At 37.2% G+C, this 72,089-nt stretch overlaps 2 protein-coding genes and 2 long non-coding RNA genes across 13 annotated transcripts; 1 reads left to right on the forward strand and 3 right to left on the reverse strand.

Annotated features, from left to right (window-relative positions):
* Positions 1-19,580: 19,580 nt before the first annotated feature.
* Positions 19,581-20,117, reverse strand: LOC130469902 (uncharacterized). Its single transcript, XM_056839422.1, has one exon. The coding sequence runs from the start codon at positions 20,115-20,117 to the stop codon at positions 19,581-19,583; it is 537 nt and encodes a 178-aa protein (XP_056695400.1).
* Positions 20,118-28,223: 8,106 nt separating this feature from the next.
* LOC110798561 (uncharacterized) lies at positions 28,224-33,796 on the forward strand. Of its 6 annotated transcripts, none has more exons than XR_002536112.2 (6): positions 28,224-28,725; positions 29,446-29,890; positions 29,972-30,125; positions 30,651-30,709; positions 31,528-31,603; positions 33,252-33,796. It is a non-coding gene; the product is annotated as an uncharacterized lncRNA (long non-coding RNA). The 6 variants fall into 6 exon arrangements; XR_002536116.2 differs by having other exon boundaries at positions 29,560-29,890; XR_008930757.1 differs by having other exon boundaries at positions 28,224-28,584.
* A 5,920-nt stretch (positions 33,797-39,716) lies between these two features.
* LOC110798544 (uncharacterized) lies at positions 39,717-42,892 on the reverse strand. Of its 5 annotated transcripts, none has more exons than XR_002536103.2 (4): positions 42,754-42,892; positions 42,472-42,657; positions 41,956-42,043; positions 39,717-40,254 (listed from the first exon to the last, which is right to left on the reverse strand). It is a non-coding gene; the product is annotated as an uncharacterized lncRNA (long non-coding RNA). The 5 variants fall into 5 exon arrangements; XR_002536097.2 differs by having other exon boundaries at positions 41,956-42,136; XR_002536104.2 differs by having other exon boundaries at positions 42,468-42,657.
* A 17,018-nt stretch (positions 42,893-59,910) lies between these two features.
* LOC130469903 (uncharacterized) lies at positions 59,911-60,831 on the reverse strand. Its single transcript, XM_056839423.1, has one exon. It carries the CDS (start codon positions 60,829-60,831, stop codon positions 59,911-59,913), a length of 921 nt encoding a protein of 306 aa, XP_056695401.1.
* Between the last annotated feature and the right edge of the window lie 11,258 nt (positions 60,832-72,089).

The raw sequence follows: 72,089 nt of genomic DNA on the forward strand, positions 1-72,089 counted from the left end.
GCACATTATGTATTTAGACTCAATTCTAAAATCTTTTAGGTAAGCAAAAGCCTTTTGCTAATAGTCTAGAAACTACTCTTGGTTGATAGGTACGTCTAAGAACTTATTAGGTAAACCTATCGATTTTGCCACGACATAAAAGGACTCCTTACTTATATCGTTGAGTTTCACCAAAACTAACATGTACTCACAATTATTTGTGTACCTTACCCCTTTAGGACCAATAAGTAACACCTCGCTGAGCGAAAACTATTACTAGATTGATGTAAAGGATATCCAAGCAAGTGTTTATTTTGGCATGGCACCTTTTAACTCAATTTTTAAAGTTTGGAACTTAAGGCTCTTACTATGTTGGTTAGATTTTAAGTGAACTAAAATCCTTAATCATGCAACATAATCAAGCCACAATCACATGCATAATTAAGACATATTTAAAGCAATAAATAACTTAAAGCATGCACAAGATAAATGTGATCTAGTATGGCCCGACTTCATCTTGAAGCTTCAACTTCAAAGTCCGTCTCGAAAATGGTAACTTCGTCTTGAATTTCACCGTGGGAGGCGCCATTTTCTTCAAATAGGATAAGCTCTAATTAAACTAATTACAACTATTTGATGGTACGCAGACCATATTTAATTTGAAAAACAAATTTGGTGCATTAGACGAATTACATTCAAATTAATGGTACGCATACCATATTTTCTATCCTATTTGGGCCATACTAGTCACTCCATAACCTGCAAAACAGTACATATACAATATATACCATTCACCCATTCATTATCATGAATGGCCCACATAGCTGGTTAGTAAAACACGTTATGCATCACATAAATATTTGCAGCAATTAATTAAGGGCACCAATAATCTACCAATTATTCAGTCCTTATTAATTCTAATCAAGTTGTTTAACCTTAAAAGATTTGTAGACCTAATCAAGAGTTTATGACTAAAAATGCTCCCACTTAAACCAATAAATTCATATGCTTTACTAATTTTAAACATAAAAATGTATTTCTAGTCTAACCGGAAACATACAAATTTAATTAAAATTTAAAGCTCATATAAATTTATAATCGAATCCATTAATTTAATTTATTTCAGTTGAATTAAACGAATTTAAATTAATTCAAGATTTAATTTTAGTAAAATAATTAGTATAAATAAAATTTATAATAATTATAATATTCAAAATTAAAATCCAAGAAAACAATTTAAATTACGAATTTTAAAGTTAATTAAAATCGTTTCCGAACTGAAATTTAAAAAATTAAATTCAAAACGCATCAATCGGGTCAAGACGAGGCCATGGGCTTGCGCCCATGCCCCGTCGAGTCCACGAGGCAGCCCCTCGCGAGTGATCGCACAGCAAGGCGCGAGCAGCTGCCACGCGCAAACGCAGCAAGCCGAGCCACGCTTGCGCGCAGCATCGCTCGCTGCTTCGTAGCGCAGCAGTTGCTTGGCGAGGCTGGGCGAGGCAGCGCTCGTTGCTACGAGGCATCCCTCGCTGCCCGCGCGCGCGCCTGCCTTACTTGCTCGCCTTGCTTCTTCGCCCATCTGCCCATACATCATCGCAACACTCGACGCAAGGCAAGGCTGCTGCCTTGTGCTCGCGTGCTACTCGCCTTGCTCGCTGCATTCGTACCGCATGGGCGACGAGCTCCCTTGCTCGTCGTCGCATGCCCGCACTATACAACACCCCTTAACGGTAACACGTAGCGTCCATTGCTTTGTGCGTGCAAGTTTTATGAGCGAATCGCATAAAATTAAAACTTTTATTTCCAAAATTAATGACAAATTAATAAATCATATTAATTTCATAATTTTAGGGCGAAAAATCGAAAATTTATTAATCAATTAATTTCCAATTAACATGGATTCAAATCTAGGTCATAAAAATTTAAAATTTAAAAGAAATTAACAATTTTTATGGTGGTTTTTAATCATTGGTACCTAATTAAATTATTAATTAATTATGAAAATCAAATCAATTGTAAATTATTCGAATTTCAACAAATTAATCATAATTACAAATTAGGTTGTATAATTAACAAGGCTAGGCATTCAAACTTGTTAAACATATACAGTAGGTCAATCAAAGATTCAAGATTTATCAACAAGAATCGCAAATATTTAATTTAACATCTTAAATTTACAAACTTTTGCGTTCGAAAAACTAAAACCTCCGAAAAGTCATAGTTAGGCTTCGAATTTGGGAATTCTGGGTTTCGGCGAAAAAGACTTTTTTTTGTCAAAATTTTAGAATGCCTTTTACATGCGGAATTGACACAAAAATCACTCCATTTGGTTGAGTAACGAACATTCTGCCGAAAAACTGTGTACATATAATTAAATAAACGCAATTTGCAATTAATTAACAATTACGAAAATTAATCACCCCTTTTAATTCCTTGCAAATTTGTAATATTTAACCATGTTTATGCAATTTAGGTTATGAAAATAATAAGAGGCTCGTAATACCACTGTTAGGTTATGATACATATGACAAAACATAAATCATGCGGAAAAACCATAAAGCCAGGAAACATATTATTCACACATAATCATTTAGCATAATTCAGATGCATACACTTTGTTGCGTGCCCTCCCTAGCTGCGCCCGAACCGAACAAGAACAAATCTTTAGGACTCCAAGTGTCGTTCCTCCGTAGATAGTCCACAGCACGTCCGGATCCGCCTTAAGCTTGACCAACTAGAATCGCCCTTAAGGTATTATAGATTTCGGCTAAATAGGGGCAAGAGAGTGGCTGATTTTTCTTGAAAATCTTACCTTTGGATGCTTCAATTGTATCTATAAATTATGACCCTAGGCACCTATTTATAGAGGTATGGAAAAGGAATTATAATCCTTCTAGGATTTGGATTTATTAATTAGAATCCTATTTGAACTCTAAATAATAAATATAATCTATTAGGATTAGGATTTAATCAATACACGAATTTCGATAGGATTAGGATTCGTTAAGAACATGAGCATCGTATGGCCACGAGCATTGCACCACCTGCGCAGGCCTTGTGGCCCACACGAGTAGTCGCTGCTCGCAGCCCAACAGCACGCTCAGCGTGCGCGCGCCAAAGGCCTTGTTCGGCCCGGCCTTGCACTGGGCCTGGCGAGGCTGTGGCAGCTCCATGTTGGGCGCTCGGCTTGCTGGGCGCGGGCCTGGCTTCATGCTGGGCCTTCGTCTAGCAAGCCTCGTCCGATGCGCTTCCGATTAAATTCCCGGTTCCGGAATTCATTTCCGATACGAACAATATTTAATATTTCCGATTCCGGAATTAATTTCCGTTTCGAACAAATATTTAATATTTTCGTTTCCGGAATTTTTTTCCGATTCCGATAATATTTCCGATTCTGACAATATTTCCGTTTCCGGCAATATTTCCGATTCCGGCAATATTTCCATTTCCGATAATATTTTCCGATACGTACCATGTTTCCGTTTCCGATAACATCTACGACTTGGATAATATATATATTTCCGATACGATCCATATTTCCGTTTCCGGCAATATCATCGTTTCCGGAGTATTCATTTCTTGCTTGTGACGATCTTAGCTCCCACTGAAACCAAGATCCGTCGATTCCGAATATCCATAGATGGAGTATTTAATGCCATTAAATACTTGATCCGTTTACGTACTATTTGTGTGACCCTACGGGTTCAGTCAAGAGTAAGCTGTGGATTAATATCATTAATTCCACTTGAACTGAAGCGGCCTCTAGCTAGGCATTCAGCTCACTTGATTTCACTGAATTATTAACTTGTTAATTAATACTGAACCGCATTTATTAGACTTAATATTATATGCATACTTGGACCAAGGGCATTACTTCCTTCAAAAACATTCATGAATATGCAACGACTTAGCGCATAGGGGAATAGCATCTAATGACGAACCCGCCACCTCTCGGATAGGGCACGTGAAGCGTCTAATCTACGGAAGAGCTTTAGCCTAATCCTAGACTAAACAAACTTGCATATAATAGGCACCACTATCCACTTACACAAGCTAGGCTCACAATGTCTTGCCAAACCTAACCTATGCATTCCAATTGAATATAATCGAATAGCATTTGCAACTACCACTCAACTAGGCATGGATGTCCTATCACTAAATCACATTTAATCACAACATCAATCATGAATTTTCCCTAAAATTCCCCAAATTCAAAGCCAAGGCTTCATCCCTAACCTCTAGACTAAACTACTCAATTAGAATGATTAACATCAACATTAAACTAACATTAATCTTAATCATAAAACTAATTGAATTAATGAAGCTAATTGAAACAACAAAATTCAGAAAATTCAAACCACAAAAATTGGGGAAAATCACGAAAATTCAAAGCATGAAACTAATTCTAGAATTCAAGCATGAAATCAAAGCATAAACGAAATTAATGAAGCAATTAAAGAGTTAAAGAATAAATCAAAAAGAAATAAAGTTATACCTTGAATTGAAGAATTTGCATCAAACTTTGAAGTACAAAAATGTAGAACAAAACTAAAAGGAAAGAGAAAAGAAATCTGAAAATTGATGATAGAATTGAATTTAGAATCAAGAATTTGAGGCTAAGAATCCTTAATCCTAATCTCTAATCTAATCCCTAAACTAATTCTAGAGAGATAATTCTAAGCTAAGCCTAAGAAAATTGAAAATTACGTAATGAAAGCCCACTTCACAATGCTGCGATTTTCAGTCTTTATAGTAGCAGCCCCGCGCTCTTGTTTGGTCGCACAAGAGGTCTGTTTGGTCGCACAAATTCTGTGCGGTCGAACAAGAAAGAGCATTCGGTCGCATAACAAATTCAGGACATTCTGTCCAGCAACTCGCCCACACAGGCAAGGCAACTCGATCGCACAGAATGGATTCGATCGCACATGGACCGCTTCGATCGCACAGGCACAACAGCTGCGTGTTGCTGTGGCTGGTTATGTTCTGCTGCGCTCTTACTATTGTTCTGCTATGCTGTTGCTGCTTGTATTGCTGCTGTGTAATGTGCTGCTAGGATTGAATCATGGCACTCAAATGGGCACTAAGAGATGCTGCAAGGGGCATGAACCTGGCTGCAACGAAGCTGAGTGCACAGCTACTTGCGTGCCTTGTTGCTGCTATGTAGCGTGTTGTTGTGAGTGTTGTTGTGCCATGCTGTGGCTGCAAGGTTGATGCACTGATCTGAGGTAGTTCGAGTGTTGCTGGCTGCACACACACACAAGAGCAAGGTGCCGTAAAGCATTATTAAATCGCAAAGCACGTTATTAAAAATCGAAAACATTATTATTAATTCGTTTAACATTTTTGCAAATTGTGAAGCATATAACTCGTCGACAAGCATAATGACACGATATTAACACGTTAATAATCAAAACGAACCTTACGCAATGAGAATGCGCACAAAAGGCATATTTAGAGCAAAAATGACTAAAATATGCGCAAGACGAGAAAATGTAACGATAAATGCAAAAATACAACAAACGAACTAAAAACGATAAAACTAAGCGAAAATAATAATAAAATGCTAATAAAACGAACTAAAATCCTAAGCTAAGAGCGACATAAATGTCGCTCATCAGCGCTCCGGCTCGTGGGTTGCTTTCGTATTGCGATTAAATTATCCTTCGACAATTTATTTATCGTTTCGTACTTTGAAGGTCCAATGTTGTACGATACGATTATTCGTTTTTCCTAGCTTACGAATATACGCAATACGATATACGATTTCACGATCCAATGTTTAATTGTATAATTTTGTTTTCCGAACTAATTTCCCGAAAAGCTATTAAATGAATTTCTGATTCATTTAATCCGATTATCTGTTACATTCCAATGGTGTGACCTTATAGGTTCAGTCAAGAGTAATCTTTGAGCCTAATATAGATTAGAACTCACTGATCGGAATCATTGCTCCAGCTAGCTGTTCCGATCACTTGATCTCACTGAATTAATTGTTTGTAATTAATCTGAACCTTGGTATTGGACTAATGCACCTTGGGTGAAGGACATATTTCCTCTAGTCTCCCACTTGTCATTCAGACAAGTGTGCATTCTGATTCCTTTGTCTCTTGGTGTTACTTACTGAACATAAGGTAAGATCCAAGCCATCCTAATTAGGTCCAGAAGTGTTTCTCGAATTACTGAGTTCAACTGTTAAACTTTTACAGAAGGTTAAGCCTTCTGAGCACGGCCATGCATTTTCATAGTATCTAATGTTAGGTTATGACAAATATAAAACATATATTTCATGGAGAAAAACCATAGAGCCAGGAATCCAAATTAATTGCTACATAGTCAATTAGCATAATTTAGGATACATACATGTGACGCGTGCCTTCCCTAGCTGCTCCCGAACCGAACAAGAACAAGTTTAGGACTCCAAATTTCTCCTCTCTATAGATAGTCCACAACACGTTCGGATCCTCCTTAGATTCAATTAACTAGAATATTATCTAAGATGTTTATTCGAAAGCTTAATTATTTTTAGGCAAAAAATTATAAAGTTAGTTCTTAAACTTAAACTATATGAATACTTAGTGATTGTGGTGTATAAATTGTGATTATGAATCACCTATTTATAGGGAGGAAATATCGGACTTAGATTTCTACTAGGATTCAATTAACTAGTTCTATTAGAATTCTAGTTAAATTAATCCATTATAATTTAATGTTTAATTAAACATTTAATTCTTGTGGAATTAGGAAAACAATTAATCGAGCAATCCTAAACGACTTAGGATTCGTAGCATTGCACAAACACACACACGCAGCCCACGAGGGGCGTTGTGCGCGGCTCGGCCCAAGCAGGCGCTGACAGCACGCGGCGCACACGAGGGCGCTGTTGCTGGGCCTCGCTTGGCGTTCTTGCGGCTGGGCCTGCCTAGCTCGCTGCTTGCGCGCTGGGCTGCTCGCTGCTTGCTGTGCGCGCGGGCTTTGCTAGGCGCGGGCCTGGCTTCGTGCTGGGCCTTGTGTCTAGCAAGCTTGTCCGACGATCGTTTCGTACGTCGCGCTTCCGATTCGTTTTCCGATTTCGGAGTTCATTTCCGATTCGAAAAATATTTAATATTTCCGATTCCGAAATTTATTTCCGTTTCAAACAAATATTTAATATTTCCGATTCCGACAATATTTCCGATTTCCGTAATATTTCCAGTTCCGGCAATATTTCCGATTCCGACAATATTTCTATTTCCAATAATATTTTCCGATACGTACCATGTTTCCGTTTCTGGCAACATCTACGACTTGGATAATATTTATATTTCCGTTACAATCCATATTTCCATTTCCGGCAATATCATCGTTTCCAGAGTATTCATATTTTGCCTTTTGACGATTTCAGCTCACACTGGAACCGAGATCCGTCGATTCCGAATATTCATAAATAGAGTATTTAATTCACTTAAATACTTGATCCGTTCACATACTATTTATGTGACCCTACGAGTTCACTCAAGAGTAAGATGTGGATTAATATTATTAATTCCACTCGACTTGAATCGGTCTCTAGCTAGGCATTCAACTCACTTGATCTCACTGAATTATTAACTTGCATAATTAATTAATACTGAACCGCAATTATTAGACTTAGCATTGAATGCATACTTTGACCAAGGGCATTGTTTCCTTCAGTTTCCCACTTGTCCTTAGGGACAAGTGTGGATTGCCTAATTCCTTTGTCGCTTGATGCTTGCTCATGGACACAAGGTAAGAGTTGTCATCCTTATTATGTCCAGAGGTATTTCTCGATTTTAGAGTTCAACTGATCAAATAAACAGATAACCATAGCCTATGATTCATCTGAGCACGGCCATGCATTTTTCAGTTTCTAGCTCTCCGAGTGGCCTTGTACAACTTTCAGCATCTCATCCCGATTTATCGGAGGACAAACCCAATCTTGTGATCTTGAGGTTAGACTTCGTTTGATAGGTGATTACCTGAGCGTTGCCGTTATATCCTCCTTTTACGGTGCGACGGTTGACAACGTCAAAGTATCCAGTTCCCAAACAAGTAATCTCAAATCACTCAGGTATTGAGGATTAGTGTCTAATAATGTAATGAAATTTACTTATGATAGATTTTCATCTCTTACAGTAAAGTTTTATAGGTCTGTCCGATACTAGTTTTCTCAAAGTAAGTATCTATGCAAATGATTGCGACATTGCCATGTCCACATAGTTCAAGAAACATAACAACTAGTCATCTTGCGTTCTATTCGTCTAGCTTTTTCTATGCACCCACCTTTATAGAAAACTTCCGACCAGGGACCATTTTCAACATTTGACATTCAAGTTCACTTGATAGACATTTCTTAGTCACAAGACTGGTCCTGACAGTCTATCTTGAATATATCGTCAAATTGAAAGGACTCATCATTTAATACTAAACCAAGATTAAATGGAATATGAAAATACATTTCATATATGATAAATGTTCAACCCCAATGTTTTACAACCATGGGCCTCAAACCCATCTTTAAAACAATTATGGAATTCAAAACTATGTTCGACTTCCAGTGCCACAATGTGAGTGTTGTTTCTCACTTGTTGCATAGGTTTAGTTATCATGCTTTGCCAATCTTAATATCCTTTTTCATCGAATGTCTTTCGAGATAGGATGATGAGATCTTTTGAGTTTGTTTATTATGTGATCTATTCTTTCTTACTTCAATAGTGGTTCTACACATTTCGCAATGAAGAACCATCAAGTCAACAGACATGTGATCTACCCGAGTTCAGTGAAGAACTCTTTAGGTAAACAACTCTGTTTCATTGCTTCTTAGGCAATAAGTACTTTTACTTCAACTGTATAGGTTGCTAGTGATGCTTTGTTTGGATTTACTTATCCAAGCAGTTCACAGATATGTGGAAGAATTTCCATATGTATCTCAGAACATAGAAATTAATATTTAATTTCACACGCAACAACTCATGGTCTTCAATCCATGTTGCCATTTCAAAACACGATGCGTTGTAGCTTGTCCTTGCCCATGGTTAACTCCAAAGGGATCTTTTTTTATCATTTTCTAGTGTTTATGCGCGTAGAATCAATTTTTAGCATATCTTCATTTCCTTGAATCAAGAACTATTCTATGTACCTTTTCAAGTACCATAAGTTTTTCTTGATCTCAATCTAGTTGATCTTTACTTAGAACAACAGAGACTGGTATATCTTCGTTATTCCTAAAGCCATACGATACATTTTTGGCGATCCTCATATTATATCATACATGATAAATTCTTTTGCAGAATTATTCTCAATTGAATTCTATTCATGTTACTTTAGCTCATTCAGTTTCAGTAGATACTAAATCCAGCTAAATTCTTTGACATATAATATAGGTTAAGAATCTCACTTAGATCCTTTGATTTTTAACTTAGTAAATGCTTATACATATTTCAAACATTCTTTACTTAGATTTATTCATATGGGTCGAATATCTCCTAATGGAGTCTTTCGTGTTTGATTTAGTAAATCACATTACTTAATCTAAAACGATATCATAAGATCTTTGTAAATAGATCTTAATACCCAGTATGTGCTAAGTTTCGCCTTGGTCCATCATTGATGAATAATTTCAAATCTAAGTTAGCATTTGAATGTTATTTCACAATAGAGAGATATGTGTGTGATACACATAGGACCAATTAAGTTTTACATACTCCCACTAAACTTCTTATATATTTATAAGAATCATGTACATTTTATGAAACTAAAATATTTATTAGCTTCACTAAAATACAGTACTAATTCTCAATTGCTTGCTTAAATCAATACCCGAATTTCATAAGCTAGCTTTCCTTTTCAAGTATTTATTTGGATCCACAAATACTATGACATTCCATGTACATAGTTTCTTCCAACATTTGATTGAGGAAGATGTTAATTTTGTCATCCAATTTCCATATGACCAATATGCAATCATTTCTTGATTATAGACTGGAGCATTACGATTTTTCATGAGGTTTCAACACAATCTAGCTTCGTGTGAAGACACAATTTCATGTTTGATGGTTTTTATCCTTAAAACAAACTTGCAACCAATAGGTGTGAAACTATTCTTGCAAATCAACAAAATGTCAATTTTGTCATCAAAACATTGATTATGTTTTATGGCCTTTAACCATATAAAACATTTGAGTCTATATATGGCCTCTAACCATTTTAGGGAATCTGGGTTTCGTCATAGCTTTCTTATAAATGACAAACTCATTAATCTACATGATAATAGTTTGACTGCAAGTTGTAGGTTTCTTCACTATCTCATACAAGAATCTCATAGTTTCAGTGACCTGAACTCTATGTTTCTTCACTATCTAATAGAAGAAACTCATAGTTTCAGTGACTTGAACTCTATGCCTACTTGGGTATAGAACATCAAACAATAGAATATCAACAGACACTTGAAAGTCTTTTGAATATTCTGTTCTCCATTGAAGCACTTGTAAAGTCTTCTAAGAGATGTCTATTCTTTAAAGCCACTTCTAAAGTCCTTAAAGAATAAGTGTTCGGATTTTCTGAAGAACTTCTAAAAGCCTCCGGGATGTCCGTTTATGTTTGTTGTTCGCCTCGCAGACTTTCGAGGTCTATTTTCTCCCACTTGTCATTTTGGAAACGAATCTCCAAAAGGAAATTATTTCGAGCAAACAAACATTATGTTCTCAAAAATTCGTGGTAGAAACAATACCCTTGTGTCTCATTTGAATAAATCACAATGAAACATATATGTATGCTTGGGCCTTAGTGTTTTGAATAACAAACACTAAGATCCCACTGAGTTTAGCAACTCTTTTAGATATATTTATATTATTGAAAAGATATAATATTCTGAAATTACTTTTCAATAGCTTTGACGAATTTGGTTTAGTTTGGTGGTAGTTGAGCATTTTGTTTATAGAAATTATAGGAAAAATCTTTATGATTCATCATTGATCGAATCAAGTACTAATTGACTTCGATCATTCCAACGTAGATATTCCATATCTTATGGAGCTAGATCGTGAAATTACAAAACACAGTCATTGATGATCATTTTTGTTATAAGTAATCATCAACATGATCTAACCTAGATCTTTATGATTACTTGCCATGTGGATCTTATACTTCTAAATCTTTGAACTAGACAAACAGATTCAAACTTATATCACTTTCAGTAAATAAACCAATATTCACTCAAATCTAGTTGAAATAATAAAGTCATAAAATCTTTCTTTAGCTTTGAACTCTATTGTCTAGGTGTTCTAAATATAGTTCATATACTTTGTTACTTTCGACAAGTAAGACTTTCTTTGTCTTGAATGATCTAGAAATCAATCAATCATTAAAAATTCCATCAAAATAGAGCTTGTGAATGTTAACTTGTTGACATGGTTTAAGCAACAATGCTAAAGGTTTGTGGAACTCAAATCAAGATATTGATTTGAACCTAGTAAAGTTCTTATTGTTAAAGAGTTGTTTGATTTAATCAAGCATATTGACTCAACCCGTAAATGACCATTTCATTCAAATAAACAAACAAACATATTTTTTTTCTTGAATGTGAGTCTTTCTGTGTTGAAGCAGAAGTTTAGATATGCTGATTATGGAACAAAATATCCATTACTTCCAGCCTTGAAAGGTCTTAAAACAAACTAGATGACCCTACAACTAATGTAGCATTGACATGCTTCATTTCCCACTTATAGGTCATTAGTGTATCCTAGCTTCCATCATTTGAGTTATTACCGAAGTAAGAACCTCAAGCGGTATATGATAGCAAGTAATAGTTTGATTGCTAGGTTACTTTTTCTTTAAACATAAACTTTAAGGTAGAAACGGAATCGTAAATTCTTTTCATTTGTTCCTTGTTTTACTATTTCTTGTACCCTTTTTATAGTCTAAAGAATTGACTTCTCTAGTGTTGACTTTTATACTTTGTTAGACATGTTTAATGTTACTCTAACAAGGTTCTTACCATTTAATTTATGTTGAATTTTTTTCTTCAACTAGATGATCTTACCAGAAGCTTCTAAAGTTCTCTAAGCATCGATCTATTCGGATTTCTAGGGACTAGACTCATTCGAGAATTAAATGGACAAAGATATTAGGTTGTTAAGCACTGGTAAAGCTGAGTGTTTAAACTCAATGCTATATGATCCCAAAACTACATTGTATTTTGAAAGCACCAATCGGTTTGCCATTCGACTTTGATATTCGAAAAAACCATAAAAGTCGTTAAAAGAAACGTACATTTTAAATTGCTCACTTTCTCTCATTTCCGTGAATCGTTCTTGGATTCACTACCAATCGAGGAAATTTACTGTTATCTTTCTAAAAGGATTTACTGCAGTACAAGATATTTAATTATAAACAATAATTAAAACATACATTGAAGCATGCAAAGTCTAAACATTTATCATGAGTAATAACTTGAAAATTAAAGCAAGTATGCAACTTAAACAAGTCATTGGCATTTTATTCTAATTTATTGTTCCGGCAGGTGTGAATAAAATGATTCCAAGACCCTTAAATCATTGAAGAATTAAGCACATTATGTATTTAGACTCAATTCTAATATATTTTAGGTAAGCAAATCCTTTTCTAATATTCTAGAAACTACTCTTGGTTGATAGGTACGTCTAAGGATTTATTAGGTAAACCGACCTGTTTTGCCACGACATAAAAGGACTCCTTACTTAATTATATCGTTGAGTTTCACCAAAACTAACATGTACTCACAATTATTTGTGTACCTTACTCCTTTAGGATCAATAAGTAACACCTCGCTATGGCGGAAAACTATTACTAAGATTGATGTAAAGGTTATCCAAGTAAGTGTTATTTTGGCATGGCACCTTTTAACTCAATTTTTAAAGTTTGGAACTTAAGGATCTTACTATGTTGATTAGATTTGAAGTGAACTAAAATCCTTAATCATGCAACATAATCAAGCCATAATCTCATGCATAATTAAGACATATTTAAAGCAATAAATAACTTAAAGTATGCATAAGATATAAATGTGATCTAGTATGGCCCGACTTCATCTTGAAGCTTCAACTTCAAACTCCGTCTTGAAAATGGATTGGAAACTCCGTCTCGAATTTCACTATGGGAGGCGCCATTTTCTTGAAATAGGATAAGCTATAATTGAAACTAATTACAACTATTTGATGGTACGCAGACCATATTTAAAATTAAAAATTTTGGTGCATTAGACCAATCTTACATTCAAATTAATGGTACGCATACCATATTTTCTATCCTATTTAGGCCATACTAGTCACTTTCCATAACCTGCAAAACAGTACATTTATAATATACCATTCACCCATTCATTTATTAATGTATGACCCAAATAGCAAGTTAGTAGAACATATTATGCATCACATAAATATTTGCAACAATGAATGAAGGGTTCTAATAATCTATAAATTATTCAATCCTTATTAATTCTAATCGAGTTGTTTTAACCTTAAAGGAATGTAGACTTAATCTAGAGTTTAGGACTAGAATACTCCCACTAAAACCAAGAAATTTACATGCTTTACAAATTTTAAACATAAAATTGCATTTCCTTGTCCAACCGGAAACTTACAAATTTAATTAAAATTTAAAGCTCATATAAAATATTATTTAAATCCTTTATTTTTATTTTCAGTTGATTAAAATTAATTAATTTATATTTTATCAAGGTTTTAATTTTAGTAAAATAATTAGTATAAATAAATTTATGATAATTAAATTATTCAAAATTAAATTCCGAGAAAAATTAAATTACGAAATTAAATTTAATTAAAATCATTTTCAACCGAAAAATTAAAACGAACTAACGGGCCAAGACAAAGCCCATAGGCTTGCGCCCATGCCTCGTCGAGGCCTTGTAGTAGCAGCGCCCATGGGCCGCATGCACGAGTGCAGCGCCCATGGCCTGCCACTTCAATGGTCGTTGCGCAAGCATCGAGCAAGCCACGCATAGCACGCAGCAAGCCGAGCAAGCCACACATTACGCGCAGCAGGCATCCCTCGCTGGGGCTAGGCATCGCTCGCTGGGCGAGCCAGCGCTCGCAGCCCTCGCGCGCGGCCTCGAATGCTTGCTGCCTTCGTCTCGCCCCTTGCTCAAATGCACAACGCACACACCGCACAGCAGGGCAGCCCCCCCGCGCGCGTGTGCCTGTGCTTTGCTCGATGCCTAGTACCGCATGGGCGACGAGCTCCCTTGCTCGTCGTCGCATGCCCGCACTATGCAACACCCGCTTAGGGTAACACTTAGCTTTCATTGCTTCGTGCGTGCAAGATTCGTGAACGATTTTCATAAAAATTAAAACTTTTATAATTTAACTTTATTGACAAATTAATAGCTCATATTAATTTCATAAATTTAGGCGAAAAATCAAAAATTTATTATTCAAATTAATTTCCAATTATATTTATTTTCATGGATTCAATTCTAGGTCATAAAATTTTAAAAATTTTCAATTTTAACAAATTTTATGGTGGTTTTATTCATAGGATCCTAATTAAATTGCTAATTAATTATGAAAATCAAATCAAATTCTAAATTATTCGAATTTCAACAAATTAATTACAATTACAAATTAGGTTGTATACAGTAGGTCAATCATAGATTCAAGATTTACATACAAGATTCGCAAATATTTAATTTAACATCATAAAAATTATAAATTTTGCGTTCGAAAAACTAAAACCTCCGAAAAGTCATAGCTAGGCTTAGAATTTGGAAATTCTGGGTTCGGCGACAAATCTGTGATTTTGTCAAAATTTTAAAACGTCGTTTACATGCGAAATTCACTATAAAATTATACGATTCCAACCATTATTAACTAAACTGCCGAAAAATCCTGCGAACATATAATTAAATAATCGCACGAATTTGCAATTAATTACATACAACGAAATTAATCACCCCTTTAATTCATTGCAAATTTATCACCCCTCCTTGATAGCTAGCATTTTGTTTCTTATTGTTCGGTTGATTTTCTTCGAAGTTTCCTTTTCGTTTTCCATATGTTTCTTCTCGAAGCTTGATAATTCTTTCAACGTTAATTGCTCGATCGTACAACTCTTGGAAAGTGGAAATTCTAGAACTCGAAAGACGATCACGGATCTCAATTTTTAATCCTCCTTCAAATTGATTCATCCTTTGCCTATCAGCAGTCACCAGGTCAGGGGCAAATAGAGCAAGCTCATTGAGTTTCACTACATATTCTAGAACATTCTTCTTTCCTTGACTTAGTTTGATAAATTCCGATTCCATTTGCAGTTGCAGTGAATAGGGATAAAATTGTTCCCGCATAGCTTCCGTTAGCTTTTCCCAACCAAAACCAGGCTCATTTTGGAGTCCTTTAACACTTTTTCACCACAGGTTGGCTTGTCCTTTCAAGTAAAATACGGCGTAGTTGACCTTCCATTTCTCGGGGGATTGAGTTGCATCAAATAACTTCCCCATATCGCTAATCCATTCCTCAAATTCAGTAGGGTCTGGCTTGCCATCATAAGTAGGGGGTTTATGAGAAGCGAACTTCTTGAACATGTTGGAGCATTCTTCTTGCTCTGACCTTGGCTTCTGACGATTTCCTTGCAGAAGTTCCGACATTATCAATCTTATTAAGTCCATTCGATTATCACTCGTTTCTCTTGGGGTGTCACCGAAAATGGGATCCTTGCGCAATTCTTCAATTCTTTATTTCATTCCTTCCAGCGTTAGTGCAGATTTATGATTACCATTGCCATCGTTAACATCGTTATCGTTTCTAGTGCCGTCAATAGGAATGTTTCCGCTTGAAGTCATCGCCGATCTGATCGCATCATCGCAAGGATACAATGCTTCAGATAATCTTTTCTTCTTGAAATTAGACTAAGAAATTCTGCAAATCATAATAAAGAAAACATTCCCGTTACGTTCCCCGTTCCTATCACTCATACTCGTTTCATTTTAACTTAGCATGATTTTAACATATTCTTTTTAACTTTATTCCTTAAACTTCTTCGCTTAAAGCCCATTGAATTCTATTACGTGCAAAACCTGTAAGGTTTAGCACTTATGATCCAGAACCTTGGCTCTGAATACAAAACTGTAACGCCCCAACTGCTAAACACCATTAATTAGGTTAATTATCTTTAATTAGCAGCGGAAACCCTAATTTAGTCGGAGCGTCACATGCCGTATCTCCCTCGTGGGAAATACAAGGCGACATAACCTTTTTACATTTACTGACTACTGTTGAGTAACAGTAATTATACTTCATTTCGATTAATTCTTTAATATTTACATCGAAATCTAAATGAACTTTAATAAATATTCCTAACATTGATTAAACATAAATATTAAAATCCAACTCAATAATTGAAATTTGACTTAGAGTTTAATTGTTCATCCATTATTACTAGTGATACATGATTATCTTTATTAAACATCGATCGTGAATTTGATGGTTGCATCCTCACTCTAAGGCATCCCATGATCTTCTTCGTACCTAAAACAAAAGCAACATCGTGAGCCGAGGCCCAGTAACATACTACCCTAACAACGTAAATTCATTTCAATTCATTTTACTTAATTTGCAAACAGGGAGAATAGAATATAGTAAATCACTTTCACCAAAGCATAATAATAAGACATCATATATAACTTGAAACTTTAGTAGTTCCCATTATCTTTCATAAAACCTTCATTTTACTTGGTAACTGACAAGTTAGCCTTGCGAGACGTCTCCCACCTTGCGATAGTCCTCAAGGAGCACTCTCCCTTGTTGGACATACGCCCGTACCTAATTAGTTTCTTTTTTAGCTTGCGGTAACCCTCAAGGAGGACTCTCCCTTGTCGGGTATCCCGCGGTACGTGCACGACCTAGAAATAGTAACCCCACTTACTGCCAGAACCGGTTACACTTTTTTTTTTTTTTTTGGCAAGCAATCAAGGGGAGATATATTAAGCTCAAACAATAGTATTACAACCTAAGCAAGAGAAACCAAGGGACAAAACCCCAAGGAAACTCAGCAACACCAACAGATTCCAAACAGGAATCAAACCAAACTAGAGTGTTACAAAGCTACTAACCACTCTCTATCAGAATCACTGAGTTTTTTGCTTCTTACACTTAGGATTCTATGCTTAATATCAAACTGCAAGGATTGCAGCAAGCTCACAATAGTAGGAACAGAAAGATCCCAAACTGCAGAGTTCCTAGCTTTCCAAATTTGATATACACCACCAGCCATGGCAGCATAAAAGACTTTCCTTTTGAACACTGACTTGTAGTTCCTTCTAATCCATTGCATGATCAAAACCACAGAGGTTCTGTGGGTGCTGAGACCCAGCCAAGCCATAAGATCAGCCAAGAATTTCCTGATGTACACATAGTAAAAAAACAAGTGTGCACATGTCTCAACAGAATTACCACAAAGAGGACATAAGTTATCAGCACACACTCCATATTGGAATAATCTGTCTGTGGTTTTGAGTCTCTCCAGTAGCAACACCCATAAAGTAAACCTATGTTTAGGAATGGTAAGCCTATTCCAAACATATCTTGCCCACTGAGTCTTCCCTGTTTGGTTCTTGAGCAGATTATACACCTCCTTAATAGAGAATTTGCTCTTTGTAAGCCAAGAAGAAGAACCCAAGGTATCACAACATGCCTGCTTAGCATATCAATCAGAATGGATCTACCAGCCACAAAGGCACCCTGATTGGGGGAAATGATGTCAGGAAGGACCAGTTTAAGCTTAGAGCATATCAATTTAGAGATACACTTGTACAAAACAGAACAACATGCAATAGGCCTAAAATCACCTACTGAAGCAGGAATAGGAAGCTTAGGCACCAGAGAAATTGAGGTAACATTGATTTCTTTCAGTAATTTCCCAGTGGTGAAGAAATCTTTGAGAGCAAGACAGAAATCATCCTTGATAATAGGCCAAGCTGACTTGAAGAACTGGCTATTAAAGCCATCTAACCCGGGTGCTTTGGTTACAGGGATGGTGTCTAACACATGTTTAATATCTGCATCAAGAAAGCTGCACTGCAAGATGTTCTTGTGAGCCATAGAAAGTCTAGGCCCCTGATTAATTATAATAGCTTTAACTGGTGTTCTATGCTCCAGTTTATCCCCAAAAAGAGAGGAGTAAAACTGGGTGAAAGCATGTTGGACCCCATCAGTTGACTGAACCCACACACCATCAGTATTTTGAATGGAGTTCATCTTATTTTGCTTTCTCCTGTGTTTAATACTCATATGGAACAACCTGGAATTCTCATCACCCAGTTCAAGCCAGTGAATTTTAGCGGTCTGCTGAAGAAAAGTGAGGTATTGAGCATGAATAGCTCTATATTTAGCATTGGCTTCCTTTTTTGCAGTTGCTAAATTGGGGTTAGTGGGATCACTGTGAAGTAAGTTCTGAGCCAATAGAAGATCATGGTGGCATTGAGTGTTAGTGGCCTCAATGTTAGTGAACCCTTTCTTGTTGAGAAGCTTTAACCCCCCCCCTTGATCCACTTGAGTCTTTGGACCACCCTAAATATATGACATCCCCTCACACTTCTATCCCAACCAGTCTGCACTACTGGTAAGAAGTCTGCTGCTGTAGCCCACATATTCTGAAATCAAAAAGGCCTTTTTTGAGCTTGATCTCTGTAACAACTGAGAATCATGGGATAATGATTATAATCACCTTCAGGGAGGAAAGCAGCTTCTGATGTAGGGAAGAGATCTTCCCACTGAGTGTTAGCTAACACTCTATCAATTCTGGTGAAAACCCTGTGAGCCCCTTCTTGCTTGTTAGTCCAAGTAAACTGCCTTCCAACAGTCTTAATATCATTGAGATTACACTGCATCATACATGTTCTCATATCCTGAATTTCATAAAACCTGACAGTAGAACCAATCCTATCTTCCAAGTTCATTATAGAATTAAAATCACCCATAATGACCCAAGGTTGAGTAATACCAAGGGGGAGAGAGGTTAAGTGATCCCATAGATCTCTTCTATCTGTTCTGGCATTCATACCGTAGATGAAGGAACCAGCAAAGTTGAGAGTTGTTCCTTTAGGAGTTATGCTGCAATGGATCAATTGAGCACTCATATATCTAATATCTACTTCAAACACATCTGGATCCCATCCCAAAATAATTCTTCCTCCTGGAGCATGACATAAATTGGTGGAGAAACACCACCCAGGGCAAAGGTTGAGGTAAAGATCTCCAAGTTTAGGAGATTTCACCCTAGTTTCAAGGAGACTAAACAGCTTAATTTGGTGAGTTTGAAGGAACCTTCTCACCTCATGTTGTTTGCTTTTCCTGTTTAGCCCCCTTACATTCCAGCAAAGAATGTTATCCATGAGCTGCAGGGGTGATCACCTCCTGAGCCAATGGACTCCCCACAGTGGCAGCTGCAGTACCACCCCCTGATAGTTCCCCTTCTTCTTCCTCCAGTAGTTGATAGCTATTTCTAGTCTGCACTGGCCTCAACTCCCTACACCTCTGAATGCTAAACCCAGTAGCCATAACAAACCCATCATCCCCCTCCATAGCTGCACCCCCAACTACTGAGACAGTGTTGTTCTAAGTGCTATGTGGTGCAACCTTCTGCACCCATATTTTCTTTGTTTTAGGCTGCTTTTTGGCTTGTTTACACACCTCAGCTTTATGACCAATTCCTTTGTAATTAGTGCATGAATGTGGTAACCAATCATAAGTAACCTTTTGATCCACAATAACTCCCTTTTCATTCACAAACTGGATCACAGAAGGGAAGTGTTGGTCAATTTTCACATCAACCAGAATTTTCGTAAACATCAGTTTGTCTCTATGCATTGTTGCTTGATCCACCTTAATAGGAGTACCTACTTGGCCAGCAATCTTAAACATGCTTTTGTCACCCCAATACTTCACATCTAAATCAGATAGTTTAATCCATATTGGAAGGGTTTTTACATCCTCCTTAGCATAATTGATGTCAGGTGACCAGGGTTTCAAAATAAGAGGCTTGGAATCAAAAAACTGAGTACCCCCTTGAAGTATCTTAGCACAATTCTCCATGGTAGTGAACCTAACCAGAAAAATGCCCTTCCCTACCAAAGCAACTTCGTCAACCCCCATTTTCCCCCAAATTCTATGAGCAAATCCCTCCATCACATGTTGAGGTGGGTTAGCACCAATCACATAGCATATGATAGCTGATTTCTAGCATACAATTTCATCTTCAATATCCTCAACATCAATTTGCACAAGTTTAACAAGTATTTCTTCAATCAAAACAGGGGAAGCAGGTTGGGGTGCAACATTATTCACATTATTTGCATTCACAGGTCGCACAGATTGCAATACATTCATATTCACATTCAAATCAGTTGCAATCACAGATTTATCCCCTCCAACAAGTCTCCCGCCAGAATTTGAAAAATGGGTATTGATGGTTTTACCTTGACTTAATCCATTGATCCAGGCATTGAAATCATCACGAACATTGGAGCGGTGCTGCAACTCTCTGAGTGAAGATTTCGGGGTAAGAATCTGGTTCTCAATCAAAATTTCATCATCTGGGTATGAAATTTCAGAAGTTTCAGAAGTGGAATCAATGGTGGTGTTCTCCACCATTGCTGCAGTAGATGGACCTTTGGATTGTGGGCGAGTGTTAGGTTTAGGCTGAACTTAATTGTCACTATTCTTCGTCTTCTTCCCAGAGTTTTTGGCATGCTTTTGAGGCCTGGCCATGGCGTCGAAGAGAGGTTACTCCTTCGAAACCCCTAGGCAACAAAAAATCCTCTTAGTTTATCTCTCATGTTACACTTTTATTTATCATGTTTCGTATCTTATTCGTAACTCATAAACATCATTCTTATAAAATCATTCATAAACATATTTGAATATCATCATGCATAAAACAAACTTTATAAATACATTTCATATCCCACAATCCAATAAAAACATATCATTATAAACACATTTCATAATCTCATAAAACACATTTCATAAAGGGATTATGGGTGTTAGCAATAGATGTTACCTCAACCGTAGTTTATACTTCCTGTTCGATGGATCGTTCGTCCTGAGTTCCGAGTTCGATTCTTTCAAAATATTAAATTATTGAATTAGTACTAAAATGATAAATAAATTAAAATCGACATTTTATAAATAATAAATTTTATAAGTAGTGAATTTATAAATAACGAATTTAATAAAAATATAATTTCATAAATCGGTTTTCAGGAAATATATTACTTGAATTTCATAAATTAACGAAAACATTATTTAAATCAGATTTCATAAAATCAATATTATTTTAAGTAACCATTTTATTTCATAAAACATGAAGATTTAGTAAATGGACCAAGGTGTCAAAACTTACTTTGGGAAAATTGGGCTAAGTGATTTGGGCTTGGCTTGAGAAATAAAAGAAACAAAGTTCCTAAATGGAACTGGTTTTCTTTTTCTGGAAAGGGAAACACGGGGCAGGGGAGGCACGAGAGCAGGGTACGAAGGAGGAGCAGGGGAGGAAGAAGGGAGATAGGAGTGGCTGGCTGGGCGGCGCAGCAGGGACGCGGTGGAGAGTCGGTGGTGGTGGTGTGGTTCGCGGCGGCGAAACAACAAGGAAGGGGGAAGGGTGGTCACGCACAACAGGGGTGTGACGCGACGGAGGGGTGGTCTTCCGGTTTGTTTTGGGCGGCGAATCGCCGGGGATTGGGGCGAAGATTGGGTACGTGATGATGGTGGTTGGTTTTGTGGTGGCGGAATCAGCAAGGGAAAGGGCGAGGGAGTACGAACAGGTGAGGGGAAGCAGGGGATGCGGGGGTGTTTGCGGTGGCCACAAGGTGGCGTTGGTGGTTGTTACTCTTTAGGAATTGTTGGGTAACGGGGAGCAGATTTCTGTTCTATTTATAGGGTCATGGGGATGCCATTGACATCATCCATGAGCTCACCATGGTAGTAGAGTGAGGAAGAAGTTGTGGTACTTGGAGACCAAGAAAATTGACTTGGACTGATTTAGGGAGAAAGAGTAGTCAAGAAAGTAAGAAAATTTTGTCTGCTCATTGATTTGGTTAACACGTGAGAGAAGAGCAGAAGAACAATATGCATTTTGGCTTTGAGTGAGAATGAGTATATTTTTATAATCTTGGAATAGGTAAATTTCATAATTTTAGTTGCTATTTTTAGGAGTTGGTAAAGAAAATAGAAATCCTTAATTTTGAAATAATTCCTTAAAATATCGACAACATAAAATAAATTTAGTTTTCAAATAAATTAAGAATGTTCCGAAATTATTAAAGATTCGAAATAAATAAGATTTAAAAGGTAGTTTTATGCTCGTAAAAATTAAATTATAAAATCTTAAAAATAAAGCGTGTAACGATATTAAAAATTCAATCGCACTAAAACTTCAATAATTGAATGAAATTTGAAATTAGGATTTAAAAAGCTAAAACAAAAGTAATTTAGCATAATTAATCAAGTTTTTTTTGTTTTTAAAATTCGGGGTATTACATTCTTACCCCCTTAGAAAAAGTTTCGTCCTCGAAACTTGAAAATTTAAACGAATAAAATGATTGTTGAAAATCGAAAATATTCGAGTAAAAGTATGATGTTTTATTTTTAAAACCAAGATCTCACAATTTCGTTTTAATTCCGACAACATCTAGCCTTTATTTCGCCATCTTCTTTTATGACTCCGCTTCAACTCGAGACCTAGAATCGAAGAGTAAAGAATACAAAAGGGGCAAAATTATATGTTGATCCTTAATCGTCATTAAAGTCAATTAAATTCCACCATCATCTTTCTTATCTCCACTTTACTTCATAAAATAGGATCGAGGAGCAAAGAACATAAAAAGGGGAAAACTTGTTAGCATAGACTAAGCTCCCATTTTACTTTGTGAGATCCCGTTTGAAAATACTTTCCACCAAAATAGTAATTTTTAATACAAAATTATAATCCTGAAGATATATATATATATAATGAAAATAAATCAATTATAATAGTCAAATAATTTGTAAAAATCATTTATTATAACAATCTCGTACTTTGAGCTCAGGAGAACTTCCATCGAAGACGGCTTCCATGTATAACGATTAGTTATTATCAATACAATCATGTCAGCATAAACATAATCCATAAAACATATCATAAATACATAATTCTTTATTTGAAAATTTCACATTTAACATAAACATAACATTCATATAACTAATGATGGTAATACATCTTAGTTTGATACTTGATTAGCGCATATTACTTTCAAAATTTCCATCATTTATTCTAAACTATTTCCTCTAGATGTTCGATCACACGTTTTCAAAAGGTCTTTTTGCTTCATTCTTCACTCCATACTAGCGAAGTCGTCGTTGTCATTTGCATCACCGTCTTTTCCCTGCATTAAAAACACTCTTCCATTCGAAGTTGGTCCACGTGGGGGATTACGATTGAAATTTGTAGTGCCACCATTTCCTTTGTTCACGTCGTTTCTCCTATCACCTTGCTCTCGATGTATTTGCGGACAATCTCTGATTTGGTGATCTTTGCTACAACATTTGAAGCAATCCCGCGTACCAATTCGACATTCTTTCTCAGTATGGTTCCATCTTCCACACTTGACGCATCCAGGATTCTTGTTAAAGTATTGGTTTCCGTTGTTCCCTCCTTGATAGCTAACATTTTGTTTCTTATTGTTCGGTTTATTTTCTTCGAAGTTTCCTTTTCGTTTTCCATATGTTTCTTCTCGAAGCTTGATAATTCTTTCGACGTTAATTGCTCGATCGTACAACTCTTGGAAAGTGGAAATTCTAGAACTCGAAAGACGATCACGGATCTCAATGTTTAATCCTCCTTCAAATCGATTCATCCTTTGCCTATCAGTAGTCACCAGTTCAGGGGCAAATCGAGCAAGATCATTGAATTTCACTGCATATTCTAGAACATTCATCTTTCCTTGACTTAGTTTGATAAATTCCGATTCCATTTGTAGTTGCAGAGAATAGGGATAAAATTGTTCCCGCATACCTTCCGTCAGCTTTTCCCAACCAAAACCAGGCTCATTTTGGATTCCTTTAACACTTTTCCACCACAGGTTGGCTTGTCCTTTCAAGTAAAATACGGCGTAGTTGACCTTCCATTTCTCGGGGCATTGAGTTACATCAAATAACTTCTCCATATCGCTAATCCATTCCTCAAATTCAGTAGGGTCTGGCTTGCCATCATAAGTAGGGGGTTTATGAGAAGCGAACTTCTTGAGCATGTTGGAGCATTCTTCTTGCTCTGACCTTGGCTTCTGACGATTTCCTTGCAGAAGTTCCGACATTATCAATCTCATTAAGTCCATTCGATTATCACTCGTTTCTCCTGGGGTGTCACCGAAAATGGGATCCTTGCACAATTCTTCATTTCTTTCTTTCATTTCTTCCAGCTTTAGTGCAGATTTGTGATTACCATTAACATTGTTAACATCGTTATCATTTCTAGTGCCGTCAATAGGAATATTTCCGCTTGAAGTCATCGCCGATCTGATCGCATCATCGCAAGGATACAATGCTTCAGATAATCTTTTCATCTTGAAATTAGACTAAGAAATTCTGCAAATCATAATAAAGAAAACATTCCCGTTACGTTCCCCGTTCCTATCACTCATACTCGTTTCATTTTAACTTAGCATGATTTTAACATATTCTTTTTAACTTTATTCCTTAAAATTCCTCGCTTAAAGCCCATTGAATTCTATTACGTGTAAAACCCGTAAGGTTTAGCACTTATGATCCAGAACCTTGGCTCTGAATACCAAACTGTAACGCCCCAACTTCTAAACACCATTAATTAGGTTAATTATCTTTAATTAGCAGCGGAAACCCTAATTTAGTCGGAGCGTCACATGCCGTATCTCCCTCGTGGGAAATACAAGGCGACATAACCTTTTTACATTTACTGACTACTGTTGAGTAACAGTAATTATACTTCACTTCGATTAATTCTTTAATATTTACATCAAAATCTAAATGAACTTTAATAAATATTCCTAACATTGATTAAACATAAATATTAAAATCCAACTCAATAATTGAAATTTGACTTGGAGTTTAATTAGTTCATCCATTATTACTAGTGATACATGATTATCTTTATTAAACATCGATCGTGAATTTGATGGTTGCATCATCACTCTAAGAAATCCCATGATCTTCTTCATACCTAAAACAAAAGCAACATCGTGAGCCGAGGCCTAGTAACATACTACCCTAACAACGTAAATTCATTTCAATTCATTTTACTTAATTTGCAAACAGGGAGAATAGAATATAGTAAATCACTTTCACAAAAGCATAATAATAAAACATCATTTATAACTTGAAACTTTAGTAGTTCCCATTATCTTTCATAAAACCTTCATTTCACTTGGTAACTGACATGTTAGCCTTGCGGGACGTCTCCCACCTTGCGATAGTCCTCAAGGAGCACTCTCCCTTGTTGGACATACGCCCGTACCTAATTAGTTTCTTTTTTAGCTTGTGGTAACCCTCAAGGAGAACTCTCCCTTGTTGGGTGTCCCGCGGTACGGCGGTACGTGCACGACCTAGAAATAGTAACCCCACTAACTGCCAGAACCGGTTACACTTTTATTTATCATGTTTCGTATCTTATTCGTAACTCATAAACATCATTCTTATAAAATCATTCATAAACATATTTGAATATCATCATGCATAAAACAAACTTTATAAATACATTTCATATCCCACTATCCAATAAAAACATATCATTATAAACACATTTCATAATCTCATAAAACACATTTCATAAAGGGATTGTGGGTGTTAGCAATAGATGTTACCTCAACCGTAGTTTATACTTCCTTTTCGATGGATCGTTCGTCCTGAGTTCCGAGTTCGATTCTTTCAAAATATTAAATTATTGAATTAGTACTAAACCGATAAATAAATTAAAATCGACATTTTATAAATAATAAATTTTATAAGTAGTGAATTTATAAATAACGAATTTAATAAAAATATAATTTCATAAATCGGTTTTCAGGAAATATATTACTTGAATTTCATAAATTAACAAAAAAATTATTTAAATCAGATTTCATAAAATCAATATTATTTTAAGTAACCATTTTATTTCATAAAACATTAAGATTTAGTAAATGGACCAAGGTGTCAAAACTTACATTGGGAAAATTGGGCTAAGTGATTTGGGCTTGGCTTGAGAAATAAAAGAAACAAAGTTCCTAAATGGAACTGGTTTTCTTTTACTGGAAAGGGAAACACGTGGCAGGGGAGGCACGAGAGCAGGGGAGAGGCAGGGCACGAAGGAGGAGCAGGGGAGGAAGAAGGGAGACAAGGGTGGCTGGCTGGGCGGCGAAGCAGGGACGCGCCGGAGAGGCGGTGGTGGTGGTGTGGTTCACGGCGGCGAAACAACAAGGAAGGGGGAAGGGTGGTCGCGCAGACAGGGGTGTGACGCGACGGAGGGGTGGTTTTCTGGTTGGTTTTGGGCGGGGAATCGTCGGGTATTGGGGTGAAGATTGGGTGATGATGGTGGTTGGTTTTGTGGTGGCGGAATCAGCAAGGGAAAAGGAGAGGGAGTACCCACAGGGGAGGGGAAGCAGGGGATGCGGGTGTGTTTGCGGTGGCCACAAGGTGGCGTTGGTGGTTGTTGCTTGAAACATAGAATGAGCTGGAGAATTTGAGAGTTTAGTTGAATTAATGACTGAATTGTTGGGTAACAGGGAGCAGATTTCTGTTCTATTTATAGGGTCATGGGGATGTCATTGACATCATCAATGAGCTCACCATGGTAGTAGAGTGAGGAAGAAGTTGTGGTACTTGGAGACCAAGAAAATTGACTTGGACTGATTTAGGGAGAAAGAGTAGTCAAGAAAGTAAGAAAATTTTGTCTGCTCATTGATTTGGTTAACACGTGAGAGAAGAGGAGAAGAACAATATGCATTTGGCTTTGAGTGAGAATGAGTATATTTTTATAATCTTAGAATAGGTAAATTTCAGAATTTTAGTTGCTATTTTTAGGAGTTGGTAAAGAAAATAGAAATCCTTAATTTTGAAATAATTCCTTAACATATCGACAATATAAAATAAATTTAGTTTTCGAATAAATTAAGAATGTTCCGAAATTATTAAAGATTCGAAATAAATAAGATTTAAAAGGTAGTTTTAAGCTCGTAAAAATTAAATTATAAAATCTTAAAAATAAAGCGTGTAACGATATTAAAAATTCAATCGCACTAAAACTTCAATAATTGCATGAAATTTGAAATTAGGATTTAAAAAGCTAAAACAAAAGTAATTTAGCATAAATAATCATGTTTTTTTTTGTTTTTAAAATTCGGGGTATTACAAATTGTGATAATGTATCACCTATTTATAGGGAGGAAATATCGGACTTAGATTTCCACTAGGATTCAATTTACTAATTCGATTAGAATTCTAGCTAAATTAATCCATTAGAATTTATTGTTTAATCGAACAACTAACTCTTATGGAATTAGGAAAACAATTAATCGAACAATCCTAAGCGACTAAGGATTCGTAGCGTTGCACGAACACACACACACGCAGCCCACGAGGGGCGCGCTGTGCACGGCTTGGCCCAAGCAGTGCTGGCAGCACGCGACCCATCGTTGGGCGCTGCTGCTGGCCTGCCTTGCTTTGCTCGGCTGGGCCTGGCGCCTTGCTCCGTGCTCGACTGGGCTCGCTGCCCTTGCTTGCTCGCTGCGCGGGCTTCGTTAGGCGCGGTCCTGGCTTCGTGCTGGGCCTTGCGTCTGGCAAGCTCGTCCGATGTTTATTTCGTACGTTGCGCTTCCGATTCGTTTTCCGATTCCGGAATTTATTTCCGAATCGAACAATATTTAATATTTCAAATTCCGGAATTTATATCCGATTCGAACAAATATTTAATATTTCCGATTCCGAAATTTATTTCCGATTCCGACAATATTTCCGATTCCGGCAATATTTCCGTTTCCGGCAATATTTCCGGTTCCGGCAATATTTCTATTTCCAATAATATTTTCCGATACGTACCATGTTTCCGTTTCCGGCAACATCTACGACTTGGATAATATTTATATTTCCGTTACGATCCATATTTCCGTTTCCGGCAATATCATCGTTTCCGGAGTATTCATTTTGATAATTTTGATAATTTAAATGAAAAGTCTTAGACGAATATTTCTCTATTTTTTTTTCGTCGTTAATATTCCAAGAAGTTCCAGTTGCATTTCTCCAAAACCTAGGTCAGATGTAAAATACTAAAACCCCTAAAATATTTTGGTTTTCTTTCTTCTCTAATTCCACTAAGGCGATGGATGTAGCCAGAGTTCTGAAACTATATACTCTGAATTTGCATATGCTTCCAAAGTAATCTTCTCAAAACTAAGAATTTCAGAGTGGCAATGGGTGGAGACTACGGCTACGAAGGGCGACGTTCCACATCGATGCGGCACTAGCACCGGCACCACCCATTGCCACTCTTGCTCAATATTCTAAAAGAGGGGAAAGAAAAACCATTCCCTAAAAAGAAAACCCATACCCTAAAATTGAATTTATGGAAGAATCAGAGAAGGTGAAGGCTCTTCCATGACTAACCAATGCTTATATTGTTTATGTGCTTAAGAGGGATAAATCTATTTAATATCGCCTAGATGGGTCGTGCTTTTGATGAGAATCACTGCCTTTCTTCTGAATTGGGTACCCCCACTGATTGGTAATGACTGATTTAGAAAATAATTGGGTTTTTTAATTGTATTTTTATGAGTATATTGGTTTTGTAATGAATTGTTGGGTTTTTATAGTAATTGACATACTCCACAGAAGATTTTTGATAGTAATTGACATACTCCATTACTAGATTTGTCAATGAGAACATAAATTTGAAGATTTTTTGTTTGTTGTTCAATCTGGGCTTGTGTCTAAAATAATTCCATATTCATATAGATAACAGATTCTCCGATCTAGTTTTGTTGGTGGAGGAGACTAGTTTTAAGTTTGTGTGTAGTAGGATGCTCAATACCTTCGAGTTAAGTCAGAAGGTTAATTTTTACTAGAATTGATCCTAATAAGTTCATATTGTCAAGTTTAATTATCTCCACTCGGTTCTATTATTAGAGTGATTAATGTGTCTCTCATGTTATTCAGGTTTGTTTGTTTAGATTCCTTTTAGCTACACTGTTTCCTGAATTTCTCCTCCTGGTGATCCTCAGAATTATTCCATATGTTTGATTGAAATTGTTGGTTCTTGTTATCGTATTATTTTTTATTCGTTCTTTACGCGTTATCATTAATCTAGGACTGTTGTAATAATCCCTAGAGTGACTTGCACGAGTTAAAAACATTGCAGTAGCTTTCACAAAGTTGGAAAAGGTCGTTTTGAAATAAGGAATTAATGTTGTCTATGGCATGAATTAACTTGTAATCTGTTTTGCAGGACTGAATGATCTACGACAACGTAGGACAAAGTGTCTAATAAGCTTGTTTGTATCCCTACTTGTTAAGCTAATAACGTGTTTGTAAATAACATGTTATGGTTTTCTAATTGCAGACTTGAATAACTAGTTGACGAAATTACGGGTTTATATGGATATACTTATGGTACAATTATAAAACTTGGAATGATTCTTGGGCATTGCTATGCCTGACTATCCCTATACAAAAGAGAGCAACAGTATTTATGTGAAAACAAAGACCTCCTAGTCCATGGTCGGATTTTCATTGACTAGCATATAGCTAGGGTTTTGGTGAATCACACCTAGTTACGAGTACCAGTCCGGTGAGCCTGTCAAACAACACTTGATGTCCTACGTGGGGCCCACGTCACTATCCATAAGTGATCATTCAGCTATCTGTACCAAAGACTTAAATGTCATAGTATAGTAAGCATACAAGAATAATGGATTTTTCTTTGGTGTTATATCTGGATGAACTAAGCTGATGCATAACATTTTTGATTGCAGGTGTTTTATAGTAATAATTATGCACGGGATGCTTTGGTTCCGAAATTCGGGGATAGGGAGCAGTGGGGAAGGGTCTAAGTCTGTTTTCTTCTAATGCAGTTCTTGTCCAAAGGATGTTGATTTTCATTTGCTTTGGGAAGATGCTAAAAAACAGGTAAACCACTACTCCTTATTGGACTATTGTTAACATGTTTATCTTTGACATTCATTGAATCATTACTAATTAATCAGTAATAAACATTAGCTTTTGACAATTTTTCTGGTTTTTCATTTTCATCATGTATAGTTAGTTCTAGAAACTGAAAACTGGCCTTATATATATACACTACTAGAAATAGAGTTTTAACGACCATTTAATAATTTATCAGATTTTTCATTTTCATCATGTATAGTTAGTCCTAATTGCAATCGAAACCGATATTATGAATTGGGTGATTTTGCAGTTTCTGCTTCCTATACTCGCTGCACATCTATGTATTTTGTGTTTTACTTAGTTTTCTGTCAATTTTGGTAGAATTTGTCAGAAACTTTTACTTTAATTGGTGTTTATTTTTATAATTAGGTTTGAAAAAATAGTGATTTAGTTATTATCCTTTTTGGATCATATGTAATATTGCTTTTCCGAATTAATTACTCTTTGTTAATAACTTGATATTGGAAATTTCATTCTTATTTTTAGGAATCTTGTTGTTGAAGCGTAAATTGCTTACTGAAATCAACACGTGATGTAGTACGGAGGTAATTTTTTTAGGCTATTGTCTGTCCAATATTATATAGATGATATGGAGGGGTATTTCTTACAATACATACGCTTTTGTTTTTATCTTGTTAAATATTAGTAAGTTTAATTTATATGGTTCAAATTGATTAGTACTTCGTACATTGCAAACTTATTAGCTTGTTTATAAATTTTATGATTGACATAAACTGTAAAAATGGAGATCGGATCACCTTTAAATTACACCTTTAAATGTGTTTGCTTTTCTAAATGTTGTATTTTCTTAATATTACAGATTATCTAATTGTATGTGATATGTCAAGGGGAGGAAAGGGATGACTGAGAGTGTTTTTTATTGTTCGAGTTCTTGTACATAAACTCTAATGGAGTTATGCCATTTTAGTTAGATGTTAACGCTAGCCTAATTCTTCTTATATAATTATAAAAGTAGTATGGGGCTTATGTCATGTTAAATTGATGTCATGGCTCGCCAAATTACATCTTATACAAAGAGTATTTGATTCGCTTACTTTCAATGTTATTTTCTTTTAAGTTAAATGAAACTTGTCATCGAATCCTCCTACTTGCTAGTATTTTTGGTGTAGAGTAGTTGACGCTTTGAATGTTTCTACTACTTAGTCCTAAGGCTACTAGCTAGATAGTGTGTTCTCTCTAGTACACTTATCTCAGTAAAAAATATCTCTATAAATTTTAATAACAAGAAGATGAATAGGTGTCATTTTACTTCCCCTCCATGAGATACTTTAGAAGAATGTAGTGGCTGCCTCCTAAATGTGTGACACTCATTTGTTCATGTTATCATGTTGCATGGTTGCAGGATGATCCTGATAATTTACGATCTGCATGGGCTCGACTGTTTCAGGTGTGAAGGTGATTATGGTTGTATCTGATAGGTTAGTGTTTCGCCTATTTTTTTTCTTTTGTTTCCTTCAGTTGTTATAATATTTGCCTAGTTCTCGCCCCATTCTATTATGTAATTACCTGTATTCATGATATGACCCCTACAATAACTAGATAAAGCAATACAGAGCTGAGAGGTGTATCTAGACTTCAGACACTAAAGGTATTACACATCAAATAGTACTTTTCACAAACACTAGAAAACTACGAGACTAGCCATCCAAGAAACAGACACCATTACCAAGTTATAGTAGGAGTTTCCTTAATTTGTTGCTGCTCACCAATAGGCATGTATCCACAAATAACACTCATCTCAATAATTTGTGAACATAGGCCATCTAAAGAAACTTCCAGCCGTTATTGAAAAGTATTCAGGGAAAAGGAAATTTCCAAAAGTATTTCAACTTTTAGCAATATCCATAGATAATCCTTGTTGTGGAACTTAATAACTTGGTGGAAATTGCTCCCAATTGCACAATTCCTCAGCCTAACAAATCCAAATATTGACAAACGTGCCTCTGCCAAGCAATACTAATTTAGTGTAGGATTAGTTTCCAATGCAGGTGCAGGCCATTAAAGGGTTTCATTATAGTAGGAAAGGTGGCCCTCTTTCAAGGTTTTGGCTCACAATAATTGAAATCAAGTCTCTAAAACATGACTATTTCTTTCCTCTAAATTACATCTATAACTTATAATCTTAAGAGGAGAAGTGCTATTTACACTTTTTACATGCTTAGAGATCAGGTAGTCAAATGTTGCACTTCTCTCGTGACAGGGAAACAACCGTATGAGGTTAGTTATTATAGCCGCAACTTCTATTGCTCTGTCAGTTATCACTCTATTGACTAATTATGTTCCTTAATCTGGGATAGAAAGCAATTGGCTTTAGTCTGAAAACATAATAGAATGGAGGAAGGGGTCTTAAGTGTTTTCTTAAAAAAGAATGTTAGGTGAACTAAAAAGACAGAATTTATGAAGTATATAGTTTTTTTCATGGGGTATTAACCAGTTCAGAACTTCAAATAGAGTATAACTACGCTATGAGGCTTAGAGTGGATATTAATTAGAGGAAATCTACAAAGAGTGGCATCTAAAAGCTATGGAAGATTATCTAGAGGTTATAGTTATCTTCAGTCTTACAGTTGTTAGCGGTAAGATGCAACCTATGTGGCAATATAATATTTTTATATATTATTTGGATGTATTTGGAAACAATATAATATTTTTATGCCTGTCATCCATGAAGATCATAAACCTGTGGCAGTGGGGGTGCCAAGGAAAACATTGTAATATTGTGATGAGCGACATTTATGTCGCTCTTAGCTTAGGATTTTAGTTCATTTTATTAGCATTTTATTATTATTTTTGCTTAGTTTTATCGTTTTTAGTTCGTTTATTGCATTTTTGCATTTATCGTAACATTCTCTCGTCTTGCGTATATTTTAGTCGTTTTTGCTCTAAATATGTCTTTTGTGCGCATTCTCATCACGTAAGAGTCATTATGAGTATTAGCGTGTTAATATTGCGTCATTATGCTTGTCGACGAATTATATGTTTTACGATTTGCAAAAATGTTAAACGAATTAATATTTTGATTTACGATTTTAATAATATGCTCTACGATTTTATTGAATGTGGTAGGCGAGGTAACTAGCTTGCATACGATGCCCACAACGCTGCAGCAACATGAGCAGCCACAAGTGCATGCAAGAGCCAAGGCAAAGCAGCCCCAGCAACACTCAAGCAAGCAGAAGAGCAGCGCGCAGCAAGAGCTACAGCCGTGCGAGTGCACAGCCTTTCCCGTGCAGGCGCACACTGCTGTGCGAGCGCACAACCCATCCTGCGCGGGCGAACGAAATGCCAAAAACGGATCAGGAACTCTACAGTTTCTTGTGCGGTCGCATGTCACATCTGTGCGGTCACACTGTTCTGGTGCGGGCGCACACCCCCCTCGTGCGGTCGCACGGCTTCGCGGAGGACTATAAGTACGAGAAATCGCAGCATTTGTAATGAGGCTTTCATTAGGCTTTCATTACGTAATTTTCATTTCTCTTAGGCTTAGCTTAGAATTCTCTCTCTAGAATTAGTTTAGGGTTTAGATTAGAGATTAGGATTAAGGCTTCTTAGCCTCAAATTCTTGATTCTAAATTCAATTCAATCATCATTTCTGATTTCTTTTCTCTTTCTCTTGAGTTTTGTTCTTCATTTTGTTCTTCAAAGTTTGATGCTAATTCTTCAATTCAAGGTATAATTCTTCATTTCTTTTTTGATTTGTTCTTTAATTCTTTAATTGCTTCATTAATTTCGTTTATGCTTTGATTTCATGCTTGAATTCTAGAATTAGTTTCATGCTTTGAATTTTATTGATATTTTCCCAATTTTTTTGGTTTGAATTTTTTGATTTTTGTTGATTAAATTAGCTTCATTAATTCAATTAGTTTCATGATTAGGATTAATGTTAGTTTAATGTTGATGTTAATCATGCTAATTGAGTAGTTTAGTCTAGAGGTTAGGGATGAAACCTTGGCATTGAATTTGGGGAATTTTAGGGAAAATTCATGATAGATGTTGTGATTAAATGTGATTTAGTGATACGATTTCCTTGACCAATTGAGTAGCAGTCGGGAATGCTAATTGATTGGATTAGATTGGAATGTATGCTTAGGTTTGACAAGACATTGTGAGCCTAATTTGTGCAAGTGAATGATAGTTCCTATTATATGCAAGCTTATCTAGTTTAGGATTAGGCGAAAGCTCTTCCATAGGCTAGGTTGCTTCGCGTGCTCCATCCGAGAGGAGCACGTCATTTGGTTTCATTCCCCTATGTGCTATGTCGTTGCATATTCATGAATGTCTTGACCTTGTTATTTCTTTGATTCGATTTCCATAGCTGATTCCCGAATCCTCTAGAATTTCTTTATTTGTTTGCATTTCTAGCTTCCATTAGATTAGTTAAAAAACTCAAATTCCATTCGAACTAGCTTGTGAACGCATAGATTAAATAGTCAAACATATCCATTCCTATGGGACGATCCCTATACTTGCCGCTATAGTCCATATAGCCGGTTAGTTAGGTGTTTTATGAATTTTGTTTGGTGAGGTGTTGTTCTATTCAACGACGGAAAAACACCCTATCAAAATGGCGCCGTTGCCGGGGAATGACATCATTGTTTGATTTTTCTTTCTAGTTCTCTAGACTAGTTCATTTTTCATTTTCTTTTTCTTTGAAAACCAAAAAAATGGCAAATTCTCTTGTTTCTCAAAATGATGAGTCGATTTCACTTGATGATCTTCTCTTTCTTCATGATAATTTCCTAAGCTCTTTGAATTTCGAATCTCCAAAATCATTGTTGGAGAGGTTCCTTTTCATAAAATATCTTGAAATTCAAGAAGAGCAAAGAATAGATTCTTGTTTGAGTGCATTTGAAGTCATGTCCCAACAAGTTGTAAAAGGCTTTTTGGGAATTTCTAACCTAATGCAAGAGTCTATTAAGGAAGTTTCATGGAGAAGAGAAGAGTTTGAGGCTACATTGCCACCTATTATGCATGACATTGAGGAGTTGAGTATTAGAGAGTTTGTTCCTACTCGTTCCTCTTTCAGCGAATGCATCGATGATGGTGATGAAAATCTATTTGTTCCATTTTGCCCTGAAGTGCTTAAGTCGATTCAAATTGAGGAAAAACGAGAATGTGACAACCAAAAACTTTTAGAATTGAATGAAGGATCTTATGTTTAGATTTCTTGTGCTTTATGTGATGTGAGTGAAGTTGTTTGCGAATCTTTTGTTCCCACACCCTTCCCTCATTCCCCATTCTGAAAGATAAAACTCAACATTTATCCTTCATTTCCCATTTCTTTTCCCTTTTTGTCCCAACTCCCCATGCTTGAGGATTCTTTTTCCTCTATTGATCCTAATGATTCTCCTTCATCAAAGGAGCAAGAAGAAGGGAGTATTTCTTTTGTTTTTCATTTTGATTTTTCTTATTTTTGGTTCCCTACCCCTTGTAGGCATAGAGTTGCATTCTACTTTGTGCTTGCATCTCATTTGACTCTTGCCTACTTGTTACTATTGGATATGTTTGCCATTGCATATGACAAACTATTGCGATCGTTGTCGGGGTACTTACTAGATGTAAGAGGCGTCAAGCTAATGACGTAAAAAGAGCGCTTCTCGGGAGGCAACCCGTGGGTGTTGGCCACTTGGCCCATGTATACTAATTTTTCTTGATTTTTGAAAGTTTTTTGTGGCTCAAGCTTTCTTGATGTGGAAATCTTTGCATCCATCTTTGCCATGTCCGACTATTCTTATTGGTGAGTTCGTTCGTTATTACGGTTCTTTGCGGGACTTGCTCCCACGACATTTCCGGTAATATCATTCTAACTCTCATGCATTCTTTGGGGTCGGGCATCATATATGCGGGTGTAGACACCTACTTTTGTCCCCATTCCCGAAAGGGAAGGTTCGATGATGAGAACATAAATCTCCACTTGGCAACGCATCTCCTATAAAAATAACGGATCTCAATCACCCTTTCATTTCAGCCAAAGCTGTTATTTATAGAAACCTGCTAAGAATAGTAACAGCCGTAAAAGGTATTTGTTAAAAGTGGCAAAGTCAAAAAAGATAGAAACCTGTCAGAATTAGGTGTTGCACTCCAACATAAATCCTAAAAGAGATAGAATTTGCATTCTTGGTATAATTCGAAAATAAGAGTTACGTATTAATTAAAATCCTAACGAACCTAGAGTTCGTAATGGGCCCAGACGCATTCCGTCATGAGTTAATACGCACTAAAAGACTCGGATAAATCTCAAAAGCTCCGCGTTCTAAGAGTCCAAATCTGACAAAGAACTCGGCCAAGATCCCATTTTCAACGCCTGAATCTGGGCGCCAAAATCTTCGGCGCCCAGCCCTGGGCGCTGAAAGTGCCTTGGGCCGTTTTATCTTCGGATTCTTTTTGGATTCGTATCTTACAATCTATCTTTCCACACACTCTTTTCCTATAAATGCAGCCTAAAAACGACGTGAAAAAAGGACACAATTCCATAATCTGAGTATTGACTCTAGCCTTAAGCCTAAGCCCCACGCTGCGAAATTGATCCAGCGTTCTGTCGCAATCGACCAAAAAGTCGAACAGAACGCATCCTGCCCCTTGTAGCTTGATGAATTAAGCCTAAATACCGGAACATTGCTTAGAAACCCGAGATTCGCTAAATAAAAGGAGAAATAGCAAAGCCAAGTGGTTAGTTTTCTGAAAACCACAACGCACCTCTCAAGGGTGCGTTGTAATGTGTCCCTCATATGATTTAATCGCTTTCATCACCCTTTTATAAAATTGTCAAACTATTAATTTGATTGATCTATCACGCCTAATAAGATAATACCTTGGACAATTGAATTATCATGCTAGGTACCTTAAATCAATCTAAATAAGATAATCACGATTGATGTAGTATTATGTGTTGCATATTGCTAAAATCAATTCAGAATAGTTTAATAGTTTAACGCATGTCCCTTCAATTATTTATGCTGAGCTAGTAAGGATAACCTGCCTCTGGAGTATTATCGATGAGCACTCCTCTCGGTAGTTACAGTCCCCCGAACTCTCAATCTCTGCCCTGCGGGTGTACGTTGAGCGATCCCCACACCAGGGATCACAAGGGAACCTATGGCCGTCGTGGTCGAACATAATGGCACTCTCTTTATGTCACGATAATCGGGTTTTGTCAGTTTTTCTCATTGTCGTTAAAAACTAAATGGCGAATCCTATATTACTAGTCGATTGGGTGTAAACTCATAGGAAATCCAATTACACTTGATCTGACAACGTCACGCCCACGAGGGACGAGGTCACGCATTAGCCTCGTGCTTTTTCGACCCCCTCACAGTGGCGACTCCGCTGGGGATGTTAATGAAATACTCGTGCTCGTAGGTAATCAAAATAGCCGAAGGGTGAAACGATCCTACCCCGCGTTTATTTCCCTATCAAGTTGGGACGACCTTAAATCAGCATATTAATGTGAACGGACAGAACCGCATAACGAATCTTGGCTCCCTTGGCATGTTTCATCTCGGGAGTTGGGAATAAGGATACCCATCGCCACCCGGGGGGTGCATACGCTTCGAATGTTGTCCACTCGGCACTTTCGCTAGTAGTACACCTATCCCAAACCAAATCGCTCGCCCACTAGGTCCCTCTCATTGGTGCATGCCCCCTTGGCTTACATCGTGATTGGCCTCTTGGGACGAAATTCGCTCGTGAATGCACTTCCCCGACCGGGGCATGTGTTGGATCGAGGATAGAGGAGGTACCAAGCCGGCGCAAATATTACCCATAGAAGCCTATCATAAACTACGTGACATATTATTTTGCTTCATGTTGTAATGTTAGTTGTGTGTAGAGAATTAAGTGATTGTGTGTGACAAATAATACTAGAAAACCAACGACCCTAAAAATTGCCCAAACATTCATAAACACCAATTGGCCAAAGAGTTATACCAAAATACGTGTTCCGCAGCCCCGGGCGATCGCCAAAAAAATAAGTGACGTCCAGGACAGCCTGTGACGGATTCCACAACGCTGCACAACGCGTAAAGGACGTTATTAGGCAAGCACGCAAAATTAAGTCGTATGTACGAAAAAAAGGATAGACGAACAGAATACGAGTACCAGTCAGGGACGCATTTTCAGCGCCCCTGGCTGGGCGCCAATCATTTTCAACGCCCCTGCTGGGCGCTGAAGTTGCTGCCTGGCCTTTTGGTCAGGCACAGCAGCCTCGGTACCCGCGCATAAAGTATACGTAGCAATAAAAAAAATTATAACAAATTTGCTACGAGGACGTATGAAAAAAGGCACTCGGTTCTAAGAACGACTTATAAAATAAACAACTCCTTGTGCCGTCATTAGGCCTCCTATGACGACAATGTTTGGCACCAAAACCGAGCATGCTAATTAAAATAACTTTGAATGTCACACGGGCAAATGTTTCGAAAATCCAAAGAATGACCAAAAGAAGAGCCAAAAGTGTACCAACAAAAGTGAGAATAGAAAACCAATACAAAGAGTCAGAAGTCTAGACTAAGTAATGCTTAACTTTGGGCCTAAACTTTAGCTTGTCTTATGCATAGGCCTGGTTCTGCCACTTGGCGTCGATCTAAAAATCAAAGGTTAGTGCGTCTCGAAGCTACATCACCAACACAAGGTCTAGCAACTCCAAGCTCCATCCGTCATTCCCCCTTTCAAGGATCTCCGCTTCCCCAACCTCGATTCGCACCCCCAAACACGTCCATGGAAGAATTACGAGACCAAATGGTCCAAATGACCCAACTTATGAATCAACTGAAAATGGAAAACGAATCCTTAGCGGCTGCTCAAGCCAAAAATGACCTCGATAACGAGAAGAAGATCGAAAAAATGGTTCTGCAGCAAACCATGGGGAACAAGTATTTCTCCCTCGATCCTAAACCTTTTCCCGGTAAACTACCGGAAAAGTTCAGTTCATCTGACTTACCAAAGTTCAAAGCCACGGACAATCCCCGTGATCATCTCTTGAGCTTTGTGAATGCCATGAACTTGAAAGGTGTGGACAAGTCCATGTATTTGTCTGCCTTTCCTTTGTCCTTGGAACCTGTGCTACTCAAATGGTACTACCACCAGGACCCTAAGATCTTCCCCACTTGGGAGGACTTTGTCAATGTCTTCATCAAGCAATACTCGTCAAACATGCACTACAACAAAATAAGCTTTTAACAGCGCTTTTTTCATTTAAACACATCGCTTATAAAGCGCTGTGAATTACTAGCGCTGTTAAAAACATAATAGCGCTTTTAATAGGCGCTGTTGATGTTGCCACATTTAATAGCATTCAATATATAAGCGCTGTCAAATCTCTTCTTATGACGAAAACTTTAACGCACTCAACAACCAATTTAGTATGAATAAAATTAGTAGCATTTAACTAAAAACGATGATATTTGTGAACGAAATCTGTATTTTTCGTGGTTCTCTTTTTTGTTATGGTTTTTTATTTAATAAAATACCTGTAATATAAAATAAAAGAAACAATTTTAAAGCTTATGATAATTTAACAATTGAAATGATATATACGATCTAACTTCATTTCTATCATATCAAATGTGCGTCTCACTGTCTCATAACTTAAAAATAATATACAACAATCTATTATCTTCGAAAAAAACAAAGAACTATAAATGTTATATAATTCTATTAACTTAAATTTAACACACTAAAATTACAAAATGGCAAAAGTTTATGTTCACATATCTTCGCAACATCGCTCTTACGTGACTTTTTAAAACCTATAATTGTACCAGTAGTACCATTAAGCAATCTGCCCTTCACACTTAAGTTCTTTAGTAGCATCACCCTTGTACCTAAAAAAGATGAAGTTTAGTGGGTGCTATTCCAAGATTCAATTGATCAATCCAAGATTTCTTCCCTTTATCAAAGGCTTCATTAACAATAGTTTCTTCTCCCAACCCTTTTAATCTCATATCATCACTTGATTAACATCTGATATTATTGGAATTAATCTCACAACCGTCTCATAAGGCTCTTCGAAACGACGACGTTGCTGAAGCAGCTCAAGACCTTCAGCATCTAACTCCACTGTTCTTATACCCTGAAACAGTTTAATAAGTTTTGCGTCAGATAGCCTGAAGACTGTTTTCAGATCCACTTCTAACTGAAACGAACTATTCCAAGAATCTCCAGTACATGCTCTAATGTCTTGCTTCTTTCTTATTGAATTATTTTGAATAAACTGGTTCTTAAGATCGTTTTAATTGCAGGTACCCCTTGATGCCTTCAAATTAAAATTCATACCCCTTCAAGTTTTCTAAGTATGACTAACAACCTTTGACATTTAAAAAAAAACAAGTGTGAAGAAAAGAATTTTCCTAGGAAATTTAAAGGACAAATGTATCTAGGAGGCAATGAATTAAGACCTCATTTAAACTGGTTGAGAACCTGAGACTCTGAGAGGCTGAAACTCCACTTAATTATTCAAACTGAATATGACTAATACATGTGCCCGAAACTAATACATGTGCCCGAAACTAATACATGTGCCCAAACTAACTCATAGCTCTGAGCCTCTGACACTTACAACAATTACTCCGGATATGATTTACCATCACTCCGAAAACTACTACTTTCCACCTCATCATTACATCTAAGTTTTTGAGAATCCCGAAGGGGTTGGGAAAATAGTGTACCTTTAAATTTGTTAACTACGAGAGATCTTTTTCTAAGGAAACTTTCTCATATATGACCTTTATAAACACACTTTTGTCAGAAAGGACCCTGTAAAAAAAGGTGGAAAATTAAGGCCCTTATAAATGGTTTTGTTTGCAAGGAAGGAAATTTTGCCGGTTTCCTAGTGTTGACCTCAAATCTCTAGCATTGACTCTCACTGCAAGTGGCTAACCATCCCCCCCAACCCCCACATCCCCTCCTTTTACCCATGGTTTCATTGTATGAGAGACCAACAACTATGGAGGGAACTTGTATGGACTGTGGTTAACAAATTAAAGTTGCACCCTTTCTTAGCTAGAAAATAGAAACACGAATCTCTTAAGAACTTGGATCAGAGCGTCCCATGAAGGTGATACAGAACTATAGATGGACTCACTACAGGTATACCACTTAAGATGAAAGTAAACAGACCAATAATTGTATTATACAAGAAAATTTACTTAGTAAAATTTCTCCCTTTGAGGCAGGACCTTGGAAGAACCATAGAATCATTGCAGAGGAAGAAGCAGCAAAAAATGACATGCTGCCCACATTATATAACATACAGAACTACTGAATCGTGAATGTTTCAATATCTAACCCACATACAACATTTCGGATTTTTACTCAAATTCAGCATAAATAGCAAAATTCAAATATGCTCCTTAAAACAGCTTGCACCACCACATACATATAGGTTTGCAGTATTGTGTTAGTGGCAATTCTAGCGCTAACGACTCTAAGTTCATCTTGCCAGTTGCCACTCATATAAAACTCAAAAAGTAACAAAGGCAACATTCAATTCAAGGTTGGAAGAATAGGGTTCAGACAGAGACGGAATGCAGAAAAAATTAGAGATGAAAATAGGCAGATTGAAATGTAAAAATGCAATTCAGACAACCTTGTATTAACGTGAGACAAATTAAAGAATATCCTTCATCCAACCCCAATCATATTCGGAACCGGATTCATTAGAGTTCCTCAAACCCATCTTAAAAGTTAAAACTATATGCAATAACCACCATGGACCTGCTATTTGTTTTGAGGCAAATACATTATAAACACTAATCAAAGATAGAACACTCACCATCTCATGAATAAAAACTCAGTGTCAAACATTAGATAGTATTCTTGAATTATTCTTTGCTCAAAAAGCTACTTGGTGTATCTATCACCTACAATCATATGAAATCCCCAAACTAGTCAGCATAGATTTTATTGTTAGTGCTAATTTCCCTTTGATCCACAACCGTTAAGCACTTGGATAGCTGAGAAACAAGAAGAAATTGTGAGTTGTGACTACACAATAACGCAAACATATGAACAATGACACCTTCAACAACATCAACTAACAACAAACACAACGATAACAATTACAACAACAACAAAGTTGCAGCAACAACTGATAAACCTAGTTAAGGTCTAATTCCTAAAAGAATATTTCTGAAATCATATTATCAGAAACCAAGCAAATCTCCAACATCAAGTATGAAGAATTGGTAAACCAGGATATCAAATTGTTATATGAAACTAGAAAAATTAGTTACAATTGATAAAAACCTGGAAAGAAAAATTTAATTGCTAATTTAAAATACATACTCACAATTGATAATTCAACCGCACATCCGTCGGGAACTATGTGCCCTAGATAAGAAGTAGAAGTCGACAGAGAAGAAGCCCATTTAAGAAACCCTAGTTTTAGATTGAAGGAAATCCTTCAATTTCACCAAATTCAACCTTGGATTCGATAAGTTGCTTCCATCAGTATCGATCTATCTGAAATCTTAACCTTTTTTCCAATTACAAAATCAAAATCAATAATTTACCACAAATATGATCAATGGTAGAGATATAATCTTCAGATTGTATGGATCGAAAATAATACCTGGGTAGACAGGCCCGAACATATCTGGAAGAGAAAGTGGAGTGAACAGAAGCATTAGATGCAGATGCAGTTTTCGAGAGAGACATTTTTTTGTTGTTTGTTTGATGAATTTGATTGAGTAATTGAGATTAGAGCTGGCAATGGGTTGGGTTGGGTCGAAATCAGGTCGATCCATTTATAAACGGGTTGAGATTTTCCCAACCCAACCCGACCTGTTTAATTAAACGGGTTGAGATTTTCAACCCAACCCAACCCAACTATAAACGGGTTGACCTGAAGTTGACCCGCTTAATTTTTTTCGCTTAATTTTTTTTCCCACTTTTAAGTGTAAATTGATTTGACTATAGAATTGCGAGGTGATTTTGTTATGGCATATCTCATAGCAAAAAGTAATACTTCAATATGTATTTAACATGAATCAAAACGTCAAATAATTATTCAATGTTGAAGAGAAAATGAGAAATAAAATCTTTCAAATCACATTCTACAGATCTATATTACATACTTGCTTGAACTTAAACGGGTTAGGCGGGTTGTTTTCGGGTTGAAAATTTCAACCTGACCCAACCCATTTAATTAAACGGGTTGGGTTGGGTTGACCCATTTAATTAAACGGGTTGAAAATCTTGACCCAACCTTTTATTATTGGGTTGGGTTCGGGTTGGGTTGGTGGGTTGGGTCAAATTTTGCCAGCTCTAATTGAGATTGTGGAGAGAATGAGAAGGAAGGTGTAAGTGTGTAACCAACCGAAAGTAGTGGGAGATAGAAGGGAGAAAGGGGTGGGAAGGAGTGCAAGTCTGGAACTGGGAATGTCGTGTATTTCAATTCGTAAATAAAATTAAAGTGCCACAGTTTTATTGAAAGATGCTTTTTATCAGCAATAAAAAATAAAACGCTGTTATTTGATATAAATAATAGCGTTTTATGAAAAATGCTATTAATTAGGTGCTGTTAATTGACGTTTATGGCGTAGTGATGGATTTTCAAGTCACCATGCGCGAGTTGGAAGTCCTCTTCCAAAAGAAAAACAAAGGTTTCACGACCTATTTTGCTAGATGGAGAGACCAAGCGGCCCAACTAATCAATAGGCCTCCTGAAACTGAATTTGTCCAAAAATTCATTGACAACCTGCACCCAGCTTATAAACAACACCTTAGGTACTTGGGCGTTGATACCTTCTAAAGGATTTATGATGTAGGAATAAAGATCGAGGATGACCTCGCAAAAACAGTACAAAGCAAGCCTGCATACAAAAGTAACACCTACAACAGGGGCCACACGCCTCAAGCCCAAGAGGTCCACGCCGTAGAAGAAACCCCAACCCGAAGGAGCCCTGGAAGGTGGACCCGAGATCGAAAGTTTGCCCCACTCGGGTCGACTCTAGTACAAGCCTTCCAAAGACTAACCAATCAAGGAAAGCTAAGGCCCATAGGCCCCACACCCGACTCTTCATTAAAAAATAAATATTGGGTCGAGGGCACCTATTACAAATTCCATCAGGGAAATGGGCACGATACTGAAAACTGCTGGAATCTAAAAAACACGATCCAGGATATGATAGAGGATGAAGTAATACCTCTCCCTAACGTTGGCTAACCCAACAACAACAAGAGCCCACTCGGTTCTTGTCACATCTCTCTCGATCAACCAGAAAATAAGAAATTTGACCCTATGGTGTATATTACGCCTCAAGATGCACCACTCGCCATGGTCCCTATGGATCAAATCGAGAAAGAAGTGTGCGGTGTGTGGGATGATGACGCTGAAGATGTCTACCTGTCTCAAGTATCGGGCCAGGACCTCTTTACTGAAACTTGGCCCGGGCATGCTCCCATTGACACCACCCCTCAAGAGTCCGAAGTTGACAATCTCACTCGGTCCGGAAGGGTATACCAACATGATATTCGCCCACCTCCCGGAGACGACATCCCAGTCAGACAGACTCCTGAAAACATACGGCACACCACCGTCGCAGAAGTCATCGAAAATCCTCTCTTGAAGCAACTAGAAAGAACTAAAGCCGAGATTACCATCTGGGATCTCATGTGCACTTCAAAGGAACATCGTGAAAAACTTATTCGCTCACTTGACCTCATCTCAGTCCCTATGGATATCACACCTGACTCGTTGGTTAACCACGTCACAAGAGATGCTAAGGAAAAAGCAATAGTTTTTACTGACAAAGACTTACCTAAAGAAGGAGGCACCCACAATAAGGCCCTCTATCTAGTGGTTGGATGCAAAGGACAAAACATCCCCCTAGCACTCGTAGATAACGGTTCAGCGGTAAATGTCTGCCCATTGCGAACCGCCCATTGCTTGGGGCTAGGAAGCGATGGCTTCCAAACCTCCACGCAAGGGGTACGAGCTTATGATAACTCTCGAAGGCCTGTGTTGGGAAAAATCAACCTCACAATACAAACTGGGCCCGTGGCACATACCACGGAGTTTCAAATAATCGACATCAATCCCACTTTCAACCTCCTCTTTGGACGCCCTTGGCTCCATGACTTAGGAGGTGTGGCTTCTACCTTGCACCAAATGGTTAAACTTAACCATAACGGGGTAATTCTGGAAATACGCGCACCTTCTCTCGACGTCAGTTGTACTATGGTTGGAACGGCCGAAACTGCAGAAGACCTTTACAGTTTTCAAGTGGATGAAGCCATCCAAGTCATTGAGGACTATAATTTAGCATTTCTAGATCCGCATGCATCCCGGGTCATCCCTAAAATATTGCTAGCTCAAGGCTATTTCCCGGGAACTCCATTGGGCATAAGGAAGAAGAACTACATGTTCCATCCCCCACCTAACAAATCTACTCCCTTTGGCCTAAGCTATGAACCAACGGAGGAAGATATTGCTGACCACTTATCTAGGCTACGCCTTAAGCTAGCCGAGACAAAACAAGCCACCCTTCTTCCCCCACATCAAAGAACCCTTAACGGTATGTTTGTCCGGGAAGGAGAAGAACACCCATGCTGTGACTTCCCTGAACCCTTCGTTCAGGATGGCCTGCTAAAGCCCGTATTTGAAATTTTCCATGACTGTCATACTTTGGATGAGGCACCCCACCTCACCAAGACTGAAACAGCTGAAATATTGGACAACCGCGTACAAATTAGGGGTTGATGATTTTCTACAGTTTGCTTTCAAGGAAATAAGTAACAAAACACCGTTGAAATGTCTGTGCTTGAAATGTAGATTGCTTTTAGCCCAAAATCGAAAAGACATGCAATGTCACTTACTAGTATATGGTATCGATAGTAGTTATAATCCATGGGTTAGTCACGGAGAAAATGATGAGCAATATGATAATAGTGATGAAGCTGACACAGAGGCGACCGAGGAGGTTGAGGAAACTGAAATGCCCTTTGACGACCTGGCTCCATTAATTTTCGATGCAACAAATGCGTGGAATTCAACTTCTTCGGTGTTGGATGATAATGAGAATATTACTGATTATGGTTTAAGTGGGGGCAATAATGAATATCCAAAGGAGTTAATGACATTGGTGGAAGATATGGAGGCCGAGTTGTATCCAGGGTGTACCACATACAAGAGATTAGAGTTCATTATCTCATTGTTACACAACAAAGTAAGCAATAAGTGGACCGACAAGTCTTTTTCAATGTTATTGAAGTCTTTGCATAGGGCTTTTAATTATGACAAACATTTTCCTGCAAATGCTAATCAAGCAAAAAGATACACAAGAGCATTGGGGCTAGATTATGTAAAGATTGATGCTTGTATTAACCATTGCATTTTGTATCGAAAGGAATTTGCGAATGAAGAAAAATGCCCTAAATGTCTGGCTCCTAGATGGAAGGAGAAAGTTGTGCATGGTGGTGATGAATATTCAGATGATGAGGATGTGGATGTCCAAAAGACAACTCTAGTTTCTCAATTAATCTTGCGTCATTTCCCCTAATTCCGAGGTTGCAAAGGATGTTCATATCTTCAAAGTTACCAAGGCATATGCGATGGCATAAAGTTGATAACAAAGATGATGGTATAATGAGACACCCAGAAGATTCAGAAGCATGGAAGTCTTTGGACACAATATTTCCCGACATTGCTAAAGATGCACGTAATGTACGCTTGGGTTTATCTAGTGATGGGTTTAATCCCGGGCTAACATGAGTAGTAGATATAGTATTTGGCCAGTGATGTTGGTTCCATATAATCTACCTCCTTGGATGTGCATGAAGAGTGATAATATGATATTATCTTTATTAATTCCTGGTCCTAAATCTCCAGGAAATGATATAGATGTATTTTTGCAACCTCTAATAGACGAACTTAAGGAATTATGGGAGTCTAGGGCAAAAACCTTTGATGCACATTCCAAAGAGACTTTTAATATGCGGGCAATGTTGTTGTGGACTATTAATGACTTTCCAGCTTATGCTAATTTGTCCGGTTGGAGCACTAAAGGGGCTCTTGCATGCCCTAATTGTCATTTAGATACACAATCTCATTATTTGAAGCATGGACACAAGTATTGCTATATGGAACATCGAAGGTGGCTACCAGAAGATCATAAATGGAGGCTTAATAAGAGGTCGTTTGGTGGGAAAGTGCAAAGGGGTCCTCCTCCCGATAATCTAAAAGGGCATGATGTGATGGAGCAATTAAGCGGATACTCAAATGTAGAGTTTGGAAAAGAGGTTAATGGAAAACGTAAGAGAGGTGAAAGATATATCGTGCATCAATGGAAAAAACTAAGTATTTTCTACCAATTGCCTTATTGGAGGCATCTCTTGGTTCGGCACAACTTGGATGTGATGCATGTGGAAAAGAATGTATGCGAAACTATCTTAGGCACAATTCTTGATTTAACGGGAAAGAATAAGGACTCTCTGAATGCTCGATTGGACTTAGCAGACATGAAAATGCATGACAAGTTACGTGCAAAGTCACTTGGGAATAATAAATGGCAAGTCCCACCGGCACCTTACAACTTGACTTTGAATGAAAGGAGGAAAATAGTAACATTTTTATCCAAATTGGCTTTCCCAGACGCTTATTCATCAAATATTTCACGGTGTGCCTCCTTGCAAGATGGAAAGGTAATGGGAATGAAAACTCATGATTATCATGTTTTCATGCAAGATTTACTTATGCCGACATTCAAAGGTGTCTTAGATGAGAATATTCTAGAGCCTTTACAAGAGCTTAGTTTGTTTTTCAAGCAATTGTGTTCTAAAACCTTAAAGGTTGATGAGCTAAACCAAATGGAAAAAAACATAGCAATCACCTTATGCAAGATGGAACCATATTCATTCCTGCTTTTTTTGATGTGATGATACATCTTCCTATACACTTGGCTAATGAAGCTAGACTAGCAGGGCATGTACATTATCGTTGGATTTATCGCTTTGAAAGGTGAGTTTTGTTAGCTATGGTTATAGTAGAATTACATTTATAGTGTTGTTGTACTAATTTTTTTTAATTATTAGGGAAATGCGAACATTTAAGTCGTTTGTGCGGAACAAAGCTCACCCGGAAGCTTCAATTGCTAACGGGTACATTGAAATGGAATGTATGACATTTTGCTCGAGATATATGTCTAAGATTGAGACGATATTCAATCGCCCTGATCGAAATGATGACATTAGTCATTCTCAACCGTATAACTTGTCCATCTTCTCTATAACGGGCAAGCCTTTGGGGAAGACTAGTCTAAGACAAATGACTGTTGAAGAGAGACTAGAAGCTCAACTTTATGCATTGTTTAACTGTGATGAAGCACAACCTTTCTTGACGTGAGTTTTTTCTTATATATATAGATATATAGCGTTTTTTCATTTAATAAATGAAACTAAGTAGGTGCTTATACTTTTATGTGTAGTGAGTATGAAAATGAGCCGATCTCTCAAAAATTGACCTTTGCAAGTGGTTTGAAAATAGAGTAAGTGAATGCATTATTTGTTTCACAACTTTTTATTTTGTTTAATTGTTTAGTTGTTAACTATTAATGACATATAGATTGCAAAGCTTTGGAAAGAAGAGGATCCTAGAGTTACCGAAGAGTTGTTGTGTTTAGCACGTGGACCGATGAAAAACGTTGTCTCTTTTGATGGATACGTCATTAATGGATTTAGATTTCACACCAGAAAACGGCAAAGAAATCGAAAAACTCAAAATAGTGGTGTAGTTGTGAAAGGGGACGAGGAAAGCGGACAAAAGGATTTCTATGGGATTTTAGAGGAGGTTGTTGTGCTAGAGTATGATGCCTTAAAGAATCGAAGTAGTCCCAAAATTGTGTTGTTTAAGTGTAAGTGGTTTGATGTGTTCGATGAGGAAAGGGGGATCAAAAAAGGTAATTTAGGAGCAGTGCTTATCAATGTTCATCGGAGGTTGAAAACCAATGAGTCATTTGCATTAGCTTCTCAAATTGAGCAATTGTTCTATGTAGCTTGTCATAATGAACCACAATGGAGATTTGTTATTAAAGCTAATCCACGAAACTTTTTCGATTTCCCTAATGACGAAGATGCTCAAGAAATGGAATCATTATGGGAACATGCACAATCACATGTACCCAACTATGAAGATAAGCAAGATGGAGATATCCCTTTAGTGAGAAATGATGTTGACTTTGAGGTGGTTGATGCTCATATTGTAGATGATGATCATATGAATGAAATAGATGGTGAACATGAGGAGAATGAAGATGATGAAGAAAGTGAGGATGAGTTTTTCGATACAGAGTCTATCTTGCAAGATTTTGACAATGATCTTGATGACGAGGGATCTCAAAGTGACAGCTCTACTGATTCACCAACTAGTGAATGACAACTCATCCTTGTGAGCGACAACTGGTATAGTTTATCAGGATATTGTATAAAATTATGATTTGCCTTTGATTTTTGGTTTATTAACAATTTACAATTTTGATAGTGGCGAAATGGTGCTTGTTTTTACAGTGTGTGAAGAATCGCGACAATTCTAGGAGGAGCTGCAATTGATAATTTTGAGGAATTATGTTTGAAGTGACTACTTTTAATTTAGCATACAAGGGAATTTACTTTTTTTTTTTTGTTATAGTCTGTGTTTGAATACTTGGTGTTATTATGATTTTTTTTTTTCTAATGTGTTTATTTAATTATAGTGACTTTAGTACAACTTTTTTTTAAGTATGTTTTTTTTAATTATAATGATTTTTATTGAAGTATATAGATAACTATTACTATTGTTATAGCCGATTTGTGAATATATATATATATATATAGATAGTTTGTGATTTGTCCACATGCGTGTTTTATTTTGATTTATCAATGCTAATCCTTGAAATTGGTAAGCATTTGCATATCTCCTTTCTATTTACAGAAAAATATCTTGAATAACTATTAATATAGATTCACTAACTTTTGATATAATGTTCATTGAATGTTTATAGGAAAATGTCAATCATCACAGCCCCATCTCAACAAGAAACCGAGCCACTGAAGTTGACTTACCGTCAGCAACGGAGACTTGATCAAGCTGCTCTTCGGCTTAAATTTCCTGGCCGCAAGAGGCGTGGGCCTACGAGGGGCATAAAATATGCTCCCGAAGGGATGAATTATGAATAAAAGGTTACAGTCACTTTCTTGGATGAGCTTCGACGTGTGGTTGGGGAAAAGGCAAATGAGTTCATATGTGATTGTAGCAATTGGGTGGAGGAGTTTTGTCTCTTAAACTCTGTGTATGTCTATGTTTGCTTTAATTTTGTAGCATATCTTTTGCGCACATGTATAATATATGTTTCATGAATAAACTGCTTTGATAACAAGAATTGGGCTAAAATGGATCCAGATCAAAAACAAAGGTTGTATGACAAAATTCTGGTAAGTTATTGTGGATTGAGGTTGAGGTATAAAGCTGCCACTCACTGTGTACATTTGATATAGAGCTGCCAAAGGTGTAGTAGGCTCACTGTGTACTAATTGAATGGACTAACTGAATATTCTGCATGTTACACAAGAATATCTAAAAGTTCTGAATTTATATGAATATTATTTATGGTTGTCATGCAGGGGAAGTATAATTTACCCGAGAAGGTTGGTGGTGCTAATGTAGTTGAAGCATTGAGCTTTCAGTGTTCTATTTTATATAGACATTGGAGATTCAGGCTCAAGGAAGCACATTATAGAGGCAAGACGAAGGCACAGGCAAGAGCCAATAAACCTTCGACTGTTGATAAGGAAGCATGGGTATGGTTGGTTGATGAGTACTGGGGTAGTCCAAAACAAGAGGTTTATTTCTTTTCCATGTGTTTAATTTACCTATTAATTTGTAATCGTACTATATTATTTTTACTAAGATTTTTTTTTGAATTTCTTACATATGCACTTGTAGCGTATTAGCAAAATTAATACAGAGAACAAGCTAAGGCTAACGGAAACACCAGCCAATGGTTCAAGGTCTACAACAAGAATATGCTATGACATGGTGTGTAATTTTGGAATTGTCTATTAGTAGGTAGCAATGTAATTTTGTATTGGTATACATGACGTATAATTATTTGTTGTATTACATGTAGATGAATGAGCCACCTGTGTTTTCCACGCAAGATCTTGAAGGATCATCAGAACCTGTTGAAGTGGAACAAGAACCCATCTATCTCAGATTGTTTGAGAAGACCAAAAAGTAAGTCGAACTTCTCGTGTCATCCCACCTAACTTGTAGTTTGTTGTAATTTAACTGCATTATCAGAATATATTTACCCAAGTTACTTTAAATTAGTGCCATTTAGAGGCAAGTAAAATTGGTTGCCTCAGTTTTTGATCAAATTAGCGAACACGAAGGAGTAATGTAGATTGCTGTAAATTGATATTCAAATTTTGGCTGTAAGCATCAAGCTGCTTGTAACGCCCCGACTTCTAAACACCATTAATTAGGTTAATTATCTTTAATTAGCAGCGGAAACCCTAATTTAGTCGGAGCGTCACATGCCTATTTCCCTCGTGGGAAATACAAGGCGACATAACCTTTTTAAATTACTAAATAAACTTTAATAATAAATACTTTTAATATCTGATTAAACATTAATATTAAAGTCTAACTCAAATCATGAAATCAAACTTAGACTTTAAATAATACATCCCTTTATTGCTAATGACATAGTTATCTTTATTAAACATCGATCGTGAATTTGATGGTTGCATCCTCACTCTAAGGCATCCCACGATTTTTCTTCGTACCTAAAAAAAAAGCAACATCGTGAGACGAGGCCCAGTAACATACTACCCTAACAGCGTAAACTCATTTCAATTCATTTTATTTACTTTGCAATCAGGGAGAATAGAACATAGTAAAACATTTTCATAAATGCAATAAAACATCATTTATAACTTGAAACTTTGATAGTTCCCATTATCTTTCTTAAAACCTTCTTTTTACTTGGTAACTGACAAGTTAGCCTTGAGGGACGTCTCCCACCTTGCGATAGTCCTCAAGGAGCACTCTCCCTTGTTGGACATACGCCCGTACCTAAGTAGTTTCTCTTTTAGCTTGCGGTAACCCTCAAGGAGCACTCTCCCTTGTTGGGTGTCCCACGGTACGGCGGTACGTGCACGACCTAGAAATAGTAACCCCACTAACTGCCAGAACCGGTTACACTTTTATTTATCATGTTTCGTATCTTATTCGTAACTCATAAACATCAGTCTTATAAAATCATTCATAAACATATTTGAATATCATCATGCATAAAGCAAACTTTATAAATACATTTCATATCCCACAATCCAATAAAAACATATCATTATAAACACATTTCATAATCTCATAAAACACATTTCATAAAGGGATTGTGGGTGTTAGCAATAGATGTTACCTCCCGTAGTTTATACTTCCTGTTCGATGGATCGTTCTTCCTGAACTCCGAGTCCAATTTCTTTCAAAATATTAAATAATTGAATTAGTTACTAATATGGTAATAATTTAACTTAGAAATTTCGAATTATTATAAATAACGAATTTTCAAAAGAAAAGTTAGAAATATATAAATTCATAGTTTTAATGAAAATATAATTAAACACCAATTTTAGTGATAAATATAATTTCATAAATCGGTTTTTAGGAATATATTACTTGAATTTCATAAATTAACGAAAACATTATTTAAATCAGATTTCATAAAATCAATATTATTTTAAGTAACCATTTTATTTCATAAAACACTAAGATTTAGCAAATGGACCAAGGTGTCAAAACTTACATTGGGAAAATTGGGCTAAGTGATTTGGGCTTGGCTTGAGAAATAAATAAAACAAAGTTCCTAAATGGAACTTGTTTTCTTTTTCTGGGAAGGGAAACACGGGAGCAGGGGAGGGGAGGGCTCGAAGGAGGAGCAGGGGAGGAAGAAGGGAGACAGGGGTGGCGGCTGGGCGGCGCACTGCGGAACCACGGCTGAGAGGCGACAGCGGTGGTGGTGGTTTCGCGGCGGCGGAGCTGCAAGGAAAAGGAAAGGGGTGTTCGAACGAAACAGAGAAAAAGCACGGGAGGGGTGTTTCTTGGTCGAACCCGGGGCGGCGCAGCAGCCTATCGCCGGGGATTGTGAGGCGGAGGTGGTTATAAAAGGTGGTGCGGTGGCCTGGGGGGTGCGGCAGCGACGAAGAAAGAGGGAGGCAGAGGTGTGCGAAACAGAGAGAAAACAGGGGAATTGGTGGTGGTGACTTGGGGCGGTTCTGGGGGGTCGACGCGGTGGCTGGTGGTTCGTGGGTTGGTGATTGGTGACGGACGGAGTGGTGGTTAAAGGTGGTGGGTAGTGGTTCGAACAGGAAGGGAGCAAAGGAACAAAATTTCTGATTTTGTTAATTTGATTTTTGCATTGAAATAATTCTGAAATTGATTCAATTTGTAATTAGGTGGATTTCTAGAAGAATAAAAGTTCTTGGGCTCCAAGGAAATTAATGTAGACTGAAATAAGGGAAGAGAGGAAGGAGAGAATGGCTTCCTTCTTCCATGTACGTGGAAGGCAATGGAGGAAGAAGCAAATTGAAAATTTTGTCCTTTAGGGGCATTTTAGTAATTTCAAGTAGTTAGGCCAAATTTCTGAATTTTAATTGCTATTTTAGGAAATTACTAAATATATAAATGTTTAATTAAAACAAAGTCTCGTAAAATATATCGTTAACGAAAAATAAATAAATTTTCGTTTATAAATTTATCATTTAAAATAAATCGTAAAAACGTTTAAAATAACGAAATTTTTAAATTATTTCTAATAATTGAAACGAAATTACGTTAATAAAATATTATTAATTTTTAATAAACGAGTTTAAAAGTTTCGGGGTATTACATTCTTACCCCCTTAGAAAAAGTTTCGTCCTCGAAACTTGAATTGATCGTTGAAAGTTGAAAATATTTGAATAAAAGTACGATATTTTATTTAAAACCAAGATCTCACAATTTCATTCCAATTCCGACATTGTCTAGCCTTCATTCCGCCATCTTCTTTAATGACTCCGCTTCAACTCAAGACCTAGAATCGAAGAGTAAAGAATACAAAAGGGGCAAAATTATATGTTGGTCTTAATCGTCATTAAGGTCAATTATATTCCGCCATCGTCTTTTGTATCTTTACTTTACTTCATAAAATAGGATCGAGGAGCAAAGAACATAAAAAAAAGGGCAAACTTGTTAGCGTAGACTAGGCTCCCAATTTTCTTTGTGAGATCCCGTTTGAAATTTTATTTTATTTTATTTTATTTTATTTTATTATTATTATTATTATTATTTTTTTTATTTTTTTTTCTACCAAAAGTAGTAATGTTTTTAATACAATTCTGAAGAAAGATATAATGACAATAAATATTTTCCTAACAATTATAATAGTCAAAATAATTGTAAAAGTCATTTGTTATAATAATCTCGTACTCTGAGCTCAGGAGAACTTCCATCGAAGACGACTTTCATACGTAACGATTATTTATTACCAATACAATCATGTCAGCATAAACATAATCCATAAAGCATATCTTAAACACATAATTCTTTAGTTGAAAATTTCATACATAAGCATAACATTCATATAACTAATGATGGTAATACATCTTAGTTTGATACTTGATTAGCGCATATTACTTTCAAAATTTCCATCATTTAGTTTAGACTATTTTTTCTAGATGTTCGATCACGCGTTTTCAAAAGATCATTCATTCTTTACTCCATACTAGCGAAGTCGTCATTGTCATTTGCGTCATCGTCTTTTCCTTGCATTAAAAACACTCTTCCATTCGAAGTTGCTCCACGTGGGGGATTACGGTTGAAATTTGTAGTGCTACCATTTCCTTTGTTTTCATCGTTTCTCCTATCACCTTGCTCTCGATGTATTTGAGGACAATCTCTGATTTGGTGATCTTTGCTACCACATTTGAAGCAATCTCGCGTACCAATTCGACATTCTTTCTCAGTATGGTTCCATCTTCCACACTTGGCGCATCCACGATTCTTGTTGAAGCTTTGGTTTCCGTTATTCCCTCCTTGATAGCTGACATTGACATTTTGTTTCTTATTGTTCGGTTGATTTTCTTCGAAGCTCCCTTTTCGTTTTCCATATGTTTCTTCTCGAAGCTTGATAATTCTTTCGACGTTAATTGCTCGATCGTACAACTCTTGGAAAGTGGAAATTCTAGAACTCGAAAGACGATCACGGATCTCAATGCTTAATCCTCCTTCAAATCGATTCATCCTTTGCCTATCAGTAGTCACCAGGTCAGGGGAAAATCGAGCAAGCTCATTGAATTTCACTGCATATTCTAGAACATTTTTCTTTCCTTGACTCAATTTGATAAATTCTGATTCCATTTGCATTTGCAGAGAATAGGGATAAAATTGTTCCCGCATAGCTTCCGTCAGTTTTTCCCAACCAAAACCAGGCTCATTTTGGATTCCTTTAACACTTTTCCACCACAGGTTGGCTTTTCCTTTCAAGTAAAAGACAGCATAGTTGACCTTCCATTTCTCGGGGCATTGAGTTGCATCAAATAACTTCTCCATATCGCTAATCCATTCCTCAAATTCAGTAGGGTCTGGCTTGCCATCATAAGTAGGGGGTTTATGAGAAGCGAACTTCTTGAACATGTTGGAGCATTCTTCTTGCTCTGACCTTGGCTTCTGACGATTTCCTTGCAGAAGTTCCGACATTATCAATCTCATTAAGTCCATTCGATTATCGCTTGTTTTTCCTGGAGTGTCCCCGAAAATGGGATCCTTGCGCAATTCTTCAATTCTTTCTTGCACTCCTTCCATCGCTAATGCAGATTTGTGATTACCATTGCCATCTTTAACATCATTATCGTTTCTAGTGCCTTCAATAGGAATATTTCCGCTTGAAGTCATCGCCGATCTGATCGCAAGGATACAACGCTTCAGATAATCTTTTCTTCTTGAATTTAGACTAAGAAATTCTGCAAATCATAATAAGAAAACATTCCCGTTGCGTTCCCCGTTCCTATCACTCACACTCATTTCATTTTAACTTAGCATGATTTTAACGTATTCTTTTTAACTTATTTCTTGAAACTCTTCGCTTAAAACCTATGGAATTTTATTACGGGCAAAACCCGTAAGTTTTAGCACTTATGGTCCAGAACCTTGGCTCTGAATACCAAACTGTAACGCCCCGACTTCTAAACACCATTAATTAGGTTAATTATCTTTAATTAGCAGCGGAAACCCTAATTTAGTCGGAGCATCACATGCCTATTTCCCTCGTGGGAAATACAAGGCGACATAACCTTTTTAAATTACTAAATAAACTTTAATAATAAATACTTTTAACATCTGATTAAACATTAATATTAAAGTCTAACTCAAATCATGAAATCAAACTTAGACTTTAAATAATACATCCCTTTATTGCTAATGACATAGTTATCTTTATTAAACATCGATCGTGAATTTGATGGTTGCATCCTCACTCTAAGGCATCCCACGATTTTTCTTCGTACCTAAAACAAAAGCAACATCGTGAGCCGAGGCCCAGTAACATACTACCCTAACAGCGTAAACTCATTTCAATTCATTTTATTTACTTTGCAATCAGGGAGAATAGAACATAGTAAAACATTTTCATAAATGCAATAAAACATCATTTATAACTTGAAACTTTGATAGTTCCCATTATCTTTCTTAAAACCTTCTTTTTACTTGGTAACTGACAAGTTAGCCTTGCGGGACGTCTCCCACCTTGCGATAGTCCTCAAGGAGCACTCTCCCTTGTTGGACATACGCCCGTACCTAAGTAGTTTCTCTTTTAGCTTGCGGTAACCCTCAAGGAGCACTCTCCCTTGTTGGGTGTCCCACGGTACGGCGGTACGTGCACGACCTAGAAATAGTAACCCCACTAACTGCCAGAACCGGTTACACTTTTATTTATCATGTTTCGTATCTTATTCGTAACTCATAAACATCAGTCTTATAAAATCATTCATAAACATATTTGAATATCATCATGCATAAAGCAAACTTTATAAATACATTTCATATCCCACAATCCAATAAAAACATATCATTATAAACACATTTCATAATCTCATAAAACACATTTCATAAAGGGATTGTGGGTGTTAGCAATAGATGTTACCTCCCGTAGTTTATACTTCCTGTTCGATGGATCGTTCTTCCTGAACTCCGAGTCCAATTTCTTTCAAAATATTAAATAATTGAATTAGTTACTAATATGGTAATAATTTAACTTAGAAATTTCGAATTATTATAAATAACGAATTTTCAAAAGAAAAGTTAGAAATATATAAATTCATAGTTTTAATGAAAATATAATTAAACACCAATTTTAGTGATAAATATAATTTCATAAATCGGTTTTCAGGAATATATTACTTGAATTTCATAAATTAACGAAAACATTATTTAAATCAGATTTCATAAAATCAATATTATTTTAAGTAACCATTTTATTTCATAAAACACTAAGATTTAGCAAATGGACCAAGGTGTCAAAACTTACATTGGGAAAATTGGGCTAAGTGATTTGGGCTTGGCTTGAGAAATAAATAAAACAAAGTTCCTAAATGGAACTTGTTTTCTTTTTCTGGGAAGGGAAACACGGGAGCAGGGGAGGGGAGGGCTCGAAGGAGGAGCAGGGGAGGAAGAAGGGAGACAGGGGTGGCGGCTGGGCGGCGCATTGCGGAACCACGGCTGAGAGGCGACAGCGGTGGTGGTGGTTTCGCGGCGGCGGAGCTACAAGGAAAAGGAAAGGGGTGTTCGAACGAAACAGAGAAAAAGCACGGGAGGGGTGTTTCTTGGTCGAACCCGGGGCGGCGCAGCAGCCTATCGCCGGGGATTGTGAGGCGGAGGTGGTTATAAAAGGTGGTGCGGTGGCCTGGGGGGTGCGGCAGCGACGAAGAAAGAGGGAGGCAGAGGTGTGCGAAACAGAGAGAAAACAGGGGAATTGGTGGTGGTGACTTGGGGCGGTTCTGGGCGGTCGACGCGGTGGCTGGTGGTTCGTGGGTTGGTGATTGGTGACGGACGGAGTGGTGGTTGAAGGTGGTGGGTAGTGGTTCGAACAGGAAGGGAGCAAAGGAACAAAATTTCTGATTTTGTTAATTTGATTTTTGCATTGAAATAATTCTGAAATTGATTCAATTTGTAATTAGGTGGATTTCTAGAAGAATAAAAGTTCTTGGGCTCCAAGGAAATGAATGTAGACTGAAATAAGGGAAGAGAGGAAGGAGAGAATGGCTTCCTTCTTCCATGTACGTGGAAGGCAAGGGAGGAAGAAGCAAATTGAAAATTTTGTCCTTTAGGGGCATTTTAGTAATTTCAAGTAGTTAGGCCAAATTTCTGAATTTTAATTGCTATTTTAGGAAATTACTAAATATATAAATGTTTAATTAAAACAAAGTCTCGTAAAATATATCGTTAACGAAAAATAAATAAATTTTCGTTTATAAATTTATCATTTAAAATAAATCGTAAAAACGTTTAAAATAACGAAATTTTTAAATTATTTCTAATAATTGAAACGAAATTACGTTAATAAAATATTATTAATTTTTAATAAACGAGTTTAAAAGTTTCGGGGTATTACATTCTTACCCCCTTAGAAAAAGTTTCGTCCTCGAAACTTGAATTGATCGTTGAAAGTTGAAAATATTTGAATAAAAGTACGATATTTTATTTAAAACCAAGATTTCACAATTTCATTCCAATTCCGACATTGTCTAGCCTTCATTCCGCCATCTTCTTTAATGACTCCGCTTCAACTCAAGACCTAGAATCGAAGAGTAAAGAATACAAAAGGGGCAAAATTATATGTTGGTCTTAATCGTCATTAAGGTCAATTATATTCCGCCATCGTCTTTTGTATCTTTACTTTACTTCATAAAATAGGATCGAGGAGCAAAGAACATAAAAAAAAGGGCAAACTTGTTAGCGTAGACTAGGCTCCCAATTTTCTTTGTGAGATCCCGTTTGAAATTTTATTTTATTTTATTTTATTATTATTATTATTATTATTTTTTTATTTTTTTTCTACCAAAAGTAGTAATGTTTTTAATACAATTCTGAAGAAAGATATAATGACAATAAATATTTTCCTAACAATTATAATAGTCAAAATAATTGTAAAAGTCATTTGTTATAATAATCTCGTACTCTGAGCTCAGGAGAACTTCCATCGAAGACGACTTTCATACGTAACGATTATTTATTACCAATACAATCATGTCAGCATAAACATAATCCATAAAGCATATCTTAAACACATAATTCTTTAGTTGAAAATTTCATACATAAGCATAACATTCATATAACTAATGATGGTAATACATCTTAGTTTGATACTTGATTAGCGCATATTACTTTCAAAATTTCCATCATTTAGTTTAGACTATTTTTTCTAGATGTTCGATCACGCGTTTTCAAAAGATCATTCATTCTTTACTCCATACTAGCGAAGTCGTCATTGTCATTTGCGTCATCGTCTTTTCCTTGCATTAAAAACACTCTTCCATTCGAAGTTGCTCCACGTGGGGGATTACGGTTGAAATTTGTAGTGCCACCATTTCCTTTGTTTTCATCGTTTCTCCTATCACCTTGCTCTCGATGTATTTGAGGACAATCTCTGATTTGGTGATCTTTGCTACCACATTTGAAGCAATCTCGCGTACCAATTCGACATTCTTTCTCAGTATGGTTCTATCTTCCACACTTGGCGCATCCACGATTCTTGTTGAAGCTTTGGTTTCCGTTATTCCCTCCTTGATAGCTGACATTGACATTTTGTTTCTTATTGTTCGGTTGATTTTCTTCGAAGCTCCCTTTTCGTTTTCCATATGTTTCTTCTCGAAGCTTGATAATTCTTTCGACGTTAATTGCTCGATCGTACAACTCTTGGAAAGTGGAAATTCTAGAACTCGAAAGACGATCACGGATCTCAATGCTTAATCCTCCTTCAAATCGATTCATCCTTTGCCTATCAGTAGTCACCAGGTCAGGGGCAAATCGAGCAAGCTCATTGAATTTCACTGCATATTCTAGAACATTTTTCTTTCCTTGACTCAATTTGATAAATTCCGATTCCATTTGCATTTGCAGAGAATAGGGATAAAATTGTTCCCGCATAGCTTCCGTCAGTTTTTCCCAACCAAAACCAGGCTCATTTTGGATTCCTTTAACACTTTTCCACCACAGGTTGGCTTGTCCTTTCAAGTAAAAGACAGCATAGTTGACCTTCCATTTCTCGGGGCATTGAGTTGCATCAAATAACTTCTCCATATCGCTAATCCATTCCTCAAATTCAGTAGGGTATGGCTTGCCATCATAAGTAGGGGGTTTATGAGAAGCGAACTTCTTGAACATGTTGGAGCATTCTTCTTGCTCTGACCTTGGCTTCTGACGATTTCCTTGCAGAAGTTCCGACATTATCAATCTCATTAAGTCCATTCGATTATCGCTTGTTTTTCCTGGAGTGTCCCCGAAAATGGGATCCTTGCGCAATTCTTCAATTCTTTCTTGCACTCCTTCCAGCGCTAATGCAGATTTGTGATTACCATTGCCATCGTTAACATCATTATCGTTTCTAGTGCCTTCAATAGGAATATTTCCGCTTGAAGTCATCGCCGATCTGATCGCAAGGATACAACGCTTCAGATAATCTTTTCTTCTTGAATTTAGACTAAGAAATTCTGCAAATCATAATAAGAAAACATTCCCGTTGCGTTCCCCGTTCCTATCACTCACACTCATTTCATTTTAACTTAGCATGATTTTAACGTATTCTTTTTAACTTATTTCTTGAAACTCTTCGCTTAAAACCTATGGAATTTTATTACGTGCAAAACCCGTAAGTTTTAGCACTTATGGTCCAGAACCTTGGCTCTGAATACCAAACTGTAACGCCCCGACTTCTAAACACCATTAATTAGGTTAATTATCTTTAATTAGCAGCGGAAACCCTAATTTAGTCGGAGCGTCACATGCCTATTTCCCTCGTGGGAAATACAAGGCGACATAACCTTTTTAAATTACTAAATAAACTTTAATAATAAATACTTTTAACATCTGATTAAACATTAATATTAAAGTCTAACTCAAATCATGAAATCAAACTTAGACTTTAAATAATACATCCCTTTATTGCTAATGACATAGTTATCTTTATTAAACATCGATCGTGAATTTGATGGTTGCATCCTCACTCTAAGGCATCCCACGATTTTTCTTCGTACCTAAAACAAAAGCAACATCGTGAGCCGAGGCCCAGTAACATACTACCCTAACAGCGTAAACTCATTTCAATTCATTTTATTTACTTTGCAATCAGGGAGAATAGAACATAGTAAAACATTTTCATAAATGCAATAAAACATCATTTATAACTTGAAACTTTGATAGTTCCCATTATCTTTCTTAAAACCTTCTTTTTACTTGGTAACTGACAAGTTAGCCTTGCGGGACGTCTCCCACCTTCCGATAGTCCTCAAGGAGCACTCTCCCTTGTTGGACATACGCCCGTACCAAAGTAGTTTCTCTTTTAGCTTGCGGTAACCCTTAAGGAGCACTCTCCCTTGTTGGGTGTCCCACGGTACGGCGGTACGTGCACGACCTAGAAATAGTAACCCACTAACTGCCAGAACCGGTTACACTTTTATTTATCATGTTTCGTATCTTATTCGTAACTCATAAACATCAGTCTTATAAAATCATTCATAAACATATTTGAATATCATCATGCATAAAGCAAACTTTATAAATACATTTCATATCCCACAATCCAATAAAAACATATCATTATAAACACATTTCATAATCTCATAAAACACATTTCATAAAGGGATTGTGGGTGTTAGCAATAGATGTTACCTCCCGTAGTTTATACTTCCTGTTCGATGGATCGTTCTTCCTGAACTCCGAGTCCAATTTCTTTCAAAATATTAAATAATTGAATTAGTTACTAATATGGTAATAATTTAACTTAGAAATTTCGAATTATTATAAATAACGAATTTTCAAAAGAAAAGTTAGAAATATATAAATTCATAGTTTTAATGAAAATATAATTAAACACCAATTTTAGTGATAAATATAATTTCATAAATCGGTTTTCAGTAATAATATATTACTTGAATTTCATAAATTAACGAAAACATTATTTAAATCAGATTTCATAAAATCAATATTATTTTAAGTAACCATTTTATTTCATAAAACACTAAGATTTAGCAAATGGACCAAGGTGTCAAAACTTACATTGGGAAAATTGGGCTAAGTGATTTGGGCTTGGCTTGAGAAATAAATAAAACAAAGTTCCTAAATGGAACTTGTTTTCTTTTTCTGGGAAGGGAAACACGGGAGCAGGGGAGGGGAGGGCTCGAAGGAGGAGCAGGGGAGGAAGAAGGGAGACAGGGGTGGCGGCTGGGCGGCGCACTGCGGAACCACGGCTGAGAGGCGACAGCGGTGGTGGTGGTTTCGCGGCGGCGGAGCTGCAAGGAAAAGGAAAGGGGTGTTCGAACGAAACAGAGAAAAAGCACGGGAGGGGTGTTTCTTGGTCGAACCCGGGGCGGCGCAGCAGCCTATCGCCGGGGATTGTGAGGCGGAGGTGGTTATAAAAGGTGGTGCGGTGGCCTGGGGGGTGCGGCAGCGACGAAGAAAGAGGGAGGCAGAGGTGTGCGAAACAGAGAGAAAACAGGGGAATTGGTGGTGGTGACTTGGGGCGGTTCTGGGCGGTCGACGCGGTGGCTGGTGGTTCGTGGGTTGGTGATTGGTGACGGACGGAGTGGTGGTTAAAGGTGGTGGGTAGTGGTTCGAACAGGAAGGGAGCAAAGGAACAAAATTTCTGATTTTGTTAATTTGATTTTTGCATTGAAATAATTCTGAAATTGATTCAATTTGTAATTAGGTGGATTTCTAGAAGAATAAAAGTTCTTGGGCTCCAAGAAAATGAATGTAGACTGAAATAAGGGAAGAGAGGAAGGAGAGAATGGCTTCCTTCTTCCATGTACGTGGAAGGCAAGGGAGGAAGAAGCAAATTGAAAATTTTGTCCTTTAGGGGCATTTTAGTAATTTCAAGTAGTTAGGCCAAATTTTTTGAATTTTAATTGCTATTTTAGGAAATTACTAAATATATAAATGTTTAATTAAAACAAAGTCTCGTAAAATATATCGTTAACGAAAAATAAATAAATTTTCGTTTATAAATTTATCATTTAAAATAAATCGTAAAAACGTTTAAAATAACGAAATTTTTAAATTATTTCTAATAATTGAAACGAAATTACGTTAATAAAATATTATTAATTTTTAATAAACGAGTTTAAAAGTTTCGGGGTATTACACTGCTGGTTAGGGATCACTATCGTTAAGATTTGTTGCTATCATTTATTCGTGTGTGACAATGATTAATAGGTCTATGTGAACGGTTTGGAAATTGAAATTATCCTTTAGCCTTTATATCCGTCACTTCAAAAGCCACACATCGTTAGGAAATGATACGTTTATTGTGTTTGGGTTTGATTTTGAGACATAGCGTTTTTAGAAGATTAAGACTGTGATTTAGTGTGTTGATGGGGTGAGATGAGGTACCATTCTTTATGGAAATTGAAATTATCCTTTAGCCTCTAAATGGCACTAATTGAAGAATATTTGCATAGTGTCTAATCCAAACACACAAAATGGAACATGGTCTGCCGAAACCAGTTTTTTAAAGCTTCAGCAGCTTTGGTTCTGTTTGGGTTATTTTGCCAAGATCCTTACAGGTCAAACAGGCTAGTTTGATAGGAAGAACAGACCATTCCAGTCTATTTTGCTCCCTGAATCAATCAGTTGGATCAGTTATCTTTTTTATTCTTTCAACAATGCTTAGAAGTCACACATGATCAAGTCTTTAATTGGGACAAAATTTAATGGAAATCACCATATTACATATCTATTTAGCACGAATTGAAACTGATTTAGCACTTACCATGCCCAACATCTGTAAGATCGATACCAACTTTAAAAAAATAGGACTCGGCAGTGCAGTCTGTTTCCCCTGCTGATAATCCTCAGTCCTCTGTCTAATGAAAGTGCAGTCTGTTTAAAAACATAGTACTCGGCAGTGCAGTCTGTTTCCAAGCATAATGATAACCAATTGGCAGATTATAGTATCTGGAATACATGTTACATTACCACCTCAAATCCCCTATAAGGGAATAGTTTCTAACAAATATTTACAAACGACTCCAGACAGACTTGAAATTCAGATTAATGTACTGGTGCTGTTTTCATGATGCTATGTTTTGCTTGTCTAAATGTTTTGCACGATCTCCATGCCTGGTTGCAATGATTTGAGGCCAATTTTTGGATGCATTAAATTGTATACGTGAGCCAATGTCCAGAAAGTAATATATTTCGTTGTTTATTTTGTAAAGTATTATCTTATAGTTATAATAAATTGCAAATTTCATTTTCTAGGCATACGAAAAAGGATGGAGGTTCTGGTTGGGAGCCAATTGCTGAAAAAAATTATGAAGAACTCAAAAAACTTCATGAAACTCAGATTGAGGAGCATGGTAAGGATACACTCAGTGTCAAAGATGCTTACATTAAGGTTTTAAAACCTAAATCTAGGTATGTAAGAGGACTTGGTCCTGGAGCTCGACCACCTAAAAAAGGTAGAAATGGAGAGAACAATGAACGAGTGGAGCTCTCTACCCAAGTTGACACACTTACTGCATCAAATGAGGAGTTGAGAGTATCAAATGAGCAGCTTAAAGCATCTAATGAAGAGCTTAAAGAATCTAATGAGGAGTTCAAAGCATCAAATGAGGAGCTTAAAGCAGAATTTTCTAGAATGAACAAAGAAGCTATTGAACGTGAACAAAAACTGAGAGAAGATATGCTGAAAATGTTCGAGGACATGAGGTAATTTTTTTTAGCATTCTTTGTCGTTTAGACCATTCACTAGAAAAAACGCTTATTACTGAATTCTGAATTCTGTTGGTTGACATGAAACTTGTACCGAGACTGACTATTCCATTAGCATCTCATCTTCTGTCAGCATTAGAATCTGCTGTTAACTTGTTTTAGATTTAACCTGAACTGTGTTGAACTGCTGTCTCATGGTTTAATGACATGCATTGAGTTCTTTTAGTGAGTGTTAGTCGAAGCTTCAGACCTTGAAAACATGCATTGAAAGCTAAATTTCAGTCTCTGATTTTTCTTTTTTGCATATAAACTGTTTGAGACTTTTTTATTGCAAGCTAGCTTTTCTAAGATGTGGAACCATACAACTATGAATCTTAATAAATACTCCTTAATCCTTATATCAAACAAGAAATTAAACGAATAATGAACTTTTTCATTCTAAAATGTAAATTCATCTTAGACGTTTAAAGGAAAACAGTTAAAGGCAATCATTAACAAAACATGATTACAAGAATGGAAAAGGAAATGATGGCAACAGGCATGTGAATCAAACCTTGGATCTCCCGCGGTGGCAAAATAAAACAGTAGAGCGTTCTACTTTACCACTGTTCCACGCTGCTATTCTTATTTACTTGTATACATTTTTTGTTTCAAAGTAATACAAACAGCAGACATATCAGTTTGAACTGACCACCATGCTATGTAAATTAAATGCTTAGCATCTGTAGTACTGGTTAATGTACTGGTGTTGTTTTCACCTCCTGCACGCGCCTCCTACAAGCACCTGTGCAGCGCCTGCATTCTGACGCCAATGCTGCTGCTGTCTGTCAGCTACGTGCCATTGCTGCACTGCATCAGGCCTCTGCTGCACTGCATCAGGCCTCTGCTGCCTATGCTCATGCTGCTGTAGGCCTCTGTACTACTTTTCTCATCCCATTCAGCGCTCTCTGCAGGGCCTCCCTTGCAACGCTGCACTGACTGTAATGGTTTCATTGAAGATACTGACATTAATTTTGATATGTATGTTTGCATGTTTGGGTAAAGTCCTCAGAAGAATGGCAGTTGACTTTGGGTAAAGATCTTAGAAATTTGTGTATTGCATTAGAGAAATAAACAGAATTTGGTGTACAGAAATTTTCAGGTGTTTAAACTGGTTTTGGTGGTCTGCTCTGGACAGTAGACTTGTGTGCAGGGTGCCCAGTTAAGGTTGTGGTATGCTTGTTTCCTGGTTTGCTTCCCAGCTGCTTGATGTTGTGTGTCTGCCTGTTTGTTCAATTGCTACACTTATAATGAACCAGTGTTGTGGTATGCTTGACTATAATGTTTGTTCAATTGCTACACTGGTTATGCCTGTTTGTTGTTGCACATAGTATTTTTCGCGCTTGCAGTTCGGGTGGCTTGTAGTTTGATGTTTTTTGTGTTTTAGTTAGTGATGCGGTTGTGCTCCCGTAGCTGTTTGTTTCCTTGTTTTTTGGGTTTGTATTTTAACTAGTTTCTACATTTTGGTCTTTATTTTTATTTTTATCCCTGGAGTATTCTGGAGCTTCAATGACTTGGCTAAGTCATCCTATTGGTTTCCATGTGCGATTCTTTCACTTGGCCTGCACACCAAACCAGTAGTCTACAAGTTTGGCAGGCTATTAGGGCTAATGTACTGTATTTGTATCCCTGAAATCTGCTCTGAAAGTGTTTCTGACTAAGTTTTGCAGGATGATTGAACTTTTAGTTTGTACGATATTGTTTTGAGTTAAGTTATCCTGAGATTATTAGGGTTATGATGTTATTATTTTATCATTTTTTAATCACACAAGTACCTAATTTGGCGTTTTATCTTATCAGGAACAATGGGTCAAGAATATCGTCCTAATTTGGGCCGGGGAGAGCTCTTTGAAGTATGATCGAGCATTCGAGTTTGCCGTATATGAACTCCTTAGACTACAACTAGTGTTAAGAATTTAGTTATTTTCAAATTTTAGTTTAGATGATTATATATATGCATACGGTAATAGAGTGACATGTATGAATTTTTATTTTATTTTATTTTATTGTATTTGGATAAATATGTACTTGTTATTCAAAATTGTTTTTTATGTCCATCTTTTTTTCATTAATCGTTTAGCACATATATGAACAGAGAAGAAATCATATACCAGAGTATGTAGCTTATAATACGCATGGGTGAAAAATATCTGTAGCATATAAGCATTATTAATTTGGCGTGTGATTTAAACTTATGGGCAACAACAAGTTTCGTTGCCCATAATACTATGGGCACAAAGATAGTGTTGTACAAAAGTACATTTAAAAAATTAATGACTCATTTGGGCGATGGAATCCAAACAGTAGTCGCACCAAGTGACAGTTTATAGGCAACGAAAAAGATAATTTGTTGCCCAAAGATATCGACTTATGGGCAACGAAAATGTAAGTCGTTGTACAAAGGTCACCAACATAGGGAAACGACTCAAAAACTCGTCGCACATTTCTTCACACTATGGGCGACAAATATACATGTCGTTGCCCAATACAAACTTTGGGCAACGACTTTTAAGCGACGCCCAAAGTTCTTTATGTGCAACGAATTATTACTTCGACGCCCAAATATAGCAAGGGCCTCGACCCTGTTACAACGACTTTTGAGCAGGATAAAATCGTCGCCCCAAACTAAAGGCGACGAATTTCTATGTTTGGGCGACGAAATTTTCCGTTGCCCAAAACTCATTTTCTTTTAGTGAGCCGTATTGTCGCATGACTCAGTAGGGAAAGATATAAACGGGCCGAGATAGCCCCAACAAAGAAACATAAACTAACACCTCGGAACCCCCCGTCATATTAGTCAAACCCCACCACGGTACCACCCACTTAATAGAGCATATGCCATGAGTGAAATAGGAGGCCCACTCGGCCTCGTCCTGGCCTTGGTGCAAATACTTTCGGTTACCCAAGACTATAGGGAGATAATGTTTAGGATCGGCAGGAGCTTCTAGAAGCCTAAGTCGTTCCATGAGCCAAATCTGCAAAAAAAACGGGTACGATCAGAAAAATAATAATAAACGAAAGTCCTGCCTGGGATGCACTTTCAACGCCCAGGACCAGGCGCCAGAAATTCCGACGCCCAGCTCTGGGCGCTGAAAATCAGCTCCAGGCAGGGGGCTGTCGAGGCAAACGAAAAAAGAAAAGAATAAAAAATATTTGTATTACTTTTCACGAATAAACGATCGATTACCTGCAGCAATAGGGGGCTCCCCTTAAAAATTTCAGACTTCGCATCCTTTTTTAACTCATCCGCGCTCAGCAAGGTCTCGGCAACAACCAACGGCATAATGGAATAGCAACTCTCCATCTGGCTGATCAAGGGGATCAACCTTATGTCACCGAACTCGCCATTGTTATTCGACAGTAAATAGTGGTTCAACAAGCAGAATACAAGTGCTCGAATATTCAATTTCTGTTCGGTCATATTTTTACTAGGTCTAAAGTGATGTTTTACAAGCTTTGCCAAATTAACCTTATCACCCACAACGATCTCAGCGAGCATGTTAGCATCTAGTCCTAGGAAAGCCCCTATACTTGTTTTACCCTCTTCAACAGTGCCAGGGGTAGCAGGAGTAGCATTGGTAGGATAACCAAGGATCGCGGCAAATTCATCTGGCAAAGGGCATACTTCATTGCCCCGAAAGATAAAAACATGGTGATCAGAATCCCAAAAGTTCAGGGCCGCATACAGAAAATTATAATCAACATTAATTTTTTGTAAGCCTAAGAATGCCTCTAAGTGGTATCCTTTCAACAAAGCTTTTTCTGTGGGATTAAGGGCTCTCAGCCAGCGCCTAACAACTCGTTGGAGGGAGAAGGGAGGAATCGACATGGCAAGTAGGGAAGAATAAAAGTTAAGCAATTGCAAAAGAGAGGAAGATTGAGAGTGGTGAAAAAGAAAGACGTACTTAACCCCTATATATACACGAAAGCATCAAGTGACATCCTAATCCCATTCGGAAACGCGTTAAGAAATCCGGGAACTGCCAAAATAGAATATCCAGCGCCCAAGGCTGGGCGCCGAAATTTTTAACGCCTGGCCATGGGCGCCGGATATGTAGCCCAAGGCCCGGATCCTTCAAAACGCGGAGCAGGAATGGACTTAAAACCGTTTTAGTAGACACGAGGCCCTGTTGTAATCAAGATCAATCCCAAAGCACCTTTAGAGCCCGAATAGTGAAAACAAATGTTAAAGCTTGTCGAAACTTAGACTCATCTTAAGAAAAAAAATATGTGTACATTTTTCAAGGCAATATAGAAAAAATAAAAATCAAGGTCATTCTTCGAAACACAAAAACAAAAAAATCAAGTCGTTGGTTTCTCAAATTAAAAAGCGTTTATTTGTCAAAAAGATCAATCCGGGCCGAAGTAAGCTCGATGTGCTAATTATTGGAAAACAAAGCAAAACTTTGTCACCCGGAAAATGAAGTCGCACTCCACGACTTCATCAAAGTAGCATAACACTACCAAGATCGCTCGCACATACGAGCACGGTGCCAAACACGATTAAGGACGTTATAAAATACGCACTTCTCTTGGCAAAGAACGACCACCAAGTACAAATGCTTGGGGGCTCAAAAGAAAGAAAATATGCAAAGGGATGCAAGTCGAAACAACGTTTCCAAGCTACGTCCCGTGCTTGGGCAAATTCAAAAATGAACTCGACCTCAAAGCAAAACGGTCTCCATTAACATTCACATATGGTCCCATCGGTCATTTCACAAGGACCCAAGTAATGGCATAACTAGGCCAGTTCTAAACGGTGACATACATCCTATGAGCCGTAAAGACTTGTTAAAAACCACGAAAGGCAGACGACCATGAAATGATGGTCCGTTTAGACACGTTGCCAACCCACATTCAGGTTGCAGCTAAATCCGAGCATCCCTCGGAAGAATTCGCTCTTACAGGATTGAATAAAAAAGAAATTCTCAAAAGAAATCCCAAGAACAAATGAAATAGGGACTGGCCCACCTCGATCGGGCAAGATCGCGCCACGAACCATGCGGATCCCAAATCGAAAAGACGAATTCAGGTTCGCCCACCTTCAGCAGGCGGGGTCTGCGCCACTAACCGCGCAGGTCCTCATTTTTCGAAAATGAAAAGAAAATAAATTCTTCAAAAAAACAAAAACAGGCTCGCCATCTTCAGCCGGAGGGGTCTACGTCACAAACCGCGTAGGTCCTTATTTTCAAAACATCAAAACAGATTCGTCCACTTCTATCGGACGGGGCGTCCACCCTCAGCGGACAGGCTCGCCATCTTCAGCCGGCGGGGTCTACGTCACAAACCGCGTAGGTCCTTATTTTCAAAACATCAAAACAGATTCGTCCACTTCTATCGGACGGGGCGTCCCCCCTCAGCGGACAGGCTCGCCCACCTTCAGCGGGCGGGATCTGCGCCACTAACTACGCAGGTCCTTAGTCGCTGCAACGATAACTTTTTCCTTGTTTCCTTTTTCCAAAAATCAAAGGATTGGTTTTCCGTTTTTCCAAAAAAGAGCGATGTGCTGGATTTTCCTTCGTTTTACATCCTATAAAAACAAAGGGGTTTTCTCGTTTAGCTAACCCTGAAAATGAGAATCTCTAAAATGTTTTACCTCATGATTGGGCTAGGTCAGGCCTAGTTACACTTTATAGCCTTGATTTCGAAAACATCTTTAGATACTTCCAATGACAAAGTGAAGGAGTTTCTATACTATCAGTTAACGAATTCCAATGACGCGTGAGGAATGTGTTAACACTTGAAGTGATGACCCTTAAGTCAAATGTTATCACTCGGGGGCTCGTGAGACCCTCGCAAAACAGGTCACATACACCATGGCTTGTATGACGCACTCCGTCTAGTACTTTGACCATCGTCTCATCTCGAGACTCAGTCAAAGTGGGGGCTAACTGTAGACACCTACTTTTGTCCCCATTCCCGAAAGGGAAGGTTCGATGATGAGAACATAAATCTCCACTTGGCAACGCATCTCCTATAAAAATAACGGATCTCAATCACCCTTTCATTTTAGCCAAAGATGTTATTTATAGAAACCTGTTAAGAATAGTAACTGCCGTAAAAGGTAGTTGTTAAAAGTGGCAAAGTCATAAAAGATAGAAACCTGTCAGAATTAGGTGTTGCACTTAAACATAAATCCTAAAAGAGATAGAATTTGCATTCTTGGTATAATTCGAAAGTAAGAGTTACGTATTAATTAAATTCCTAACGAACCTAGAGTTCGTAATGGGCCCAGACGCATTCCATCATGAGTTAATACGCACTAAAAGACTCGAATAAATCTCAAAAGCTCTGCGTTCTAAGAGTCCAAATCTGACAAAGAACTCGGCCCAGATCCCATTTTCAACGCCTGGATCTGGGCGCCGAAATCTTCGACGCCCAGCCCTGGGCGCTGAAAGTGCCTGGGGTCGTTTTATCTCCGAATTCTTTTTGGATTCGTATCTTAAAATCTATCTTTCCACACACTCTTTTCCTATAAATACAGCCTAAAACCGACGTGAAAAAAGGACACAATTCCATAATCTGAGTATTGACTCTAGCCTTAAGCCTAAGCCTCACGCTGCGAAATTGATCTAGCGTTCTGTCCCAATCGACCCAAAAGTCAAACAGAACGCATCCTGCCCCTTGTAGCTTGATGAATTAAGCCTAAATACTGGAACATTGCTTAGAAACCCGAGATTCGCTAAATAAAAGGAGAAATAGCAAAGCCAAGTGGTTAGTTTTCTGAGAACCACAACGCACCTCTCAAGGGTGCGTTGTAATGTGTCCCTCATATGATTTAATCTATTTCATCACCCTTTTATAAAATTGTCAAACTATTAATTTGATTGATCTATCACGCCTAATAAGATAATACCTTGGACAATTGAATTATCATGCTAGGTACCTTAAATCAATCTAAATAAGATAATCACGATCGATTTAGTATTATG

The sequence above is a fragment of the Spinacia oleracea genome, chromosome 3 (assembly GCF_020520425.1).
Source record: "Spinacia oleracea cultivar Varoflay chromosome 3, BTI_SOV_V1, whole genome shotgun sequence".
Taxonomy (NCBI): Eukaryota; Viridiplantae; Streptophyta; class Magnoliopsida; order Caryophyllales; family Amaranthaceae; genus Spinacia; species Spinacia oleracea.

What these genes read in the sequence shown, in the direction of transcription:
- LOC130469902 (XM_056839422.1), bottom strand. Translation starts at nt 20,117, where the DNA reads ATGGGGGTTGACGAAGTTGCTTTGGTAGGGAAGGGCATTTTTCTGGTT.
- LOC130469903 (XM_056839423.1), bottom strand. Translation starts at nt 60,831, where the DNA reads ATGACTTCAAGCGGAAATATTCCTATTGAAGGCACTAGAAACGATAAT.